Genomic DNA, 72089 nt, shown 5'->3' with positions numbered 1-72089 from the left:
ACTAAGCAAACCAAATTCTCATCCCTATTTTTTGATATAAGAACAATGTAAGTACCATTATTTTTTTTTATCTCAAAGGGATGAGAAAAGATAGGTTTTATAAATTGGACAAGTTTAGAACCAACATCATCCCAACATCTTTAATAAAATATTGTTGAAATACCATCCGAACTTAGGGTTCTAGTTGGCCTATAGCAAAGAAGTGTAGTCCTCACCTTATCAGACGAAGGAATTTCACAAAGAATAGTATTATCAATTGGAGTAATATCATGGGGAGCAAACTCAGCCATAAGTCCATAACATGATGGATTTAAAAGTACACGAATCAACATAATATGAAATAAGAGAATAGATTGTTTAATCAGACTTAGTCAAACATCCAATTATTGTGGGTATCTTTCAACAACATGATGTTGTTCTTCCTCTTTTTTCTTCATTCAAATCAAAGAGGTTGACTTGCATGTATCCAATTACAACTAGATCTCTGATGCCAATAGAAGTATTCCAACTTGATAATAGTATCTAATTCTCTTTAGATATGTTTTTCTTCTTCCAATATAAGGGTTGTACAACCCAAACTCTAAAGTGATTCAATCAAGAAAAAAGCTCATTCAATTGTTGACTTAGTAAGTGTTTGGCATCAATATTGTTTCCTTAGAGTCAGTTTCTCAAAAAAATGATGTTCTATATGTGAGGTGTATTGCCCCATTTTCTCAAAAAAAGTAGTGATTATTTTTTTGTCTGGCATTGGTGTTTCCACTTATGACATTTTTTGGAGAAATAATACTCCGATTTGTTTGGTACCCATGCTTTATAGTTGTTTTTAGCATTGGTGCCTATTATCTAATGCTTCTAATGAGTACGTATTCTCTTACATCACAGTTGAATTCAGAACCTACAATGGAGAATGTCCATACTCCTGGGAAAAAGAGAAAAAAAAAACACTATGAGAAAAACTAATAAACAAACAGAAGAGAAACAAAAGATCCATTACAAACTGTTGATGACACACCAGTTGGACCTCTATGGCATTTGAGAACACACTAGTTTGACCTCCAACAACTAAGAATATGGCAATGAGAAAATAGCAGCTCAACCTCCGATGACTGAGGACACCAATTGGACCTTCATTGTTGACTGGAAATGTAAGCAACAAGACCCTACAAATGGAAAATCTATCATTAAATGCCACATTAGGTCCATGTTATGTTACCATTATTAGCAACGACTACAAGAATGAGAGAACGACTCATTCGAAGTTTCCTCATACCATGCCTTCCCAATATCCAAGGCGTGATCGTATTCTTCTTGTTTTTCAAAAATTGGAACCAAGTATTGAACATTTTTTAGAGCAACATTTTGTATGACATGGCACTGTTTTCTAAGATTGATGCCAAACACTACTAAATGACCATGTGTGTGAAGTGCCCAATTGCACAACGATTCTTTACAAGGTGTACATTTGAAATAAATTCTCCCCTTCCTTGATATCCAAACCTCATGCACTTTGTCATTAAGACCCTATATATAGATGAGTCCAATTTGACTCAAAACAACATGGTGGTCTTTTACCTCTTTATATCTTCATGATATGTAAAACTATAGGACTATGGTTTAACCCCCAATTGCATGCAAGTGCTTGACCAATGCCATAGAGAAAAAAAAAAAACCCAACAATGGTTATGTTACTAAAACATGATCAATTCTCTCCAAGATAAGCTCATGATCATGCCGTTTGTTAGATTAAGTGAATCATGGTCCTTGAAACCCTATATCAACCAAATTATAATAGGAGTCTAATCCATTATTATCAATTGCAATAACTAGACAACCTCCGTCATTTTCATATAAAGAACAAATGGCATTTAAGTCCCCCGTTAATATCCAAGGATGTGCATTTAATATCCCTAAACTCTGAATTTTTGTCCATATAAATTCCCTATTGAAACGATTTGGGTGGTCATATACAAAGAGCACAAACATACAAAATGCACTAGTGAATTCAGTACATCCACAACAATAATATGAGATGAAGAGTATGGTGCGGACATTGATAAAGAAGAAGATGATAACAATCATAAACTACCACTTAATCCTATAAAAGGCACAATGTGGTGATTATATGTATTTAATGAATAGAGTAATCTTTGAGACAGAAATATTAGTACATCTAGTCCATCTTTGGTTCAACTCTCATTCTTTTTCACTTTTAACCAAGATGAAATTCTAAAATGGACAAGAATGGATAAAATGATAAAATATTGCTATGAACCAAACACTTTTTTTCCTAAAAAATGAATTCTTTTCAAAATAACAAGTGCCTTACGTTGCTCCTTTTCATTCTTAAAAAAAAATTGTGTTAGCAGTAATAAACCACCAACCAAGATCTCCAATATCATCAACATAGATGTCTACCGGTAGGGCTGTCAATTGGACTATATTTGGTCATATTTGGTCCAATCCAATATTGGTCCATTTACAAATAAACTGAACCAAATCCATAGAAACCAAGTTGTAGACACCCAATTTTTGCAGCACTTTGAGCTTCAAGCATGTTTTAGCTAACATTGCGGTCGACCTGGGGGTATTTTTGGAATTTTATAAAAGTTGGGGCCTCAATGATCCAAAACCATAGGTATGTAGTGACCAAAAAGCCAAACCTAATGACACCAGTATCACCCAAATCCGACATTGTTTACCCCTTCATCTTTAGACCCAAACCGGAACTGATTCTAATCGTCCGATCGGAGTCATTTTGACCCAAAACCACATTTTACACCGAATCAGAAATCTAAAACTATAAGTACGTAGAGCCTAAAAATCCAAATCTAACGACCCCAAGATCACCCAAATCCAACACCATTTACCCCTTCATCTTTAGACCCAAATCCAGAACCGATTCCAATCGTCCGATCGAAGTCATTTTGACCCAAAACTACATTTTACACCAAATCAGAAATCCAAAACTATTGGTACGTAGAACCTGAAAATCTAAATCCAAATACACCAAGATCACCCAAATCCAACATCGTTTACCCCTTCATCTTTAGACCCAAAGTCGGAACCGATTCTGATCATCCGATCGAAGTCATTTTGACCATAAACCACATTTCACACCAAATCAGAAATCCAAAACTATAGGTACATAGAGCCTGAAAATACAAATCCAATGACACCAAGATCACCCAATCCAACACCGTTTACCCCTTCATCCTGAGACCCGAAGTTGAAACCGATTCTAATCGTTTGATCGGAGTCATTTTAAACCTAATCCTCATTTCACATCAAATCCAAAATCCAAGATCATAGGTACGTAGGTCCCAAAAATCCAAATCCAAAGACACCAAGATCACCCGAATCCGACACTACTTACCCTTCATCTCAAGACTTGAAACCGGAAACGGTTCCGATCATCCGATCGGGATAATCTCTGATCCTAAATCCTAACTCCCATAAAATCTGAAATCCAACCTTATAGATAGATAGAGCTCGAAATTCTGAGTCCAATGGTACTAAGATTGTCCAATTTCGACACCGTTAGCCCCTCTATCTTGAGACCCAAATATAGACTCGATATAGACCCTCCGTTTAGAATCCTCTTCACAATAACTTCGAACCTAGGGCATTCTACGACCCAAACTTCCCCTCAGCCTCTAGAAACATCTTAAAAATCTAAAATTTGACCAGCTATGGCTTCCAATCAATCAAGCCAATCACCTGAACTTAGAATGTCCAGTTTAGGTAAATTGGTGAAATCTTTCACTCTTTGTCTTGATTGATTGAGATAATCTCTCACAAAGTTGTCTTAATAGTCCATTCTCTCAATAAATCTCCCTCCAAAAATCATTCAAACATCAGCCATTGATCTCACTTATCTTCCATCTCTGTCCTCCATTCCCCTCTCAAAAAATCTATAAATACCACCCCTTTCTCACATTCAAAATACACAAGAAAGCCTAAAGATCCTACACTCACTAGTGTGGAGAATACCCCCTTTATGTCCCAAGTAGCCCCAAGCTCCCCCACCACGTCCAAGACATGTCTTCACTCTCCCTCTCCCTATCCCAAACTTCCTAAGCCTGAAGAATGCTATTCTCGTACTCTTGCCCTTGCCCCAATCCAATTTGAAACAAGAAAACTTACCCGGGTTGTAGTCGTATTCATGAAGAGGAAGCTGAAGCTTGTCTAAATTCTACGAAATGGTGTAAGGAGCCTATAGATTTCTAGCAACATTTCACCTCCATACTCAAGTTTTTTTAATTCACTTTTCTCAGCAGCTCAATTAAAATGCAAATGAACCAAATTGGGTCCAATTCAATCCAAAGTGAATGAATAAAATCACCTTTGTAAAAGTACTTCGGTAAAAGTGTTTTTGTAAAAGTGCTTTCATAAAAGTACATTGATAAAAATAATTTCATAAAAGTACTTTGATAAAAATACTTTCACAAAAGTGCTTTTGTAAGTGTATTCATAACAGTACTTTTGTAAAAGTGCTTTCGTAAAAAGTACTTTTTTAAAAGTGATTTCATAAAAGTACTGTTATAAAAGTGATTTCATATAAGTACTTTTCATAAAATTACTTTTGTAAAATTGCTTTTATAAAAGTGCTTTCATAAAAGTGCTTTCAAGAAAATGTTTTCATAAAAGTGTTTTTATGCCAGTGGTTTCTAACCACTGGCATAGAGTTTCTTTAAAGAATGAAAATGGGCAAGATGGGGCATGATTACTTATGCTACAGGCTACCCCAATTTTTTTGCTTTGGGCTGATTTTTCATTCTGAAAAGAATGAGGCCAATGGCAAGAATTTTGTAACCAAATGCTTTAATGATATTCATTTTGCTCATTCTATGTAAGAATAAGCAAGAATTAAAAAAAATGAGGCCCTAAGCAGCGAACCAAACATGGCTCTAGTTTTCATTACAAAAGCAAGCTCTAGTTTCTCATTCTGTGGGAGTCTGGGAATATGATGAATTGCCAAAAAACTCCCTCCACCTTTGCAATTCCAAAAAACTCCCTCATCTCTTCCTTGTAAGAGGAGATATATATAGTTGTCGTAATATCCCCCTCCATAATGCTTTTCAATATTCGAATAAGCATTTATTTTGGGCCAGGGCCACATCATTAAGGGTTTATTTTTTAAGCCCAAATTTCTAGATTTTTTTAAGTGCTTAAACAATAAACACTTATTCGATTTTTTTCTACCAAAACTGTCCCTAGAGTAACAAAACTAAAACTAGAAGTGGGAATCAATATTAAGCTTGTCTAATATATATGGCGGGTGTGCTACCGCTACCACCAATTAAGGAAGCACAAATGCCTCCCACAAATATATGTTAAATAGCTATTCCAACTTTGAATGTGCAAATTCAGTAGAAGACTCCTGATTTGAGGGCATTACTATCGTCTATAACAATGGTAACTCTGCCCTCCACATTAGATCATCTAGTATGATGCGGTTGTTCATTAACCACTACTGTCAATTTTTCGTTTAATTGATAATGGAGAAACACTTGTCGTTGTTGATTGGACTTCGACATCAGTAGCAACCGTCGGTGGAGGGTCTGTCACTGCTTGCTCTTCCCGATCACTAGCATTTGGACCTTGCATCGTTGATCGCTGCTCATCAAGATAATATCTATTAGGGAGGAACGATGATATATCAAGCCACTTTGGACATGCAAATATCTTCAATAAGTCTATCAACATCCCATTCATTAAACCTCATCAACAATACTTCATTAGTGCGATAGTCTATAGCATTTAGAAGCCTATGTCATAAATGACATCCCAATAAATCATAGTCAATGTTTGCACACAAGGAACAATATTGTGGTAGTCTTTCATATTGTACTCGAATCTTGATAGTTTCACTATTTAGTAGAGTATAAGACACTTCTTGTATGAGAGGCTCCATAAAATCCACCATGTCCTTCAAATGAACAAATTAACTCCATTTGGAAGTTTCCCAAGCATCCCAACTATAAGAATGTCTTATTTGAGATCCAATATGCATGGAAACATTGACATTTACATAATTCACTGGGAGGTCAACCAAATGAATCCATAGATCTACATGCGACAGTTTATAACTCTCATGTCTCTTGTGGGGAATAACCTTCTACATGATGATCAAGCCATTCTCAAAAAGCCATGGACTCTTCAGAAATACTTGATCCCATCCAAAACTACACTAAATTTTGACTAAATATGATGAAGATGTAAAGTCCAAATTCTTAGTGAGTTTTACTTCATAGGACTTAGCCAATATATCTTCCACCGAGGATACATCAAAATTCTTTGCATGGGTAGACCTTGATGTGGAAGGCAAAAGTAGCCAATATAAACCTTATAGGGTATTATCATCAGTCATGCATAACTTAAACGAGTAAGAAAAGTCAAAATAACTTGTATAAAAACAAGAGGGAGAACATGTTCAACAACAGGAGGGAAAACATGTGAACCTATTCATTGACAATAGGTATGTGAACTTTGTTTTGTTCAAATTTTAAAATAGTTTATAACTGTATTAAAACAAAACCCTCAAACCAAAGAGCTTTTTTCTAACAAGTGACATCATATTTATTTTTCCAAAAAAGAGTATCAAAAGGGTGGTTATTTCCACTCTAAAATATTATCATTCTTTATCAGGACTCTACTTATTCTATTTAAAAAGTTATGAACTTCAAGTGGTAGTTACCTCCACTCTCAAAACTTTGCCATCTGAATAAAAAATAGAAGTTCGAAGAAATTCTCAATGTATGACTACAAGGGCTATGAGGTGGGTATTAGGATCAAATTTATGAAAGGTAATCCGAACTTATATTCCACTTTCCAGCACTAGATTTGTACTGCACAAATGCCTGAATATAACAAGAAGCCTCAAATAGAGGGATTTATGGAATCTCACTCCTTTGCTATCTATTGGAGGCTATGAAAAGAAGAGGAATAGCATAATATTTTGAAGGAAAAACTAATGAGATTCAGATGGTGATCAAGAGAAGAGTCGGAGGATCCATCTTCTCTTGGACATCAATTATGAAAAGTTTTGAAGGGCTCCAGTTTCCAACTTTTGTAATGGATGGGAGTCCATTATCTATGATGTGAAGGGGGGAGGGTTGTTGGTTTTATACAGTTTAAAGATAAACATCGAATTAAACCCAACACATATATTACCAATATAAGATATAAAATTTGGAAACCAAGTACAATAAATTCAGAATTAATACAGTTGCCATGATTCGCAACTAGACCCATATAATACAACACTCTAGTTATAAAAACTGAAGGGCTCATGTACAAGATAGTCGTACACAAGTTGGGGCGTCAAAGTGGGGGAATGCAACAAAGGCAATGGACAAGGGAGCAATATATATGGGAGATTTTACATCAACAAGAACAGGATCTAGTGGAGGGATGCCTCCATTCTCAGTAATCTCTAAAGGAGTCCCATTCAAAAGCATTTTCTAGCTTTAGCGATGCCCATCCATTGGGGTTAAAGATATTCCTCTCTCAAAACTTTGCCATTTGATGTTTTCCTTCGAACCCAAGAAATTGTTTTCTTAAGACCATGCATGAAAGTGATATTTTCTCGTTCATGAACATTGATGTTGACATCATTTTGGACCATGATTTTAAAGTCAGTTTGGTTGCTTAAATTGATCAAGATAAGGGTTACAAATAGGTGCCCTGTATTTTGGGTATAAATGACAAATTGATTTTGATTTGTACCAACCCATTGACACCCCTAAATTCTAGTATGACACAATCAAACAAATATTACTTTGTTGTTTAGATTAAAATAAAAGTAACATCGTATATCTTCCATAAGCGTAACTCTTCCCTTTCTTGGTGTTGGAATCACATATGGGAAGACCTCATGGAAAACGATCCTAAATTTACTAAACCATTGAATGTTGTTTCACTAATCATGGAGTTCTAGTTCCAACCTAAATGAGCTCGCATTGACATTGTGCCAAATTAGGTAATCGATTCAAATCATGGTGATTATGATGAGCCACAATTAGGTAATCTTAACTACACCTGAATTCTTTTTGATGTTTGACAAGATATTAGAGTATAAAATCCATTTGTCCTAACTACATATGTAAATGGATCTCCATCTTAGGGCTAGAGATCCATAAATCCCAACCACTATATGTAGACTATCTACCTAGGGCTGAAGCATCGGGATGGGTAAGAAAAAAAAAAGCAGTTAACAATTTTGATGGGTAAAACAAAATATGGTCAACTGACTTCCAAGTTGTACCACAAATCCCAACCACTATATGTGGATTACCTACGTAGGACTGAAGCATGGGGATGGGTAAGAAAAAATGCGGTTAACAGTTTCAATGGAAGTCCTAACAAATTAGACAAGCTAGCAACAAATGCAACAATATTGACCTATTGGATTCAAGTCATTCATTTGAGATTTCTTATGCCAAAATGTTTCCTTGACAGAATGGTTTATTCACTTGGATGGAACATGCATATCCAAGTAGAAAAGCTTGGACACAAATGGTGGTGAAGTTAGTTATTCCAAGTTACTTATTGATTTGAGTTTTTCCCTTTGTGATAACTCTAATTATGAATGTTTATATTTTTTTTTGTGCGATAATGCTTATAGAGACATAGGAATGGCTTCAGGGGGGATAATTGTGATAAAGCCTATTGGAGGGACCCAACATTACAAAAGCTATTGTTGGACCTATGTATTGATGAAGTGACTACCCAGGGAAGGCAAAGGGATCATTGAGGAAAGAATCTTGGACACAAATACAAAAGAAGTTAATGGAAAGGATTCAACATTTTTTTTTTCACAAAAACAATTAAAGAATGAGTTTGATTATTTGAAGAGAAAATATCAATTATGGGTGAGGAGAAGAGAAAAGAGGAAGATAGAGGGAGAGACAAAGAACTCCATGACTAAAGCTCCAAAGATGTCCTCTGACACCGATAGTTCCCCCTCCTCTGCTGGTGCTTAATCAACCACTGCGCAATGGTCCCCCCTTCTTCGCACTCTCTGTAACAGAGAATGATCGGAGATGAATAACTGTTGTGGGGTACCCTGTTTCACCAAGAGGAAGATGAACAGTAGTTCATCGGTGGAAAGAGAAGATGTAACTGTGCTGCGAAGATGATGAACAATGCTCTGGTCAACGCCATTGGTATTTCCTATGTTCGTTGTCGAGAAGACGATGAACAATGCTACAAAAAACAAAGCACGAAAGAAGAAATAGAAGAAGAGAGGAGAGGGAGGAAGGGACTGGCTAAGAAGGTGGTGCGACCCCGATTCCACGATTTTGGGATCTGTCATCCCATCTCTCTATTTCCCTTAAAACAAACAAGAAAAAAGGGAATATTTTTTGGAATATTCCCTTTTTCTCATCCCCATCCCACAAACCAAACAGAACCTAAAGGTAATTAATCTAAAATTTTGTTATTGATAGGTAATATCTTTGTATGTAAGACCTAATAGGTTGGCTTGTTTGTTTATATGGTAACAAGTTTATCCAAATGCAAAAGTATTTAGGTATGTAGGGTTGCTATTTGTTGATGAGTATAAAGTTTTGCTTGATGGGGCTTGTTCAATAGGAGAAGTTGGCTGGACTCTGTTGGCGAATAGGTTGGGACCATTGGCCTCTATCGATGTAACAGTTTCTTCACCATCTATTGAATTTGAGGGTGAGACACCAGAGGATGGCCCTATTGATCTTGATGACACGCCTGCCACACCTCTTACAAGGCCCTGAATTTAAATACAATAGACATTTGAAGAGTTTATAGGTCTAAGTAAACAATCCTCTAAGAGGCAAAATTGGGGCATTAGTGAGATTGATATTAAGATGGAGAAGCTTCTTAACATTCTGATTGTTGAGGATAGAGGCCCAACTGTAGAAGACTGTATACAGAAAATGAAATTGTATGGACAACCACAACTCCTCTATATTTCATGGCTTTAATTGTCTTCATGGAAAACTTGGAAGTTAAGAAGGAGTGAATTCGTTGGTGTGGAACTTGTGACACATTTGACAAGGAGGCAATGAAAAGGTGGATATCACAATATGGTAAGAGGATGAGCCTCTCGTAAGAGTTGTCTGTCGGTTTCAATTGTATTTGGACTTGATGGTTTTGTTGAACAAATGGGTGGAGCTCTTTTTTTAACTAGTTTGGGATGATACGTTTGCTTCTATGACTTTATATAGTTTGACATATGCTATATGTTTTTTGGGTTTTTCTAATATTTTGGACATGTTATATATGATATTATTTTGTGACCCTCAATGATTCGGTATAATTGATATTTTGATATATCTCTTCGACATGGTTGAAGATTTGCTTTTAGATTAATCTCAATGTAGAATGTAAACCACCATGTACCCAATAAATATGTTGATACCTAGGATAAATAGTTTGGGTATGATTATCATCCAATATTGGTATATAAAAAAAAAATTATGGAGACATATTCCAAGGATGTTGGATTGTAAATTTACACTACTCGATTATATGTATACACAATAGCTATTAAATGAAAATGATAAATAAACCATCGAGGTGATGAGGATGTCTGTTGAAGCATATGTATGGATATGTTGCCATTTTTGTAATTGTGGATGGTTGCATGATAGTTGATACATATTAGTGGAGGAGAAGATGACTACGTTTTTTTTTTTGTGTTTAATCCATAATGAAAGGTCCCCTATTCTGAATAGACGGTTCCAACACTCCAATAAAACATTGCATAGATACTTCCATCAAGTGCTAACTGCTATGAGGGAATTTGCATAATAGATTATCCACCCAACTACATTTGTTCATGTTGTAGTACCACCAGAGAAACAACTAGCATATCGAGGAAGATGAGGGAAAGAATGTTTCCAAAATGTGCTAGTTGTTTGTGATTTTAACATAGTGTTTACATATCTTTATGCCGATTGGGAAGGAACATTACATGACGCCAGGGTTTTACATGAGATTGCACACAACCCTGACAAAAACTTTGCAAAACTAAGAAATATAATTGAGAGATTGTTAGTGTCCTAAAAGCTCGATTTTCCAATTCTTAAATAGATGACACCTCTCCATGTCCAATAGGACATTGTCATTGCATGCTTCGCTATCTCCATGTCCAATAGGACACCTTTCCTACAGGACCTTTTCAATAACTATGGTGAACCTAACATGCAAGTGCCTACTGAAAAATGTAGAGGAAGTAGAAATAGAATAGCACGACAATTAAGGGACAACTCACGGGCAAGCTCATGCATAGTTTATAGCTTCATTGTGAGAGAAAATTGCACAATAATTATTACAATTGCTTATTCATTTGTAGTGTATTGTTATGGTTATGTATGTGAACACACTTTTTATGTAAGGAAAAATGGTTGTTAGGCGTTTTCCAATCATGTGTGTATGCGGGATGGCTATATGAAACTTTACAAGGTTAAAATAGATGAAAATCGAGAAAGATTTTTCTTGCGTTGCTCACTATGGGAAAAACATATACACTCTTTTTATTGAACTAATGAACTAATTGCCAACCTAGTGATAGAGCTTAGGGAGTCCAATCAACCCACTTCATGGTTGTAGAAGCCCCGAATATCGCAACCGATCGAGGAAGAGATGGCACTTGGATGTCGTGTGCATCTCTTATATGGAATGTCAACTAAATTGTTATTATCGTCACCTTTTTGTTTACTATTGTTGTAGCAATTACATAGGGTAGTTGTGAAAACTTACCGACAACCATATTATAATCATTGGATGTGTAGGTACTTTACTTTAGAACGATATGAATTTCTGAAACTTTTTAAGATATTATTTTGCTAATTATTATCATGGATTTGTTGAATTTACTTGTATTTTCAACATTATTTTATTTTTCTAATATTTTATTTTCAATATTTAAAATTTTCAAGTGGAATTCTTAGAAAGTATACATATTTTAGATTTTATTCTTATTTTAATCAATTGATTGAATTGAACAAGTTATTTTTTATTTTTAATCAATATTATTTTGAATTGAATAAATTATTTTTTATTTTTTATGATTTTTTGTATTAATTATTAATTATTTTATTTTTATTACTATTGATTACTTTAATATTTTTTATTAGATATTAGTTACGTATTAGTAATTTTTATTTGTTTGAATTATTAATTAATTAATGATTTATTAAATTTTATTAATTATTAGTTATTCATCATTGACATTATTAATTATTAATAAGTGTTATTTATTTTAATATTTTTATTAGTTGTTAATTATTTTGTTTAATTTATAATTATTAAATATTAATTTCATTAATTTTTATTAATTATTTTAATATTTATTAGTGTTAATTATTTCAATATTTTTGTTAGTTATTGTTTTTATTTATTAATTATTTTATTTTTATTAATTATTAAATATTATTTTGAAATTGATAAACTAATTTATATTAAATAGTGCAAATTAAACTTAAAATTACCAAATAGTCCTTTGTAGGGGTAAAATAGTAAATTCAAGGAATCTCAGATATTGAAGGTTTGATCCAACATAAACAACCTTATATATTCAGAGCCTCTAAAAAGCAAAAAAAAAACTTCTATGCCTATTTTCATATTTCATACACTTTTAATGTCTTTTTAACTTTTTAGTCTTTAACCCCACCTTAACCTCTTCAAAGTAGGGATTCTTCCTTTTGCCAAGTTAACCTCACACTGAAGAACTAAGTGCAATGGTTGCCTTAGAGTAGGGGGTAAGTCATGAAGCCAAATAGCATGGTTCAATCATTCACCATGTGGCCCTTGACAAAGGTTTGGGAAAATCATTGATGACTCATGTTCAACCAACTAACCCGCAACCAACATCTACATTAATAGACCACCCTATTGACCAATCAAAGCCAACCTCAGCCTCACATCCCTCATGAGACTTCGGATCTCCTGCCCACAAGAACTCTATCCATGTCTACCCACAACACAATACCCTTGTGCACTGGGAACATCCCTCCATGCATAATACTATGTAGGAGGATGAGATGTTCTCCATGTGTGGCTACAATGTTATGTGGGTAGATGTGGATAGGAGATCTGGACTCCCCTCATGAACTAAGGATCTGATAAGGATGTCTCGTGCATGAATTCCTCAATTTGGTCAGAAAAGCTGTCTCCCAATAGATGTAAAACTCCATGTCGAGTACGAGTCTCTCCCTCTCTCTATAAAAATAATTGGACATCGTAATAGGCCACGTTTGGAAGTGCTTAAATAAGCACTTAAAAAAACAAAAACAAATGCTTCATAACAAGTAGTTATGACTCATGAGTGTTTAGTGAAAAACAATTATTTTAAATATCATTAGTTAATTAACTTAGTTAACTAAGTGTATCTTACTGTTTGAAAATTGACTAATGATACCCCTACTGTTTTTGACATTGACTAATATTTCCCTTACCATTAACATTCTGTCATAATCCATTCAAATGAGCCATCACATGATCGTTAAAAATTTTAAAAATACCAAATTGCCCTTTTATGTTTGAAAATGCCCTTTTTGTTTGGGAGAGACGATTCTGCCTATTGGTATCAGCTCGTCATCATGTCTGGGAACTGCTTTAGCTATTGTCAAATTACAACTATCGAGAGCCCAGAAGAAGCATTGGATTCGATGGTTTGGGTTCTGCAGAGACACAATCCCCTGTCTCTCTCACCTGGTACTCCGTCTCTCTCTCTCTCTCTCTCATTCTCTGTTATGCACTTCCGATCCAACAACTTTCCGTTTTCTACAAGTGTGTTAGTTCATTTTTCAGTTCAGGTCATCACTACCTGTGGCCTTTTAGGTGGTAGTAGTACTTGATTCAAAAGGACGAACAAGACATCTACCTAGGACGAAGACTTGAAAAGAGAATAAATAAATAAAATAGATTATTTGATTATGGGAAAAGAGAGCACGTGCAAGTGTTAATGATGTCGATTCTCACGAGTAAAGGTTCAAAATAGAGGCTCCTAAATCTCCCATCTCTTTACTTCACGTTGAGTTGCAGAGAGGAGAAATAGAGAGGAAAAGAGAGCTATGAGGCTGAGCACAGTTGAAGTCAAAGAAGAACCTTAACTCCAAATGCCCTTTACACCTTTTTGAAGATGGTAGAGGATTTTTCCTTCTTCAACAAGGTGTGTATGATACTGGCCTTGCTTCTTTGCCGTTTATTTGTTCATTTTTTTCTTCCAGAACTTTTGATTTGGGTAAAGGGTGTGTGGATGTTCTTGAAAGTTTTGCTCTTCTTATTTCCTTTTTTTGCATGGTTAATAGATGAGTTTGGGTTTCTGTCAAGGATTTGATAGGAGAAAGTTTTCTTATTTTCATTTTCTTTCTTTATTTTTATTTTATTGAAGATTCAAATAGAATGTAACCCACATTACCTTTACCTGTTTTGTTTCCTTTTTCTCCATGTATGTTTTCTACGAGATTGTTCAAATGGAATGTTGCAGTTTATTCCCTTCAAGTATCATTCCCCTATGTGACCATCGCCTGAATCTGTCGGTAAGCATACTCACCAGCAAGAAATTTACCCTTCTTTGGGTAAATTGAAGTCAACCAGAACTAGCGTTGGAAAGATTCGAGAGTTGGAGGTCCTTCTTCCCGTCCGTTCTCTTTAACCATCCGAACCGTCTTGTTACTCGATCAAATCCGCTCAGAGGAGGGGGAGAACGAAGAGGGGATGGGGCGGAGAAAGAAGATCACCGCCACTGTCAGAAGTTGCATCAACGACGGCGATTTTGATAGATGAAGACGAGATTGGAACAAGCAACAAAGACTAGACTGAGGAGGAGCTTTCAGGGGTAAAAACTAACATTTCAGATTTTTCGTGAATAGTTTAACAACAATGATAATTTTCTAAAACAATGGGAGTAGCATTAGACAATATTGAATATACTTGGTCAATTAGTTAAATTATAAGAGTAATTTAAGAAATAACGTGATAGGACAAGATAGGCTAAAAAGGAAATAAACACTTAAAAATAAGCCCAAAATTTAAGATCCTCAAATAAATGATTATTATGAGAATAAAGTATTTATTTCGGACATAGTTTCCAAATGCAAATAAGTGTTTATTGGTGCTGTTTCGGCTCAAGCCCTCCTAATTCCAAATTTAGCATAAGACGCATGCACTCCAACCTCGTTTTTGCTCCCGTGTTTTCACCTCGTCCTCATCTAGTGGTTGTTTGGCACGGGTGTGATTTTCTAACGATTCGTTTTCACTAAGGTGGCAGCAATGACACATCAGTAAATAAACGGAATCGATGTGAAAACTGTGTTTGTACTGTGCTTTTTTGAGAAACAGTCAGAAAACATTTTTGCCTTGAAATTCCGAATTTCACCTTGTCAGCCAAAACATCTTTCTGACATTTCACACCAATTGAAAAACGCAATCCGACGTGGTTCCAGGTGTAATCTAACGTGGCAACTTGTCAGTCAGATAATAATTGATTCAGTGCTTCGTACGTACAGCGGACGTACACCGGAGAGTCGAATAGACCCGAAGGCAACAAAAAACCATTCGATTTCAGCTTAACCCCTTCCTCTTCTTGCAGTCGTTGAGGGTTCTTACTTCTTCCCGTCTCCGTCGCCGGTTCCGATGAGTGCTACAATATCTTCTTCACCGTTTTTCTTTTTCTTTTTCATTTTTTTTTCTAACCTCCGGTGAGTTCTGTTTTCTTTAAACACAGTTCCGTTATTCTTCAGAAATCATAGGTTCCGATTTGCTGTTTTCTTCTTGCCGTTGTATTCTCGATTTGCTATCTTCTCTCTCCTCCTGGTCAGATGCAGAGAACACAGTTCCTCTCTTCTTGCCGTTCTACGCCAACCACGCCATTTTCTGGGTATTTTGATACTGTTAGATTAGAATAATTTTGTGTATCATATTCAGATAAGTTGCATAGGATCATTTCAGAGACAAGGAAACACAGAAACGCCGTGCTCCCAGATGCGTTTTTTAGAAAAAGCGTTTTTTCTTGTTGATGTGGCATGAAACAGAACCAAATGAGATTTTCTGAGAAATGGTCATGGGACGTTTCTTAAACGTTAGGCGATTTTCTGAGAATCGATATGCCTGAAAATCGCAAGGGTGCCAAACACCTACCTAACTCTCCACCCTCCCAACTTCCACTTGAGTGTCATAGGGGACCTTCGGGACTCTAACGTTGCGGGTTTGTTCGATTGCAACTCAGTTGGATTATCTTCACATCCTCGTCTGGATTCCCATCTCTTTCCCCGTTGCAGAAGGGCAATGGTTGTCCAATTACCTCATCTAACAAGGGAGGTTTAAGTCCCTTTTGAAAAGAGAGGGTAATGTTTAAGTCTTTTACCCTTTCTTTTTATTTATTTGTATTTAGGCCTTGTTTGGTAAATCTAAAACCGTTTTTCATTTGGATAATGAAAACCCATTAGACCAAAAGATAAAACCCCTAAAAACCGTAAAAGTCCAAAATGGTTTTCAAATGGCTACAACCGAAGCTTTTGGTCTATTCGGGCTTTTCACCTACACCTAGCAAAAATTTGAACTCGACGAAACATCCTTCGTTCTCCACTTCCGTAACTGACTGAGAGGAACTTTGCCCCAAGCGACTGAGAAGCATCGACGCTGGTAGTTCTTCTCCTTTTAATTCCTTCAATCTTCTATTTTTTTTCATCGTTCCATGAATTTCTCCTTCTTCTTCTTCCATCAAGTACTAATTGACATTTTTTCTTGTATGAGGCTAATTACCAGCTGTTCTTCACCGTGTTCAGGTATAATCAACTGCCATTGCTCTTTTTTTTTGCTCGGATTCCATTGACACATTAGGCTCCGGGTTAGGGCTTAACATTTGTTAGTGCTCTATCATCAACATTTTTTGATGTCTATTTACATTTCAAATTTCTGCGATCTGAATCATATATACATGTCAAAAAAGAAAAAAAGATAAAATAAAAATAGTTGGCGTAGCAAATGATTCAGTCATATTAGAAACACTCGTTTGATGCGGTTTGGTGAACTATTTGTTAGAATAACATAACCTATTCCAGCTGCTCCTGTTACTGGATCGTATGAGCCATCAACATATATATAGGCTTAATGATTTTTCTGGGGGGTGTTTGGTGAACTATTTGTTTATTGCTTGTGGTTGTCCATAGGGTCCAGCTTTCTCCATCAGTTCAGGGGATCCAACACGCTTTGTTGGTGGATTTTGCATTGGACATGTCCCATATCCGTCTAAACAGAATGAAGAATTTTGCAATATAAACCTGTTCGATGTTAGGTGACTTGCCCTGCACGTTTATGTTAAAATTGTAATTTAAGGTGGTTGTGGAGAGTTAAAGAATTGATTTCCATTAATCTTACTTAGACTCTAGGAAATGGACCTTTTAGGGAGGTTATAGTCAGTATTGATGATACTGTAGTTGGGGCTGTCTGGCCTTCTACTGTGATATACACTGGAGGGATCAATCCTCTGCTACGGTGACCCATCTCTGGAATTGGTTCTTTTGATCTCCCTTCATATGATATTGATATTACTCCATTCCTAGGAAAAGTTTTGGATGGAAGGCGGCATCAGTTGGGGTTTAGTGTAACAAATGCTCTTAGTGTGTGGTACATAGATGCAAATTTGCACGTATGGTTGGATAAACAAAGTGCTGGAACTAAAGGAAAGTTGATTATATATGATGTCCAACCTCTAGTGATCACCTTAGTTTCGGACTTCAATGGTTCAAATGGAGATTTTCTTACTACAGCAAGTAGGTCTTTTCTTTTAGCTGGATGGGTGAAGTCTTCTCATGGAAACATCACAACCCAATCACATCAATACTTTGCTTATAGGAACACAATGAAGTTTGGGAACAATGGGAATGAGCAGATTGTGAATCAAACAACAGATGTCAATGCCAATGTTTATTCTAGGCTCCCTTCTCATTTAGATTTTATCGATTTATCTAGAAGGTTTCCCCTTTATTTTACACTAACTTTGTGGATCAAGGAAATGGCACCTCGACTTCAATTTCAAACCTGTCCTTAGGATTCAACCAGCAGTTGTTTTCACGTGGCCCATTTGGTTTCTCAAGGGGAAATCTCATGAATCTGTATGCTGCACATGGTTCTATGATTGTAATGGGGAGTTTGGTAACTGGTGGTCTGGGAAGCACTCAACAAGTATTTACATATGATGGTAAAGATGGATGCTACTTTTTTTTGATAAGTAAAGATGGATGCTACTTTAGGAAAGTGAGTATTTTGTTAGTCTAACTCTCAATGTGGAGAATGGAATTGCAAGAGTTTCTGCACATACAAATGGCAGTCCATGCATGTTTTGTCATTTACATTTATATGGAATATAAGGCTACGTTTGATTGCAGTCTAAACTTCATTCACACCGGTCTAGATTCATGGAAGCGTAAAAGGGATCAGTGTAAAATTTGGTTTACTTTTGCTTCATGTAGGCTTCCCTATCATTTCCTGCTCTTTCTTTCAAACTAAACACAACCTATGAAAGAGAATGGAGATAGGAGCTGGGTTATCTGTTTAGAGTAACTAGGATGCAAGATGATCTCCACTTTATATGAGAAAATTTTGCATCAGCTTTTGGGATGTAAAATTTACACTCACTGAACCAAGTACGACTTTTGCTCCAAAGATTTGCATTGCAACAAAAAAATGACAAAACAAAGGGTTTGTTTGGAAATTTCTATCAGAAAAAAAACAAGAATATACTAAAATTAAGTTCAGTATTTAAGGTATTGGTTTTAAGTTTGTCTAATGTTTTTCAATTCTGTAAGATTTGGGCTCGTAAATTCAACTTGGTTAGCTATAGTTGAACAAATTTTTTTTTGATCAATAAGCTATAGTTGAACATTAGGAGATGGAGTACAGTGGAAAGGTAGATAAAGTGAGAAGATCATAGCATGCATGAACTGAACTAAGGTTAATGGGCCTTGAAAACTCAACGGAAGTGACTGGTGAGCTAAAAAGTAGGGAGGTCAATCTCTAAGAAATTGGTCCGATTATAGTTCTCTTAAAAAGGTGGACTTATTCCATTGAGGGTTGGAGTAAAGTAGTAGGTGGGAAGCTCAAATCTCATACTATTGACCAAGACAAGTTTTTCACAAGACAAGACAGGCTCAAATCCCACTCGGAGGAATTTACTTGCATCAGATTTACATGATCAAGAGAAGCAAGTTTAGATCTATCAACCTGGTTGATTATTGGTTGCTCCATTTGAAATGCTATAGTGAAGCTTTGCCAATCAAAATAAATGCTACAGTTGAGATTTTGTACATCTTTATTACTATTTCTAGTTACTTTTCAAGGATATCTAAGTTTATATTTAGTATTGATTTCAGACTAGATTGAAAGATACCTACTTTCCTCTTGTATTGGGGTCTCTTCCCCCTCCTCTCTTTTTTTAAAAAAATTATTCTTTATTATAAAGACATCTTTTTTTAGATTAGACTGTATTCATTTCCTTCAAAAAAGTCAATGCCACTTTTCTTAATTAAGTAACTGCCCAAAATATTGAATTTCCACTGAAGGTGTTGTGAGGATTGAAATCTAAGACCGGCATTTTTTGCAGAATAGCCACTCTCAGACCTGAACCTATGTTCTAAACTTCTAAGGTTTGTAACCCTTAGGTTTTACCCTTGCACCAGAAATTGTCCATGGTTCTAGATTGTTGTCTACATATGAAGGGGACAAATACAGGCACAGAACTGCTGATGGGTGTTGGGCTTCTACGGTAAGACAAGATGTGTATTTGTCTTTTGATAAATTCCAGACTTGTGTTAAATAACTGTTTTACAAGCAAGATAGAGGCCTTCATCATGGGACAGTAATACTGTTTTCAGAGAACATATACTGAACCTTTCCTCCTTTGCTGTTACATTGTTGTATGCATATTATGTGTGTAGACAAGAACTCTCACCATTATTTACCTTGTGGTTCAAGGAGCTTATGAACCTGGGAATTCTGGATATAATGAAAAAAATGTATGGTGAAAAAGCTATTAGCTACTTTTAAGTTATTTTCTCATTGGTTCCTTTTTCATTTGATACATATATCAAATTTAAAATATTGCATTACAAGATGCAATGCAAGAGGTGTAATATATTTGCTTGTAAGTACATAATAGTAAAAAGGTAAAAGACCCACATGTCAAAATAAAAGGCAAGAGACCTTAAAATGAATAAAATGCTATTGCTAATTATCTTTGATCATTGCAGGACTGAAAATTCTTGCTCCTCATTAAAGGCTGCTTCCCCTTTAAAATTTTATTTTATTAATTTCCTTTTGTGGACCCTTAACTTCTAGTTTCTTTGGTCTTTGAAGATCTACTTGTGAAAGATCGTCAGTCTTTTGAGGTCTTGAGCTTTTGGAAGATCTTCCTAAAAAGACTTGCCAAGCACCTCTTTAGTCTTTTGGTGCATTGCTTCACGCTAGTACAGCTTTATTACTGCTAAAGGTGGAGTAGGACATTGTGAGATAAGCATGGGGAGGAAAGGAAAGAAAGACAAGGATCATAAGGATGATGTTTGTTGGCTGTCAGTTCATGGAGGGGTTGCTGCTTTACTCCTGTGCATTGCTGTGTTTGCTTTGTTGGTGAGAGTGGCGGTTTCCATTCATCCCTATTCAGGGGCTGGAGATCCGCCCAAGTATGGGGATTATGAAGCGCAGAGGCATTGGATGGAAATCACCCTTAACACCCCTGCCAAGGAATGGTATCGTAACAGCACCATCAATGATCTAACCTATTGGGGCCTTGATTACCCTCCTCTTACTGCCTACCAGAGCTATGTCCATGGCCTCTTCCTCAGGTTCTTCCATCCTGATTCTGTTGCCCTCTTCACTTCTAGAGGCCACGAGTCCCCTGTTGGGTGTGTATCACAATGCTACCATTGTTTTGTTCGTTATTTTTATTTTTCTTGATTCAAAGTTTTCTTTGTTGATGCATTTTTCCCCTTTCTGTGCAGAAAACTTTTCATGAGGTGGACAGTGTTGTCTTCCGACGTGATCGTGTTTTTTCCTGCAGCTCTCTATTTCATCATTGTTTTTTACACTGGACGCCGTGGCAACTGTAAAGAGGATATTGCATGGCATCTTGCAATGATTTTACTAAATCCTTGCCTCATTCTAATAGATCATGGACATTTCCAGGTTTGCAAATGTCACCACACGGAATTTCTATTATGTAGTGCTGCTCTCCAACCTTTTGTCCATAAATCACGACAAGATGCTTAGTTCACATTCTCATATTAGTTCCTTGACAGTTCAACTGCATCAGTTTGGGATTCACCATTGGAGCTGTTGCTGCTATCTTCTCTAAACATGAATTGGTAGCTTCAGTGCTATTCAGTCTTGCACTCAACCACAAACAGGTTGTATTCTCAGTAGAGTGCTTTATCTAGCACTCTCTTAGTTTTCATTTTCATTTTTTTTATCAATTACCAACCATTTTATTTATAGGAATTTAATATACAAGCATTTAATACCCATTTTATCTTTCCATTCATTCTTTTCTTATAAAGGTGCCCAGAAAATTTCATCATCTCTCTCCACACCCCTTTGTTTGGCTAATACATTAGCCATACTGTTTGCTCTCCTTTGTACCCATTGAAATCTCACTTCCATCTCTCTAGTCAACTATCCATTTTTTTTAAATTCATTTCTGTACCGTCAAAGAGCTGTCTGTCTACTTAACAGCCACTCCATCACCATGTCTGAATCTCCTTCAATAATTAGCTTGTTGAAGTTCATCATCTTTTCCCTTTGTACACTTTCCATGACAGCCATGACCTCAGCTCTTGGAGTCTTGTATTTCAATCAGACCTGAAAATAGATCCACTATATGATGTTCCTCATCCCTAAAAGTGATGGCCCTGGATTTACTCTGCTGCTTCCATCAAAATTAAGCTTGATGAACCCTTCCTCTGGGGGAGCCCATCAAAATTAAGTTATTATTTTCATTTCTTGTTTAGTTACTTTTATTGGTCCGAGACTGCCTGTTTGATTTATGTTGTATGTGGTCCTAACATGTGATATTCTTTTTTTCTTTTTCTCTTTTTTCCAGTCATTTTGAAATCTAAGATCAACTGCTTAGAAGACTCTGATTTTTCTACTCTTAATCCTTATATGAAGTAAAAGGGCTCTCTCTATCATAATGGTTGTAGACCAACACAAACATATTGAACTTCTAGATGGCATATAAAATGCATATTTCTGCTTAAAATGAAGTCTGTGATTAAAGGACTCTCTATAACATAATGCTTGTAGACCAACACAAGCATATTGAACTTCTAGATGGCATATAAAATGCATATTTCTGCTTAAAATGAAATCTGTGGTTAATTTAGGTTTAATCAGCTCTTTTTCCCCCTTGCAGATGAGTGCATATTTTGCCCTAGCATTCTTCAGCCATCTGTTGGGGAAGTGTCTTAGGCATCAAAAACCATTTCTTGAGGTGTTAAAACTAGGCTTGGTTGTATTGGGAACATTTATTATTACGTGGTGGCCTTATCTGTATTCAGTGGAAGCATTCATGCAGGTAAAACACTCACAAATATCTTTCCCCATCATCTGTTTATACTTCTTACTTGCTTTGGTCACAAAATTTTTTCTTGTTGGTCCCTTCCATGGAAACATGCATTTATGCATGCACAGTGCGTGTGTGAAGTTCTATTTGCTTGCTCTGATGTCTGTCACAACGACACCTGATCATCAATATTCCTATGCTTGACATGACTATGTTCTTACTTCTCCTAAGGTACTTGGTTATTGAATGCAAAACCATGTGGATTATGTTCTTTCTGTTAATCCAAATTTATTTATTTTTATAAACAACTTAAATAATCTCAGTGTATTTTTCCATCTGACGGAAAGTGAAAACTAATATCTTCTTCTTGAGGAGTTTAGAAGATTTCCATTTTGGTTGATATTTTATTTTGAGAAGAGAGGGAACTTGTACTAATGTATCAAAAAATAGAAAGAGAAAAGGAAAGGAGCCTGTATATGATCGTAACCCATGTATAGATAGTACTAGAAGAGCCCCATGCGATGCATGGGCTGGCGTTAAAAGATGCCCATTTAAAAGGGGAGTGATTACATTCAGTTTTTTTTTTTGATCAGCAACACAAAAAGATTTCATTAATTATTAGAAAAACATGATTACAACAAGAAGTTGTGAAAGGAACCAGCTATAGAAGCTGTCCCAAATCAGTACTACATTTGAGCCCAAAACATATGAGTTCTATATACACCTTGCTTGGCTAAGCTATCTGCCAAGCTATTAGCAGTCCTCCTCACCCATTTCACTCGGATTAACATGTCCTGTGACAGCCATTTGAATTTTCTGAATTCATTCCTCAAAATTACATTCAGTTTCTTAATAAAAAAACCCATTGTAAGTAGCCCCTGTTTGTTTGTGTTTTTTTTTTTTAATTTTTAAATAAAAAACCACAAAATTCTAAAGGGTTTGGGAAGCAAAAGAGAGTAAGCTGAGGTGGACAACTACATTAGAATATAGTATAGATGAACAGTTTAGTGGCTTCAAAGTAAACTCTGTGGTGGTAGATTATTTGGTGAGAGAGTAAGCTACATTGGAAGAATCTCTCTCCTGTACATGCAGCAACCTTGCCCCTCTAGACATGATTCTAGGGTATGGAGATAGAATTCAGAGGGTAAGTTCTCAACTAAATCCTTCTATGACCAGATAACTAAGCAGGATGCTTTTCCAATGAAAATGGTGTGGATCCCTACTATACCTCCAAGGCTAGCTTTTGTGGTCTGGATTGCTCTGTAAAAGAAGTGCCTAACTGTTGACAAGCTGGATAAAATGGGAGTGGGATTAGCTAATGCAGCCTGTGCGCTCTGTTTGACTGTTCCCAGTATGAGGAAAGCAATAGTCACTTGTTTCTCTACTACCCGGTTACATATGAGGTTTGGTCCTCCTTTTTAAAGACTTTTAAGCTTAGCTGGTGTTGCCTAGAAACCTAGAGATGCTTTCTTGGAGCTAGCAGACGAAGGGCCTTAATATATTGGGTAGGCAGCTATTGCAATCTGTCTTGACTGCAATTATTTGGTTGGTTTGGAAGGAAAGGAATAATCCTATCTTTAAATCTTGGCGACTTATTCACAGAAGGCGTTGCAACAGGCTTTCTCTCAGACAACTCGGTAGAGCCCATCCGTACTAAAGGGGGTGGAAAATCTGACATCCTTCTAGAAGCTCCAATCTCAAATCCAGTTAATGGTCAGGAGGACGTATCTGCGACTTATCAGAAGGAAAACAGAGACTTACTGTGGAGGGACAAACAACCGGGTATAGGAAGAGTCCACTGTATAACAAAGGAGACAGGAAGGCTTTCTCCGCAGGCCCGAGCCAAGGAGCTAATCGACACTGCCATCCCTTTTCAAGACTTGGACTCCCCTGCCTCCATTTCCAGTTTCTCGTCTCCCTCCCAGCATAACCAAGGTATTTGTGTCCTTTCAGGTTTTGCTACTAATGCTTGCTCTGTGTCCTGTGTTCCAGATACCAGTCTCAGTTCAGAGCCTGCAGCCTGTGAAGGAGGGGGAGGGGCAATTAATAGAAGTAGAGACATAGAGGGTAAAGGGAGGGAAGATAGAAGAGAAGAGGAAGTAAATAGTACCACTGGTGAGATCAGGATTGATAAAGAGGAGGAGATGGATTTTAAGAAGGAATGGGTGGAAGAGGTTCAGGTAGGAAAAAGTCGGGAGGAAGAGAGTAGAGTTGGGGACTTAGGTCAAAGAGGAGAGAAAGGGAAGGATAGACAAAAGAGAGCTGACAAGTGAAGATTCTGTGGCAGTATTTGTACAAAAGCTGGGATGTAAACTGAAAGATCCAAACGATCTGAAAGGATTCATACAAAAAAAGAGAGAAGAAGTCAAGAGTAAAAGGAGAAAAAGAAGTGAGGCTGAAAGACTAGTGAAGGATGTGGAGGGAGACAAAAGCTTCAGTGTTGTAGGGGAAAGAAGGAAAGGGAAGAAGTGAGGGTAATAGGTGCAAGGGGTGGTCAACAAATAATTATGCGGATTATTAGCTGGAATGTGAGGGGATTGGGGAGTGCAAGAAAGAGAGCAGTGATAAAAGAGGCCATCAAGAAAATAGATACAGATGTGGTGCTGCTACAGGAAACCAAAAGAGCAGATTTTAGTTGGGTGGCTTTACCTTCATGGGGATCCGTAGGGGGTGTTGTGACAATGTGGAAGAATGAGGTAGTTGTTGGGTTGGAGGAATTGATAGGACAATTTTCAATTTCCTTGAAATTTAGGCAAGTGGAAGATGGCTTTGAGTGGGTGCTCACCAATTTGTATGGGCCAAATGATTACAGAGAAAGAAGGAAATTTTGGGAAGAACTAGCTGACATTAAGGGTCTGTAGGATGGGCCTTGGTGTCTAGGAGGAGATTTTAACGTAATCAGATTTCTGGAAGAAACTAACAGTCCTAGGCAGAGGCCCAATACAAGTATGAGGAGATTTAACTAGTTTATTGATGCTTTTGAATTAAAGGAAATCTAATTGCCTCAAAGATGTTATACATGGTCCAATCTCCAAGTCAACCCAATTATCTCTAAGCTAGACAGATTCTTGTTCTCAATTGATTGGGAAGAACATTGGGGAAATTTGAATTCTAGAGCACTCCCAAGGGTAACCTTTGATCATTGGCCTATTGTACTTTGTAAGGAGGAGGTGAGAAATGCGGGCCCTACTCCTTTTAGATTTGAAAACATGTGGTTAGAGCACCCGGGGTTCATCAAGAAAGTAGAAGATTGGTGGGTAGAGAGCAATCTAACAGTGAAGTGGAATGGAATGAGATTTCACAAAAAACTTCAATGTCTGAAGGCAAGGATCAAGGAATGGAACTTATTAGAGTTTGGGAGACTAGAGGAAAGGAAGCAGAGAGTGATCACACAAATTGAAGATTTGGATAGCAAAAAAGGGAATGCCAGCTTAACAGGAGAGGAAAAGGAGCAAAGATGGAATTTGCATAAACAACTAGAGAACCATATTTTCCAAGAGGAAATAAGCTGGAGGCAGAAGTCGAGATGCAAATGGTTGAAAGAGGGGGATAGGAATACTAAGTTCTTCCATGCTTTGGCAAATGGTAGAAGGAGAAGAAATTCTATTTCCAGTTTGGAGATTGGACGGGTAACAATCACAGGTCAAAGAGAAATTGCAGGAGCATTTGCAGATCATGTCAGGAATATATTCAGAAGGCCCCTAAATAATAGGGTGTGGCTGGAAGGTTTGGATTGGCCAACTTTGAGGAGAGAAGATAGGGAGTGGTTGGAAAAGAAATTTGAGTTGGAAAAAATTAAAGAGGTAGTCTTTTCAATGGATAGATCAAAGGCACCACGCTAGATGGTTTCACGATGGCTTTTTATTAGGATTATTGGGTGGTTCTAAAATGACCTCATGTCGGTGTTTGATGAATTCCATACCAAAGGAGTAATCAGCCCTGGGCTAAACTCTACCTTCATTGCTCTGATTCCCAAGAAAAGTGATGCAAGTCACCCAAAGGACTATAGGCCAATTAGTCTTGTCAATAGCCTCTATAAGATCATTACCAAGGTCTTGTCCTTTAGAATTAGGAAGGTGCTCCCAGCAATTATAGCAAATAATCAAGGAGCCTTTGTCAAGGGAAGGCAGATAACAGACTAGATTCTTGTAGCAAATGAGAGGCTAGAGGATTTCAAGAGATCCGGGAGAAGTGGGGTGGTATGCAAATTAGACTTGGAAAAGGCTTTTGACATGGTTGATTGGTCTTTCCTATTAGAGGTGATGTTGAATTTTGGGTTTGGAGAAACTTGGTGCAAATGGGTGATGGGTTGCATAAGGGATTGTCATTACTCTATTTTGGTAAATGGGGCAGTGGTGGACTATTTCCCAGCTCTGAGAGGGATTAGGCAAGCGGTCCCTCTCTCCCCTTTTTTGTTTACTTTGGTTGTAGAAGTATTGGGGAGATTGATCTCCAAAGCAGATTCTAGGGAGCTAATAAGAGGATGGAGAGTTGGAAGGGACAATATACCACTTACACACCTTTAATTTGTAGATGACAATTTTACTTTGTGAAGGAGGGGACGTCAATAGGATTAGAAACCTAAAGCTCACCATACAACTCTTCAAGCAAATGTCAAACCTTAGAGTAAATTTTGAGAAGAGTTGTATAGTTGGAGTCAATATGGGCGAGGGGGAGGTTTGTGAATGTGCAGACTTTCTGGGGTGTGTAGTTTCCAATTGGCCCTTAAACTACCTTGGTTTACCATTGGGAGATAATCCTCAGAAAGGTGAATTTTGGGCCCTTGTTGTGGAGAGGTTCGAAAAAAGACTTGCCAATTGGAAGAAGAATTATTTATCTCTTGGTGGGAGGATCACTTTGATAAGGTCTACTCTTGCCAACCTTCTTGTCTATTTCCTTTCAGTTTTTAAGATTCTGGCTAAGGTGGCTAGTAGGCTGGAAAAACTAATGAAAGACTTTCTTTGGGAGCCAGGAGCGGAGAAGAAGGACCATAGGGTCAGATGGGATGTGGTATGTAGATGCGAGAAGGATGGGGGTTTGGGAATTGGGAATATAAGGGTTAGGAACTTAACACTGTTGGGGAAATGGCTGTGGAGATTCTCTCATTGGAGAAAGAAAGACTGTGGGTTAAGATAGTGGAAAGTATACATGGGCGGGCAGGCAATGGATGGGACTCTGGGATCTTAGCAAGGACTACAAGAGCTTCTCCTTGGAAAGCTATTCAAGCCATCTTGCCCTTGTTCTTTCCTTGGGTCAGGTATGAATTACACTCAAGTAACCTCATTAAATTCTGGGAACATGTTTGGGTTGGGAACTCCTCTTTGAAAGATCAATTTCCAAGCCTCTTTGCTATCTCTACCCTTAAAAATGAGCAAATTTCTTCCTTTCTTGTTCCTTCTAATTCTCCTTCTAGGTTCGGTTGGAATTTGAACTTGAGAAGAGATGTCAGGGACACAGAGTTAGCCTGCATTTCTGCCTTATTATCCATTCTGGAAGGGATCTTCCTTGAGCCATCGAAGTCAGATAGTAGAATATGGACACTCACTCCCTCGGGCTCCTATTCTTGTGCCTCTTTCTTCAAGGCCCTTCTATCCCCTTCTCTTGTTGGAATGTCTTTTCCTGTTTATGGTGTCGATCTATTCCTCCAAAGGTTGGGTGCTTCTGTTGGGAAGCCTTTCTGGGAAGAGTTAATACAGGGGATATACTTCAAAGAAAAAGATCCAATAGTTGCTTGTCTCCTCACTGGTGTGTTCTTTGTAAATCTGATGGTGAGTCTGGATATCACTTATTAATTTCTTGCCAATTTGTTAAAGTCATTTGGGAATGGTTTACTTCTCTGTTTGGTTGCAGGTAGACTCTTCCTTTGAATGTGCAAAGCTTATATACTTCCATGCCTAACGGGTTAACCAAAAGGGCCAAGATCATGTGGAGATTTGTTTGGGCTGTAGTGTGTTGGTCTGTCTGGGAGGAGAGAAATTTAAGGGTGTTTTCTGATGAGGAGAGAAGCCTGGAAGTAATTCTGGAAATTGTCCACATTAGGGTGATTCACTGGTTAAAAACTTTGGAGCTGTTTGCAGTGTTCTCAGTTGATGAGATGGTCAGAAAGTGGAAGGAGATTGCAGAGTTAGGCTCAATCAGGAAGACCTCAAATTCCTGCTGGACACCTCCACCTCAGGGATTTACCAAACTGAATTTTGATGGCAGCAGCATGGGTAATCCAGGGCCCTCCTGAGTTGGGGGAGTAATAAGGGATGAAAATGGGAACCTGCTAGCTATGTATTCTGGTTCAATTGGGGTGGGTGATTCTCTGAGTGCTGAGTTCCTAGGAGCTCTTGAAGGGATTCAAAAGGCCAAGGAAATGAACTGTAAAAAACTGATCATAGAAGGTGATTCTGAAATTGTAGTAAATTGGCTAAAAGAGGACAGTTCTTCACTCTGGAAATACATCAATGAAAAGAGGAAATTCAAGTGGCTCACCAAGGATATTGAAATCCGTTGTACATGGATAGTGAGAAGTGCTAATGCACTGGTAGATGGTCTAGCTAGGCAAGGGGTGAACAAAAACTCAATGTTTTGGGCTGTTTTGTAATTGTTTCATGAATTTGGGTTTATAGGGTATCTGGGGGTTAAGATTTTTTTAGCTCCTTACCTTGTAATTTACCTTTTCCTTATTAATAAAATTCACTGTTACTGATCAAAAAAAAAAAAAAGGCTGGCTTCATTCTGATGCTAAAGAATAAGATAATACACCCTTTGGTTGTTGGTTGGCCGTAAATCCTATATTAAAGGGCATTTCTTTTATATATCTTTCTGACTTGGATGTTATTTTTTGAGCATACTTGATATATATACTTATTTGGAACACATTTTGTATACCTATACTGGCATATAGATGTAGTTATCTCATTTACATGAACCGGTATACTTTACCTTTTCTCAAGAAAACAATCTCCAAACATTCTTGAAATTAAGAAGGACAATGTAAATCCATTAGGTCCTATTTGCTGGGAAATTTGGAAGGAAAGAAATAGAAGAATCTTTGATGGCCAATCAAAGTGGAGGGATCAAGTTATGTTTTCTGAGTGGGAAGATATTTAGGGTCTGTTTCTTGGTTCTTCCAAAGTTTGAAGATGTTTCAAAGGAGGTCTTTGAGGATAATTTTTGGTCTTTTTTAGGGTTAGATCTCGAGAGATGATCTCTTTGTAAATTATGTTGTATGTGTTTTGTTTGGTGATTTCTCATTAGTCATCACCTCATGGATGTACTTATTATCTTTTTTTTTTTTTGATCAATAACACTTTCATTAATTCATCAGTAGAAAATTTACAAGTGGAAGACAAACACACTTATCTTCCAAGAGTCACAAAGAACTTCAAGAAGGGAAAGAAGAAAAAACAAAGATACAGGGACACTAACATTACAACTTAGCCCAAAACAAGGAATCCCTTTCTGCCCCTTGTTTTGCTAAACCGTCAGCTAGGGAATTAGCTGATCTCTTAATCCAACATGTCTTAACTTCCATCTCCCACACCAGCCATTTGAATTTCCTCTTCTCATTGTTATACTTCCAAAGATCATTTTGTTCTTTGGTCAGCCACCCTATCACCACCTCTAGATCCCCTTCAATTATAAGTTTCTTGATGTTCAATTCCTTAGCTTTCCGGGCTCCTTCCATAACTGCACATATCTCAGCTCTAAGGGAGTCACCCACTCCAATTGGGCCTGAGAACATAGCAAAGATGACCCCATTTTCATCTCTAAAAACACCCCCGATCCCTGATTGTCCTGGGTTTCCCCTGCTGCATCCATCAAAGTTTAATTTCAAGAATCCACTAGGTGGGGGGTTTCCAAGCCACACTCATTACTGACTTGGTCTGCGTGCAACTTGCAATTTCACCCCACTTCCTCAACATGTCATCCATAGTGTAATCTGTGAATATTTCCAGAGATTTCAGCCACTGTACCACCCTAAACTGTATGATAGTCCTCAAATCTGCTGTCCCTCTCTGAGTTTCTGAGAATATCCTGGAGTTCCTTTCTTTCCACAGTGTCCAACATATTGCAGCTCTTAGTCCTTTCCACATTGTCCTTCCCCTTTTTAACCGCCACCTGAAGAAGGAGGGGGCGAAAAGGCCCTGCATGTCTGATGGGGGATTCCAGCTGCATCCAAACAAGGAGAAAGCCCATTCCCACAACGACCTCGCGAAGTGGCACGACACCATTAGGCGAAAACCAGTCTCCCCATCTGCTTTGCACAGAACACACCACTGAGGTGACAAGCAAGTATTAAGTCTCTTCTTTTGGAGTAGATCACCAGTGTTGATTCTTTCCAGATAGGCTTCCCAACAAAAACTACCAACCCTAGGAGGTATAGCTCTGCACCAAACCTCACCAACAGGAAAATGGGACAGGGTAGGACTGGTGGACTGACTTAAGACTTTGAAGAAAGAAGCACAAGAGAAAATGCCATTGGGCTTAGGTGTCCAAATTCTAGAATCCGCCCTAGTGGGGTCTAAGACAACGTTATCAAGAATTGCAAGAAGGCTCGAAATACAGTCGAAGTCTGAATCCCTCAAATCCCTTCTTAGACCCAAGTTCCACCAAATCCTAGAATTGGAAGAGGATGGGGTGGTGAAAGACGAGATTGGCTCATTTTTCAAATCAGAAAGAGCGTACAAAGACGGAAACTGATCCTTTAGAGGGGCGCTCCCCACCTAGGTTTTTTTCCAAAATTTTATGGAATTACCGGAATTCAAGTCATATTTGATACTAGGAATGAAAACTGGTAGCAGGTCATGAATGGCTTTCCAAGGAGAATTGCTTGTGATCCTAGCTCTGATTCTAGCGTCCCATCCGTTGTGCTCCAGCCCATGAATACTTGCCACTATTCTAGCCCATAGCTTCTCCTTCTCCATAGGAAACCTCCACAACCACTTCCCTAGCAGAGTCATATTCCTTCTCCTAATACTCCCAAGCCCCAAACCACCACACGACTTACTTCTGCACACTATTTCCCAGCTAACTCTATGATCCCTCTTCTCTTCTCCTCTCCCGGCTCCCACAGGAAATCTCTCATTAACTTCTCTAATCTGTTAGCAATCTTCACTGGGACTTTAAACACCGACATGAAGAAGATGGGTAAGTTAGCAAGTGTGGCCTTAATTAATGTAATTCTCCCGCCAAGAGAGAGGTAATTCTTTTTCCAGGATACCAATCTTTTTTCAAACCTTTCCATCACCAGGTTCCAGAAGCTCTCTCTCTTGGGATTATCACCTAATGGTAATCCTAAATAGTTCAGAGGCCACCCCGTGACTTCACACCCCAGCACTTCAGCACTCTCCCTGATCTCTCCCTCCTCCAAATTCACCCCCACTACACAGCTTTTCCCAAGGTTAACCTTCAAGTTGGACAGTTGCTCAAACAGTTGTATCACCGACTTTAAATTCCTGATAAACCTCACATTACCACCTTCACAAAACAGAATCATGTCATCAGCAAACTATAAATGTGTGAGGGGGGTTTCCATCCTCTTAACCCTCCAGCCTCTAATGAGCCCCCTAGAATCTGCTCTGTGAATCAATTTCCCCCAAACCTCCGCAATTAAAATGAACAAAAAAGGAGAAAGGGGGTCTCCTTGTCTTATACCCCTACTGGCTGGAAAGAAATTTACCACTGTCCCATTCACTAGCACTGAATAATGACAATTCAGGACACAACCCATGATCCACTTACACCATTTAGCCCCAAACCCGAATTTGGTTAAAACTTTCCTCAAGAACTCCCAGTCCACCAAGTCATAAGCCTTTTCCAAGTCCATCTTACAGACCACTCCCTTCTTATCCCTCTTAAAGTTCTCCACACTCTCATTAGCAGTTAAAATCTGGTCTATAATTTGTCTTCCACTCACAAAAGCTCCTTGATAGTGTTCAATGATATCCGGAATTACCTTCTTCAGCCTCAAAGACAACACTTATGCAATGATCTTATACAAGCTATTCACCAAACTTATTGGCCTAAAATCCTTCGGGTGGGATGCATCTTTCTTTTTGGGAATTAAGGCTATAAATGTAGAGTTCACACCCGGATTGACAATTCATCTCCTGAAAACTCAAACAGGCAAGAGATCATCTTTCAAAATATCCCAACAATCCTGATAAAAAGCCATTGTAAACCCATCCGGCCCTGGAGCTTTTGTTCTATCCATAGAAAACACAACCTCCTTGATCTCTTCTATATTAAAGCTTCTTTCCATCCTTCTCCTGTTCTCCACCCCTACATCTGGCCAATCCAAACCTTCTACCCACACCCTTCTACTCACAGGCCTTCTTAGAATAGATTTGAAATGCTCCACACTGGCCCTGGCAAAAAATCCGCTCTTCTAAGAAAGGTTCTTCCAACTTATTAGCAACATCTTTTGGTATTGTGTTCCAATGTAGTCCCTGAATATTGGTTTCTTCCTCCTTTGAGGGACAAAAAATGCTTCGAAGTGAGACAATAAAATATTCCATATTTTCTCTAAATCGTGAGCTTCCACATTATTTATTATCAATTTAGATAGGTAATTCCTCCTGCTGCCATTAGCCAACATGTGGAAAAATTTTGTGCTCCCATCTCCCTCTTTTAGCCATCTAAATATTGATTTCTGTCTCAAAAAATCTCCTCTCTCCAAGTTATCTTCTCCACTTCTACTTGCAGCCCTTTTCTCCAATTTTTATTTTCTTTGAGAATACCTCTTCTTCTAGATCAAGACTATCAATTTGCTTAATCTCGTTTAAGATTTGTTCTTTCCTCTTTGAATTTATCTAAAAAGTTTTGTTTAGTCCACTCCTTCAGTTTTTTTTTATTAATATTTTTAATTTTTACACGAATTTGTTCCCTTCACACCCTTCTATCAGACATTCCCACCAAGATGCAATGCTTGACTTGAAAGACAGGTGGGTTAACCACATGTTTTCAAAGCTGAATGGAACAGGGCTTGTAGTGAATTCTAGAATTTCCAAACTAATTGGACAATGATCAGATATTGCTCACACTAGTGTTTTTAAAATTATTGCTCTAAAGTGCTGCCTCAACCCATTTGAGGTCACCAAGAACCCGTCCAACTTACAATACACTGCCTTAGGTTGCATATTTGACCATGTGTAACTTGCATTTTGAAGTGGAATGCCATGCAATAAACAATTATTAATTAATACACTGAAGTCAAAGTTCAAAATATAAATTTGTATTAGTGCATATTGTACGATATGTATTGGTCCTTTTGATACACTAAATACTAGTAGTTAGGACATTTATCCACTTTTGAAGATTAATACACTTCGTAGAGACATCCTAGCTTAATTTTTAAAACTTAAAATAAATTTAATCTAAGAATATTGCCCCTCTGAATCATGTGATACATAATTTTTGCGTATCGATACCTTGAACCTTGATTGAAGTTCCTCATGCCTCTAGTTATTTTTGTTGTTCCCCCATTCTTTTTAGTGCTGAATTGGATGACATTGAAGTCACCCCCGTGTATTAAGGCTCTGTTTGATTTGCAGGAATAGTGTGGAATTGGGATCAGAATGGACCATTCTGATTCCAGCCGTTTGGCTTGACGGAGATGAAATCCGATTCCCATTCCTAGGGGAATGACATTCCCCCATTTGAGGGTATGACCATTCCCGCCCCCTCCCCTGAGAATGGGAATCCATTCCAGCCAGTTTAAAAAGAAAAAGAAGGCAAATGACAAAAAACCTCAAAACCCTTATCTTTACCTGACTCCCAAGTCTCCAATCACCCTCCCTCCCTCTCTTGGAACCTCCTCCTCCAATGGCCTAAGATCCATAGTCCAAGGGTCACTACTGGTCATTGACAGTCTCTCTCTTCTCTCTCTCTCTCTCTCTCTCTCTCCACCCTTCCTCCTCTATTGCCTTTTTCTAGACCACCACTCTCAAGTGTAGTCATAATCTCGTCCCTGCAATCACTAAGAGCAGCAGTGGTCAAGGTATGATTAATTTTATTTCTGTTATTGTTTTCTTTATTGGTTCTTTATATTGGAATGATCAAGATAATTATCGAGCATTATATGGTAAAGATGTTAGGAAGTTTTTTGCAGTTGCTGTTCTGTAACAGTAGTGTTTGACAAAACGCCTCAGTCATCTATTTGGTATTCATCTATGTGAAGAGTATTCTTGTCTCTTCATGAGTTTGATGGTATTAGCTCTCATATAGTCATATTCTTCTCCTTGTCTAACCTTGGGAAATATTTGATGCAGTCAGAATCATTCTTTTTTTTTCTCCATTTTTTTTGATGATAAAAGAAAATTTATTAAAGAGAGGTGACAAGCAGTTTCCAACAAGAAAGAGGCGCCCATCCTATAAAAAACTCAAGACAGAAACCTGAAAATGACTTCCCTCAAAACCAAACACCAAAAACCCCCTTCAACCCTGACCCCACAACAAAAGACAAAACAAAAACAAGAGGAAAGACAGGCACCAGCCTCCACTCATCCTCCTCCTCAAGTAAACCAACCATCCCAAAGTCTGTTTCATTGCAAGCCTCTCCTCTTTCCCCCACATTGTCTTTCTTCAAACTCCCCTCCCTCCTCTCGAAATCTTCAAAGGCTCTCCTAACAAAAAGCCTCACCTCCCAAGAAGAAAGACCAAGTTTTTTTCTCAATTTCAACATTCTTCTCACTGATAAAAAAAATCAACATTCTTCTCAACAATTTCCTCAAATCAGCTTCTTTCCCTTCCCCAAAATTCTTGACCCGTCAGATCTGTAAGTATCAATTCTCAAATCTTCATTCCACAACTGAACATCTACCTCATCAGCTTGGGGGAGGATAGCAACAGAGAGCACTGGCATGAATGCATCCAGACTTCTCTGTTACAGGAACTCTCTGTACTCTATGAATGCCACTCTCAAATTTAAGTTTTCCATAAGCCCTTTCCCAAAATTCTTGATTTCCTGTTGAGCATTAACCAGCTGCACATCCGAATTCAAAAGACAAATTTCTTCTCCTCCACCAGGACAGCTCACCTCGGCAACTTTGTCTTCACACCCTTTCTCTTGTAAACCTTCTTGAAGTTTTTTCTGGGACCAGCTCCAACCAAACCGAGCTTCAGCCTAGAGAAAACTTTAGTTACATGGACAATATGCATCTTGCTAGAAGCCCGAGACTTCCTTGAACCCAAACCAATCTCAATATCTTCACACTTTTCCTCATTCTTCCTCCTACATCCCAGATTGACACCCAGCTTGCCAACTACAACCACCTCAAAACAAGCTGGAAGTTTAGATGAGGGCACAATTTTGCACTATCAAGAAAACAAGCCATCCTAATTAAGTCCCCAATTTATCTACTAAGCCCATTATAAGATTCAATCATCTAGTTTTAGTTTATAAGAGACCCATTATGCCCCACTGAAGAATTCAATCACCAATCAAGCCTCTTGCAGCTGCCACATGGCCATGACTACAAAGTAAATGATGTAACCAGATGCACCTCATCATTAACATCTTCATTGAATTATATTGTAATATTTACAAGGTAAGACTAGAGTTATCTGCTTATTTATTAGTTTTCCCTTAACAACTCACAAGAATTCAAAAAATTAAAGGGAGGAGGGAATACAACAAATATAGAGAAAGAGCCATGTGGGTGCTGTTTGTATGAGCTAATATGAAAACATAGAAACTACATGGACAAAAGTGATCCATGTACAAGAAAAACAACTGGGGCCATGATGGTAGACATGGTAGGCCTCTGGTCTACCATTCTCATCAAAATCTCTAACATGAATCACAGTTACAAACCACCTGTTATATTATATTCTTTCAAATTTTGAATTATTGGAAGAGCAATTTGTAGTCAATACTCAACAATTCATCGAATCACAGTTATACCACCTGTTAGTTTCTTTTGCTATCTGCACTCTTTGAACACAGTTTTATTTGTTAAATCAGACCTTTCTAATTTGCCTAAAAGATGCCATTTCTATTGAATTGTAGAGGTTTTAAATCAGGCTATGTGTCCAAGATAAAAGCTGGATGAGTGGGCTGAAGCCAACTTTGTTGGCTGCAATGGAAGCAGATATGAGATGGTTATAAACCCTCTTGTTTTGCAGATTATGTTTCTTAGGGGAATAGGGGATGTTGGATTTACCAAATATTCACTCGAAATCTCCAATCACCTTTGGGTGGTCTATGGAATTCCCACTTTTAGGATTTGTTATGGAAAATTTGTGTAGTCTATCTTTGGGTTGGTGGAACTAAAATTAGCTTAGAGCAATTAAATTCATTTGAATTCAATTTTGTGGAATTTACTTTTGTTGACCTGCTGATTGGTCATTAGACCATGGTCCCATCCCCGTCTTATGGGTTGGGTTGTATCCAGATTTTCTTTCAATAAAACTCTCTTGATTATTACCAATGAAAAGAAAACATTGTCTAGATGTTGTTTGCATGGTTCCCTGTTTCTCCATTCAGTATTATCCCTTTGTTTGATTCCTATCTCACTTTTTTTTTTTGATAAATGAAAGTGATTTTATTAATTCAAATAAGGAAAGTACAGTCAGCCTAGAAAGAGGCACGAGGTGTTACTTCCCCCAAGAACTGAACCATAAGCACTAAATAAACATAAGCCTGAAACACAATTACAAGGCAGTCCAAAACAGATCTCCCCCTGACACCTGTTGCTTTGCCAGAGAATCAACCATTGCATTTGCTGATCTGCTAACCCACTAAACCCTGACTGTCATATTTTTTGTCAGTCATTTAACTTTCTTTAACAGGTCCCTGTAGCCCCAACAAGCTGTTTCTGGACTTGTTAGCCAGCCCACTACTACCTTGGAATCCCCTCCAACTATCAAATTGTGTACACCAAGTTGATTGGCCAGCTGTATACCTTGTACCATTGCTAGTATCTCAGCCCAAATAGAATCACCAATACCCACTGGTCCTGAAAAAGACATCATGTTGCTGTCCTTATCTCTTAGGATCCCTCCTATTCCGGGTGGCCCTGGGTTACCTTGGCAACTACCATCAAAATTCAATTTTACCTTTCCTTCTGGTGGGGGTGTCCATGCCATTCTACTTGTGATTTGTTCTTTGTGGAGATTGTAGAAGCCACTGCTGCCCAATTTCTCCTTAAGTCATCAAAGGAGTAGTTTTCCAACAAGTGTGAGGATTTCAACCACGAGGCTGTCCTTGTCATTATGCACTCCTTGACTTCGGCAAAGCTTCTTTCCTTTTCTTGAAATATTCTTGCGTTTCTCTCCTCCCACAATGTCCACAAGGTAGCGACTCTTATACATTTCCACATTAGTTTCCCTCTTTTTGTCATTCTCCCAAAGGTAGACGGACTGAACAGTAGCTTTACTTCGGAAGGTAAGTTCCACCTGCACCCAAATAATGATGTGACCCAGTTCCAAATATTGGCAGCAAACAAACACGACATCAGCAAATGGTTACAATTATTGATCTTACCACAATAGCTTTACTCATAAAGCACCAATGAGGGGACAAACACGTATAGGGCTTCTTCTTTTGCAAGTTTTCCACAGTATTGATCTTACCATAATAGGCTTCGCAACAGAAAATAGCTATTTTAGGAGGTATTGGCCTAGACCAGACCTCTTTAACAGGGAAGACCTGAGAGGAGGGGGTGGATCAAAGGGATTTAAAGAAAGATGAACAAGTGAAGGAGCCAGCCGTGGTTAGAGACCAAACCCTTTTATCTAGGTTAGGGGGGGTCCAAACACATTGAGTCTGGAAGCAACAAGAGTTCTAAAACACAAGAAGATTCATCATCCATTAACCCTCTTTGGAACCCAAAATCCCAGTTTAAAGTCAAAGGGAGAACCGGGGGGGGGGAGGAATCTCGAAATATGTTCCTTTTTAAAGAGGGAGATGGAATAGAGAGAAGGGAATCTGTCTTTTAGGGGTCTAGTGCTCACCCAAGTATCTTCCCAAAGAAGAACAGAGTTTCCAGAACAAACATTGTACCTTACAAACATGAGAAATTTGGGTTGAATGCCAGCAATTGCCTTCCAGGGTGTTGTGAACAAAGCCCTTCGGGATACTCCCGCATCCCAACCTGATTCAGAACAACCATGGAGACTCTTCACTACTTCATGCCACAACCTCTCTCTCTCTCTCTCTCTGGGCCATCTCCAAAGCCACTTACCTAAAAGAGCATCGTTCTTACTGACTACATTCCGTTGTCCTAGACCTCCTTTTTTGCTTTGACTCACCACCTCCCACCTAATCAAGTGGTCTTTTTTCTCTTCCCCAGGTTCCCATAGGAAGTCCCTCATCAATTTTTCTTACCTCTTTGCCTCACTTTTAGGAATTCTAAAGACTGACAGGAAGTAAATTGGCAAGTTGGCTAGAGTTGCCTTAGTCAAAGTAACTCTAGCCCCCATGGAAATATGGTTTCTCTTCCAAGCTGCCAATCTTTTTTCAGAATTTTCCACCATTGGGTTTTAAAACCTACTTTCTTTTGGATTTGCACCTAAGGGAAGTCCTAAGTAGGATGGAGGCCATTGTGACCAGGTGCAATCTAAACAAACTGCTATAGACATTGCACCCGATTACCTGTCCATTGGCCACATGGATTGAGGAGGGGGAAATGGGTTGCACAATGAAGCCCAGTTGTTAGGCTAACCAGTTGGTAATAAAATTCAGCGAGCTCCTGCTGTCAACTAAAATCGAAATTTCCTGACCTAGAGTTTTACCTTTAACTCACATGGTTGAAGAGGAATTGTCCCTGTCAAGGCTTGTAAAGATATTTCCACTCTCTCTTCTTGATTCCCCTTTGTAACAGTGTGGTCTGGTGTTTCATTGTCCAGAACCAAGTCATCCCCTTCCTCTTTCTGAAGTAGATACAATTTGGGGTTCTTGCAGCAATGACCTGGGCTGAACTTGTCATCACAATTGTAACCGAGTCCCTGGTCCGGCATGACTGCATTCAGCCGATGTCAGCTTCCTTACAGTTCAAGGGATCAGTTCAACCTCTTAATTTAATTTAGTCTTTATTCTTGTAGTTTGGCAAGACTAGTGGCTACCACCACCATGGTAGGCTGTAAAGCTTTCACCTCAATACAAATATCATCTTTGAAGGCCTCTCACAAAATAGCCCTTCTCAAGCCACCCATAAACTTGAGAGGCCAATTTTTAATCTCATGTCGATAGTCTCTAAGCAATCCACTCTGGCACAACTTAGAAAGGGCTTCATCAAAACCTTTGAAGGTTTGAATGTCCCAAATCTGGTTCTTAAGGCTTTGGTGAAATTAGACCAAGTCAATTGAGGGTTCGAATGTCTATACTATTGAAACCATGAAATCACCTCACCCTCAAGGTGGATTGAGGTGACAACCACTCATTATGGCTTGAAGTTTCATTATATTCAAAATATCTTTTGGCCCTGAAAACCCAAGAGATGGGATCCTCACCTGAAAAAGAAGGGAAACCCAGCTTTGCTGATTTGAAGCAGAATTGGCCTTGTTGATGTTTTGGGATGCCAATTTTCCTCATCCCCGTTGGGTACTCGGCCTCCCCGACCTAGTGGGGCTGCAGGGACAAGGGCAGGGATGGGAATTAATAGGGATACCCGACCAGGGGTGGGGAGTGTTGTCCCCGGCCCACCCCAACCTTGACTATATATATTAAATATATGTATATATGTTATATTAAAAATATAATATTATTTATGCTATTTATAATATTATTTATGTTATATATATCAAAATATTTTTAAAGTATTATTTACGTTTTATTATTTTCTTTATTATAAATAAATATTTTCCCAAAAACAAACTTTTAAATAAAAAATTTGGGGATTCGGGTCCCCGATGGGGAAGCCGTCTTTGTCATGGATTGGGGATTGAGGCTAAGTTTTTTCCCCGATGCAGTACAATGAATACAAATTGCCAACCAACTTGGAGTGACTAATTTGATAGTTGAGGGAGACTCTAAGGTGATAGCGGGATGGCTGTTGGACCTGGATGCTGTTGTTTGGCTTTACAAGGATATCATCAAAAAAGTCAAATGGCTCACAAGAACCATGTTAGTTAGATTTCAGTGGGTTAGTAGATTGGCCAATGCCATGGCAGTTTCTCTAGCTAAGCAAGGGGCTTCAAGGGATTCTCTGTTTTTGGCTACTTTGTAACTGTAATCTGAGAAGATTTGGGTGTGGAACCACCCTTAAGGGTAGGAATACCTCATGCCTCCTCATAGGGTGCTTGTACTATTTCTATCTCTGTTTAATAAAATACCATTCATTCATAAAAAAAGAGAGTTACTGGTTTCTATTGAACCTTGGGAAACACCCTTTAATTCATGGTTTTTATTCAAAAAATCCATCATCTTGTTGCCTGGAAAATTATGCTCGTTTGACATCTCATCTTAATGAGTAACTTCCACCCCATTAATTGCTAGCTTAAAAATGGTTATCTTCCTATTCCCATTTGTTAGTGAAACATCTGGAGTTTCATTGCCTAACTTTAATTATTTACAGCAATGTTTCTGCCTCCAACTAATTTCTTTGCTCTCAAAAGCAACTAATCAAGTCAAGTTCCACTTACTGCCATCTTGATTGTCTGTCTTTAATTCATGCCTCTTCCTGCTTCCACTCGTTTCAACTCTTCTATTTGAGATAAAATCACTTTCTTTTGTTCCTTGACTTGTCCAAATTCCCCTTTGGTCCACACCTTTAGTTTTCTTTGCAATTTCGTCCAAATTTAGAACTTTCAATCTTGCTTCTGCACCATATTCTACCCACAACAAAGGAGGAAGGAATGTGCTACATGTTTTCAAAGCAGTAAGGGAAAGGGCCACACTACCTGATCTAGATCGGGTAAATTGAAGGGGCTTTGATCTGATATAGGCCATGGTGATGCACAACAAGATATCCCATTCCAATGCTCCTCCTAGTCCACCGAAGTTGCTAAATTTTCTCATGCTAGTTGTAAATGGATCTGTTAAGGTTGTTTGTATTAAGAGAAGTGGGTTATGTTGAAATCCCCACCAACACACCAAAGACCCTCATTAAGCCTCCTTATAGAGGATAATTTTTCCCGCAATTCTACTTGAGTATCATTTCTTATGTGGACTTTAATCCCTAACAAAAATTTCACCATTGATCATCTAATCAACAAAGGGATAATAACCTTTGGCAATGTGTGTCACATTTGTAGGAAGAGTGAGGATTCTGTCAAGAATCTTGTTATTCATTGCCAGAAAACATATGGGATTTAGGCACATTTCCTGCAACTCTTTATGCACCAAAGGGAAGTTCCAGAGGATCTTCCAAGGTTCATCTCCTATTGGAAAGTGCATAGATTCAGTCCTAGAGGGAAAATCTTACGGGCTTCTCTTCCATTTGCAGTCTGCTGGTTTATATGGAAGGAAGGAAACAGTAGGATACTTGAATCAAGAAGGTTTATAATAGCAGAAATCACCAGCAAAAAAAATTCTTTTCAGTTGGGTGGCGACACTCAAAAAGCCATTTGAAGAAATTAAACAAGTTCAACCTAGAGGTCAGTGGAACAGCATCATATTTTGACTTAAAATTGCTGTTCTGTGCATGGGGTGATATGTATTTGATAATATTTTAATTCCCTTTCTCATGTACTCATTTTGAGGGAATCTCACCCTCTTTCTATGAATAAAATTTCAACTTACCAAAAAAATATATTGAGAAAAAATATGTTGCCTTTTGACATGTACATGTCTTCTATATCTTATTTCTTTCCTGCTACATTGTTGCATGTTCTGGTAAAAGGTTAAATATAAAGATTTACTTTGTAGCCTTGTTAACACCACAGGTTCTCTCTCGCTTAACTCCCTTTGAGAGAGGGATATATGAGGATTATGTAGCAAACTTTTGGTGTACCACTTCAATCATCATAAAGTGGAAGAGGCTGTTCACAACCCAATTGCTGCAGCTTCTCAGTTTCAGTGCAACTATTTTGGCTGCCTTGCCTTCAATGGTTCAACAGATAAGATATCCAAGCAATCAAGGATTCCTCTATGCTCTATTGAATATTTCGTTTGCATTTTACCTGTTCTCATTTCAAGGTATGAATATATTATCCTATTTTCCTCTCTCCCTATGCTATTTCTGTTCTTATTTCTTAAGGGTAAGTCTACTAACATGTAATTTGATTGGTAATATGACAGTTCACGAGAAGTCCATTCTATTACCTCTTCTACCAGCAAGCCTTTTGGCTGTGGAAGAACCTCATCTTTTCGGGTGGTTGACTTACTATGCTTTGCTTTCGATGTACCCTCTTCTTCTGCGTGATCATCTTATCCTACCATATGTGTCTCTGCTTGCTCTATTTATTCTTTTTAACTATTCGCCTATCAGAAGACAAGGAAGAAAGGAGAGAGGTTTTCTCTCTGTCTGGAAAGTTCTTCTGATAACCTTGCTCCTTTCTTGCTCTCTTGTACTCCACCTAATTTACTTGATGTTGAAGCCTCCAGAGAGGTATCCCTTCCTCTTTGAGGCCATGATTATGCTTCTTTGCTTCTCTCAATTTGTGTTGCTTGCTGCTTACACAAATGTAAAGCAATGGAAATTTATGAGCCACTCTACATCTATTGAAAGGGAGAAGAAAATTCTTTGATCTCTTTATTTAAAAACTAGGTTTTTTTTTATTGCCTCGTGCTTCTGTTGATTTAGGGAAATGTGTCAATGATGTGGGCAAACATAAATGGAGATATCTCTGATTATATTTGAATATGTGCACTTGAAAATAAGTACCAACAGAATGTGTTATGCTCATAATCCAATATAGCTAACATGTTGCTTGATGTTAACATATTTGAATATGTGCACTTAATTCTTTATGGTTGAAATTATATATTTGTTGGTTGTGTCTTATTCTCTCTCTCTCTCTCTCTCTCTCTCTCTCTCTTATATTATATATATATATATATATATATATTGCTTTTTTGGCGTTTTTTTCCTTTTTCTGTTGTTTTTTATTGAGTGTTGTGCAGAAGAATTATTTTAAAGAGATGGAATTTCTTGGGAGATCCAAGTTGCTGGATGTTTGAATCTCTGATTGTGTCAAGCATTAAATTATGGGTCCGTTTGGTTCGAGGGAATAGGACCCTGGAATCAGATTCCAGATGTTTGGTCGACCGCAAGGTTCAAAATACCGATACGCCGGTTTAGGCGAATCGATACAGCTCTTTAGTGGTTTTTTTTTTTTTTTAAATTTTTTTTTCGCAACTGGTTCAGGGGAGCTGGTTTAGGCCTCCTCCACACCCTGAACCGGTCAGACCCCCGATACACCCATTGTAGGGGCGCTTTAGAGGGGTCCCGAAACAATACTTATGGTCCGATACGGGCTGATACATGTCGATGCTTTGAACCTTGGTCGACCGGAATGGGAATGAGTAGGCGGAATGTCATTCCCCCATATGGGGGAATGGCCAATCCTGACCCCCTCCCCTGGAATGTGATTCCCATTCCGCTACTAGTAACAGTAACAGTTTTCCGATCATCAAATTCTCACTCACCGGTTCTTTTATTTAGGCATCGGTTTTTCAATAATTTCAATATCTTTTATTTTTCATTTTCACTGTTTTAAAAATTCATGTACCGTTTTTTCATTCTCAGAATTCGAGCGACTTTTTTTTACATGTTTCTAGGGTGAATGGGATAGAAACAGTCATCGGAGAAGGGACTTAGCAGCGGTTTTCGTCCAGTGTCAATTGACACTGTTCATATACGCAGGTTAAGAAGATGACCGTTTTTCATTCTTAAGCTTCTCCGGTGAATTTTTTGATGTGTTTCTGGGGCGAACGAGATAGAAATAGTCATCGGAGAAGGGATCCAGCATCGGTTTTCATTCAGTGTTGAGCAACACTATTCATATATGCGGGTTAAGAAAGTGACCGTTTTTCATTCTGACTTCTCCGGTGGCATTTCCAACGTGTTTTTAGGATGAACGGGAAAGAAATGGTTGCCGGAGAAGGGACCCCAGTATTGGTTTTCATCGACACTGTTCATATATGCAGGACAAGAAGATGAGATGAATCGGGTATGGGTCGGGTTTGTATAGTCCTACCCGGTCCATTTAACTAATGTGACATGGCTTATTAATTGGAATCCGATTCCAGCCTCTTAATGAACCAAATAGCACCAACCGGAATCCGATTCCGTTTCCTGTTTGAGCCAAACAGGTAGGGGGAATAGATCATTCAGATTCCAAGGGATTCCCATTTCGATTCCGATCACAAACCAAATGGACCCTATCTTCATTGAATGCTTAGAGAACTAATAGGCTTCTTATAGTATGATTGTTGGGGAAGATGGGGAAAGCGTTCCTAGTTCCATGTGACTACTAGAAGTTGAAGCAGCTAGCAATGTTTCTAACAGGCATCAAGCAAGCTCAGATAAGAAATTAAATGCTTTATTCCTTTCGGGTGCAAGTTGGGCTGGGTCCATCTTGGCTGAATCTGATTTTGGATTTTGAGTAATTGTCCAAATTTAAATCCATTAATGTGGAGTTATATATTTAATGAACATTTGACATGCTACGAATAAAGTGGTTTTGCCACGTGGAATGGGTTAGTGGTTGGAGCATTGGACGATATATTAATACAGAATGTTACTATATCTGATGGTATTTACTACTACAAACCTTGTCATGCTTAAATCTAAGTAGTGTTTCACAAAAAAAGTAGTGATTAGACTATGGGGTTAAACCTAAGGTCCAAGGGTTGGATTTCTGTGGCATTCTTATAAAATTGGTTGCGTTTCTTTCACCTTTTGCAAGTGTATTATGGAAAATTGAGAGGGTTATAAGATTTTCTTATATTGGGAAAGAAGTGGCATGGAATGAAATTGCTTGCCAAAGTAAATTTTCAATGCATATAGTAAATTAGTAATCGGTATGGTATGTTGGACTGAAGCTTATTTGTTTTTCTTTCAACATCCCCCCTCCCCTTCTCCGGCAGGGCTCATTAAGGTTGATAATCGGACTTTTTATCCTTCTAAAGTCAGCCGAGCCAAGTTACGTATTTCATCAATCCTTTGTAGAGACCCTTGATTTCACCTTGGTGAGTTGGTGTAATGGTAAAATGTTGGGCTGACAAGCATTGAATGAAAATAGGGATGGCAGCAGGGTGGGTTTTGTAAATTGTAGACTCTACTTCTCCCTAAACCTTCCAATCCAAATTCACCTAAAACCCTTAGCGGGTTGATTTTAAGAACCCAAACCCTTTCTGTACATAAAAATGCAAAACCCCCCCTTGGCCTTATGTCCTTATTTCTGCATTCAAGGGTAGGAGCGGATTGGGTTTAGAACCCACATCTAATTTCTTTTTATTTCTTCTTATATATAAGTAATAAATAACTAATATAACACAAACAATAAAATCTTCAATTATTTGATTAAGACAAAAAAAAAAAAACATAAACTATCAATTATCCTTAATATTTCAACACCTAATACATAACGTTTACATTTGGGTTGGGTTTAGCCTAAATGCCTAATACTGTAGCCATACTGGTGGAATCCCAAAACCCATCATTCAAGCAGAAAAACCTGCTCCATCAGGTGTGTATCCACTATGTAGGATAGAGAGCCATCCCTAATTGAAAATGCAGTTTCAAGTCAAAGCAGCCACTTCTGTGCAATAAAAAGAAGGTTGAGTCGAGAAATTTGTTCTGTTTCCCTTATTTTCTATCACCTCCTCGTGACACCTTTTGGTTTTATTCCTTATGGTGCTCAGTGTGAGAACGGGGGAAAGAGAGTATCCAATAATTTCTTGTAAAATGATAACTAATTACAATGAGATGAACTTGAATAGAAAACTCCACATGGTAAATAAGGTTCGACTATGATGCTGGAAAGACATGATACCAGAAAGTTTTACTAGTTACAATCACTCAACAGATGTCACAAAAGCAGGAACCTATCAGGTGGGTTTTCATCAAAATTCATTGGGGGTTTTGATTGGTCAAAACCTTTCAGTTATGTGACTTATGTCTTTCTGACATCATAGATTTTTCCATGAAAAATATTTGGTCCTTATACAGTTGGAAGACATGCATCCAAGGCATTTCATGTCTAAATTTTAGGTTTAGAGATTTAGAGATTAAAATTTTCGGTTTTTAGGGGTAGGATTTAGGATTTAGGGGTTAAACAGGAAAATCAAACCAGATGTGGGAGGATACTTTCGCCCGATGCATGATAGGAACCAAGTATTGCCCACTCCATGTAGGCCCCAACTCTAACAACCCATATGGCCAACTAAATACACAATCGTACAACTGATAACTAAAGGCTTGGCCCATAAGGACAAGGTCTCAATGTACAGTTGCAATGACCAGATCTGACCATGGACCACTAAATCTGACCATGCATGACTCCTCAATGACTTCAAGTCTTCAACCAACTCGCTAACAATAGCCATCGACTATGGGTACAGCTTCAGTAACGTTCTGCATGACATTTCCTACCTATAATATTTGAACTTATAATGCTCTAACTCTCTGCATTTAGCGTTTCAGCGACCCTGAAAACCAATACATATCAAGATACAACCATGACTCAGTGAAAATGTAATGTACACTTTTTTTTTTTCTCCGCAACATTGTCAGTTATATAGGCTGCGTTTGACAAAGTCTTTTCGCATCTTCTAGGCTTCGACAAGTTTGAAAGACTGAAAATCTGTCTAGTAATCAGAAGCTGGAAAAATGAGAAGACACGTGTGTGAAAAGATACAAAAAGACTGGAAACGCCAAATTTTGGGAAGTTTTCTAATCTTTTTGCATGATAGATAGTTTTTAAATGCATTTTAAAAGTATGGTAGACTGAACCATTTACCAAATAGTCTTTGTTTAAAGATAAGACCCTAAAAAATCAATATGTTTTTTGGTCATCTAGGCTGTTCGAAAATCTTTCTAAAAAGATTTATTTTGTTGGTACTTGGCTCGGTTTAGGTAAATTTAAATTGGTAATCATTTTACCAGTTTTACCTAACATCACATAAAGAAACCAAAGACTTATGAGTCCTGCTCTTAACTTTTTGAGTGATAGTTATTAATAGGTTAGTTCTGGGTATATGCATTTTGAGTCTCAAATATAGTAGGGCTAGGATTAGTTTTACATGTTGTTATTTGATCAAGAGTCAAGACCCAAACTGATTATGCATGTGCCTTTGTAGATTAGCCCATGATAATAACATAACAAGTCAAAATGTCATTCAGAGACGTGATATATTTTGAGCAAGGAGAAAAGAGAATTAGGTTAATTGTCTAATTACTCAGATAAAGATGGAAAGAATATGGCTGTTTAAATTCAACTAGCTGGACCTCCTTAAAGCAAAAAAATGTGTATGAACATGTTGATGGCATGACTTCTAGTTACATTTAGATGCACATTTGAAATATATCTCATGTTTGTACGTTAAATTTATGGGTAGATATTGTTGATGTGTAGCTAGATGCCATGCTCCTAGTGTGTTCTCACACTTTTTGCTTTAAGAAAACTGTCTCAAGTTCAATAATGTTGGCTGTATTTGAAAATCCGATTTTGAATTAGAGATTTGACATAATGGAATCGAATTCAGATAATTCGAATATCTAATTGGTTGAATTCAAATATGACCTGATTCGATTTGATAAATATTCGAATTCGATCGAATATTTAATTCTTATATATAATATATAAAATATTTAAATGTTTTGTATAATTTATATATAATAATTAAATTATATAAATAATTTATATACTTTATATAAATAGAATATTTATTTTATATATTTATTAATTACCCAAAATAATTAATTGGTCAAATTCGAATCAAATCGAATATTTGAATATTAATTTTCAATATCCATCAATATTGGATTCGAATTTGAATATTGCCTAATTCGATTCAAATTTGATGCATTTACACCCCTACTCTTTATGCAATGATCAAAATATTACAATATGCATATTTTGAGATGAAAAAGGCATCTTTATAATGCTTATAAAACAAAAAATAAAGCATATGAATATGCACTGATAGGCCTGATACCCAAACTTCTAGGTGTATCAATATTTTGATCCTTATCGTTAGTTCACGTAGGTTCCTTGTAATAGGTGAACCAATGTGTCATGCAAGGGAGAGCCCTATTTATAGCATATGGACAGCCAAAATTTTCTAACTTCTAAGGACTGACCTGACTCATTGGCAGCCCATTGACCCATTGCACATGACTTCCAAATATAGAAATTAAGCGTATCATAATTACATCTCGCAAAGAACAGAAATGAACGCATCTTATAACTCCTACAATCAAGACTGCATATGGATCGGATGTAATCTAATGTGAATTCAAATCCAAAATTTGGATATAGCAACACATATGATGCATCGATTGCATTTATTTAAATTCTTTGAATATTTATTTAGTCAACAATTAGATTGAATAAGATTTGAGTAGGGCTGCAAAATATATCCAATTGTCTGAATTTGAATTTGATTTGGGTCTCATTAAGGCTAATTTGAATTTTATCCATTTATAATTAGATTAAATATTCCCTATTCAATAATACAATTCAGTTTAATTTAAATATATGTGTTCATATATGCTTACAATTCATTTTATTAAATTGTCATAGGTTCAAGCTTCATACAAGTACCTTTTAATTCATTTTATTCATAATGTTTAACATTAAAGTCATATTAAGTTCATTTTATTAATAACATATAATATTTTGATCATTTTTGTTCTAACTAACTTTTTTATACTATTTAATATCTTATTGCAATCCAAATTCAATTTGAATCCACCATACATCCAATGGTCCATAGATAAGACCGTATTGAAATTCAAATATAAATGAACCAAATTTTGATATACTTATATTGGATCGGGTTATGGATTTTTGGGTATCATTGACAAGCCTAATTTGACACAATACAAGGAGGGGCTATGTATGTCATAGGTGGGGGTTTTACAAAATAAAAAAAAAAATTAGGATTTTAAGTGTTCAGGCCACCTTAGAATTGGGAAATTACATCCCAGACCTAATTTACATATAGCCCCCTTATAAACAACAGCATCCCCTCCGTGTATTTGGCATTATTCCTCCCTCCAAATTCACGCCAACTGTACGGTGGGGTTCTGAATTGTATAGGCGGAAGAAACCGTAAAAACCCCTACAAATTTTTGAGGTGGGGAAAAGCCTAACTTTCACTTCAACATTTTATTAATAATTTAATAGTAATGAATTATGTGACCAAGAAGAAAAACAAAATAATTACTTGTTAATAATTAATTATTAATTATTGATTAATTATTAAATAAACATAATTATTTCGTTTTTATTCTTAGTCATATGTTAATAGGTGGGAATTTTAAGTGGGACCCACTTGTTATTTTCCTCTTGAAATTACTTAAATTGAAAGAGCATGCAATTTTTCTCATTTTCTGTTTTATTAATAGTTTATTATTAAATAAAAATAATTATTTCAGTTTTTATTCTTGGTCACATTTGCATATATGGGAATTTTATGCATGATCCATGTACAATTTTTCAATTAATTCATTTGAATTGAACAACGACACATTAGTTGGCCTTATTGCTTTATTATTTACCTTAGATATGTGCGAGATTTATTCAAGTCTGATTTTTTTGGTAATTTGCTTAAACCTGCCCTTAACTTTTTGGTTGTTGCTGAAAACCTCCCTTACAGTTTGGTATTTGTAATACCTCCCCTGAACTTTTTGACATAGTTACAAGTAGACTCCTTTTGTTAGAATCTTATAAAAAGATGTATGAAAATGTCCAAAATATGAAAATATCCATGCAGTTCTAGCAAAAATGTTTGTTTTCCAAATTTTCTCTTCATATGATCTACTACCCCAAATCATTCCAATTTATTTTCTGAAATCGATTTATTTTCCAAATTTCTCCTTCATATCAATCACTCAAAGGTAAAGCTACCACTTTAAATTCTCTTTGTTTTTGTTGCTCATAAAGTTTGTATTGTTTTTTTCTTTTTCAATTAAAAACTAATCTCAATAGTAACTGCATGGGTATCAGAAAGTTCAAGGGAGGTGATTGCAATTACTAAACTTCAGGGGAGGTTTCAGCAATTCACACATTTTTGTTGGTATTCAAGTGTGAAGTGGGGTTTTGTTTTCCTGCTCTGGTTTGCTTGATGTGTAAATGGTACTGGTAGCTCATCCTTTCCCTTCTTTAGTCTTTTTGTCTCTTCTCTTTACTCTCCATGGCAGGAATAGAGTATTTTAATTGAATCAGAAGCAATCAAATATAAATCTATGTTTTACATGTTGATTAGATATTACATCGCATTCGGATCTCTCCAGTCTCAAATTCTTATTTGTTTGAATTCAGACAATATCCAATCTGAATCTGATCTGATTAGGGGTGGTCATGAGCTATTCGAACTTGGTTCATGAAAAGTTCAATTTGACTTGATCTAAATCGAACTTCAAGTTGAACTTGAACCTAATATACACGTTTTCTAATTGACTTGAGCCCAATAAAGCTTGACTGATGAGGCTCACGAGCCTAATCGAGCTTTTGCATATATATGCATATACATACATATTATATATATATATATCACGTTTTCTAATTGACTTGAGCCCAATAAAGGTTGACTGATGAGGCTCATGAGCCTAATCGAGCTTTTGCATATATATGCATATACATACATATTATATATATATATATAATAACTAATTTTTATAACTTAATTTTTTATATGTATATTTTTTAGTAAAGTATTTGGCTCATAATCGAGCTCAAACTTACGACCTTTTTACTTGAGCCGAATTCGAGTTCATCTCTAGCTTGAATCGAGCTTAAGTTCATGCATAAATTTGATAGTTTATTGGTGCGCCAAACTTGAATAACTAGATATACTAGATATTCAACTCGACTCGGGTTGAATCTACCCCTAAATCCGATCCATTTGCAGATATGATTTTATATACACACATATATCGATATATATATATATATATATATATATATATATATATTTATATTTATTTATTTATTTTTTGGTATTTGATGATATGCACCACACTATTAAACCCCATACCGGTCCCTCCCCATCAAGGTGCCAACCGGTTGGTTGGTAAGGTCTTCATAAATGGTATGGATCTGGTCAAATAGCACTGAATATAATAGATTGGGATCATTCTGTGAGGTGCACAAGAACAAGATCCAACTTCCAAGTAGATCGTTGTACGGGTCCGGATCTCGATTCCCCGAGATCCAGATCCGGTAATCAGATTCATTGCTCATTTCCTAATTCCTACTTAATCCCGCCACATAGGAACAGTTGCTACTGCTACTTGCTACGAGAGAGACGGAATGTACTTCAGAGAAGAGTATCCATACATGCATCCATGGCGAAACATAGAAGAAGAAGAGACGACATGGCCTTCCTGCTCACAAGGCCACAGATCGTCTCTGAGTCTGGAGACGTCGGAAGGTGGAAGCATTTGCCTGGTCTGCTTCTGCAATCTCATCTCCAACCCTGCCTCACCCACCGTCCACGTATCCTACGCACTCTCCCAGCTCTCTCTGGCCATCTCCCACCCTCCCTTCCTCCAAAGCCTCCGCTCCTTTCACGCACACCTCCTCATATCTCCCCTCGTTCAGGCGCTCTCCTCCTTTGACGACGAGCCGATCGCTCGTCAGGCCATTGATCTCGTTGATAACCTCTGCGATTCTGATAATCCCTCTGTTTCTGGCGATTTCATTGCTCGAATTACTGAACGTCTTTCTTCTGCTACTTTGTCTTGGAGCCGTCGACAGGTCTACCCGGTAAGGTTATTCATTTCTGTTTTTCATTCTGGTTAGATATTGAGTTCTTTACTTCTCAGTTTTTCTGGACAAATTCGAAGTATTTTGCTTCATCTCGTTTGGAAATTTCTATTAAATTGGAGAAATTTTTTGCGGGTGCATAGATCTGCGTTTTCGATCTCTGCTAGTTTTCTCTGATTCGTTTTTTTTTTTTTTCCTTTTTGAACCTTGCCGCGAAATCTGCTGTGCCCGACCTCCGACTGTAGCAATAGTATGACGACTACTGGACGGTTCTGTTACATAGTAGTTAGATTACATAGTAGTTAGATTCGATTCAAACTCGATCCGTATTCGTTCAAATTCGAACCCGACCTGACCCTACAAAATGGAATTGGATTACACCCGACCAACAGCGTTCCATGAATACCCTATGATGCAAATGGATCGGATCATGATCCGATTCTTTTTGTCGGGTTTGAATAACCTTCTGTTGGATTCTTTGATCGGATTTGGATCACCCTAATCCGATCTAATCCATATACTAAAAAAACATGTATATATTAATATATTTATTTATAAATATACTTATATTAAGTATTTTTTGTAAATTGAAAAATTCCCAATTAATATTGTGTACTTTGGTCCTCGAACTTTAAAATGCATAACTCAGTACCTGAACTTTCAAAACGTGTCAATCCAGTACCTACCGTTAGACCTGTTCATGGGCCGGGTGGCCCGACGGGCCGGCCCGGTCCCTAGACGGGCTTGAACAGGTATATAGGCCCGTGGGATTAACCTCGGGCCAAAAAGCTTGGCTCGCAATAAATTCGAGCCGGGCTCGGGATTTGCCAAAATAGCCCGGCCCGACCTATAAATAAACCTAGAAAACCTAGTTGAATACCCCTCTTTTTTTCACCTCTTTCCCTTCTTTTTCCAACCAAATTCTTATTCTCCACATCATCTTTCCCTTCTTTATATATATTTTTTAATATAAATAAATTTTGAATTTATATATTTTTTAATGTAAATAAATTCTGATTTATATTGATTATTGAATAGGGAAATTTTTTAATTTTTTTTATTAGGTCGGGCTTCGGGCTCGGGCTCGGGCTTCGGGCTTTTTATTAAGGCCGGGCTAGGGCCCAAGTTGTAGGCCCGTTGGTCAGGCCGGGCTCGGGCTCGAGTGTAACATATTTCTGTTAATGAATAGTAAAAGCCTGGCCCGAGCCCGACCCAACCCGACCCATGAACAGGTCTACCTACCGTTAAGCTGTTAATCAGTGATTAAGTAACATTTGAAAAAGCTTCCAATGCCCTTCGAGTATCATCTAATTTTCTTTGTTAACTATCCAAACGTTGACAAAAAATTAACTATCTTAAATCCTTGCCTCTTTTATTCATGAAAGTTGGGGTCCAAAATGCTCACTAAGGCGTGACCCCAACTTTCTTGAATAGAAGAGGCAATGATTTAGGATTGTTAATTTTTTTTGTCAACATTTGAATGGTTGATGAAGAAAATTAGATGACACTTGAAGGGCATTTGTGTTTTTTTTTAAATGCCGCTTAACGACTGATTAACAGTTGGTTAACGATAGGTAATAGATTGATACGTTTTGAAAATTCAGGTATCGAATTGTTGCATTTTAAAGTTCAAGGACCAAAGTGACATTAGGCCCAAAGTACAAGGTATGAATTGGGAAATTTCCCAATTCCTGATTTGTACCTTGTACTTTGGCTCGAGTGACAATTTGGTCCCCAAACTTTAAAGTGCAACAATCTAGTACCCGAACTTTCAAATGTGACAATCCAATACCTACCATTAACTAGTTTGTTAATTAGCCGTTAAGTGACATTTGAAAGTCAAAATTTCCCTTTGGATGCCATCTCATTATCTTTATCAACCATCCAAACATTGGCCAAAAACTAAATAGTCTCAAATCCTAGCCTCTTCTATTCAAAAAAATGTTGGTAATTGTTAGATGAATCTAGAATTTGGGACTGCTCATTTTATTGTCAATGTTTGGATGGTTGATAAAGAGAATTAGATGGCATTCTTAGGGCATTTTTGACTTTTCAAATGTCACTTAACGGCTGTTTAACGGACTGGTTAACGACAGGTAATGGATTGTCACATTTTGAAAGTTGGGTACTAAATTGTCTCATTTTAAAGTTCGAGGACCAAATTGTCACTCGAGCCAAAGTACAGGGTATTGATAAAAATTTTTTCCTTCATAAAAAGACACACACACACACACATACATACATACATACATACATACATACATACATACATATATATATATATATATATATATATATATATATATATATAATGAAAATAATTGAAAAAATACTTCTATTTTTTTGTATTATAATTCGATTAGAATGGGATCAGCCGGCATCCTTAGCGGATTCAAGTTCAAATCACCACTTGTAAAGGTATGGCACCAGAAGAACTTCGATCAATCACAACTAGGGCTGCAAGTCAGGCCGGGTTGAGGCCAACCCTAAATTCTAAACCCCAACACTAACCCTAACCCAACCGGACCTTCAACCTGACCAACCCAACCCTAACCCTAACTAAATTCCTTCAACCCTAAACCAACCCAACCCAACCTTCTTCCCATCCCTTAAAACATCATAAATTTCTCGGTTTTAGATCTTAACTCAACTTTCACTTCATATATTAATCTTATGTTTCATTAATATTTGTTTGTTGATATATATATTTTTTTGTCTTTTTGGTACACAATTCAAAAAAAACAAGTGTTAGAAATAACTATAGTTTATTATGAGTTATGGCTTATGATAGATCTTTCTTGGGCAGCAAACAACATAAGAGATGAATTAAATTTTCAAATAAAATAAAATAATATTATTAAGGTTTTAGTTTTTTCTGATTAGGATTAAGTGAAGTGATTATCTTAAAAGAAATACATTATATTATGTGGTGGGTGCTATACAAATATCATGCATCTAAACAAATCAATGTATGTTATATATTATATATATATTTATATATGACATGTACTATAGAGTCGGGTTTGGGTTGAGTCGAATTGGCTAAGGGGTCAACCCTAACCTCACATGAAATAAAGTCGGGTTCATGAATTTCAACCCCAACCCTAACCCTAACCCGAACATCAATCCAACCCAACCCAACCCAATTTTTTCGGGTTGAGTTTGGGCCAAACCGGCCCAAATTGCAGCCTTATCACAACCCCCATGGGACTCTTTCTTAAATTAGTATCTTGCAACATAGAAGGGGATCTAAGAATAAGATTGATCTATGATGAGAGTATGAGACCCTGCATGATATGATATGATGATCAGTTATTACTTATTACTGTTGACTTAAGTTATGAATACAGTAATCTGGTTCGGATCACCTAGAAAGTTAGGTTCAGTTATATAGCTTTTAAGGTTGTAACTTCTGTCCTCCTGACCCTTTAATGCCATTGAAACTAGGGGTGCAACTTGCGCGGGCGGACTTGAGCCGAAATTGATCCAGCCCAAAATTATATATATAACGATTCAACAGGGTTTCACATCCCACCCGGGCAAGCTACCCTTCATTTTTTGCTTGTGTGGGTGGAGATCGGCTTCAGTCAGTGCAAGGCTCGTTCGAACAGCCTTTATTGCCTTGCATGAGAACATTTCTGTACTTCTATGCTTTATTTCATGGGAAAAATATTCTCAATGCAAGACTATGATGGTTGTTTTAACGGGCTTTGCACTGACTGAATCCCATTTCGTGTGTGTGTATATATACAATTGCATATATATTTTCAATAAATGTAAGTACCGAGAGTTGAACCAATTGACCCAGCGATCAAACCATTTGACCCATAAAATGATAACATTCAGGTTTTGTGTCCAGTCCAATTCTTAAAACACTGAATTAACGGCTTAACGGGACTAGCTGTCATCTGGACAGAATTCATACGAGGACCATCTAACCATCCTCTTACCTAGTAACCTTTATACGAAACCAAACGCACTGGATCGGAAGTACGACAAATTGAAGATGTGGATCATGTGGTAATTTTTGACTGGCCGACCAACAACCCGATTATTTTTCCGGTTTTAGAGGAAAAAAGAAAGCTCAAATCCATGTGTTTATGTTTAAAGAAAAATCCTCGTCGGTCATGATTTTCCACACAAAGTTGATGAACAATGATTAATGTGCTCTCTTTCTTGTTCTGATGCAGCTACATTGCTTAGGAGTTCTTTTGAATCGTCAGACTGATAATACCTCCTGCCACATCAAAGACAAAGGAGCCCTCATCGCCAATCTAGTCACGGGCCTTCAACTGCCAAGGTGATAAAATAAGCAAACTGTGAAAACAAAATTATCATCCTTTCGTCATTTTGTCTGTCGTCGATTTATTCTCTCCTGTATACAGTGAAGAGATACGCGGGGAAATCTTCTTTGTGCTTTACAAACTAGCCATACTCCAAGATGTGTGTGGTTATGGTGATGAAACTGATAATCTGTTGGCCGCCTGCCCAAAGCTCTTGTACCAATCATTGGAGGCCCTCATGAAGACTCAAAGTGACGAAGTCCGCTTGAATTGTGTTGGTATGTTACTGCACTTAAATGGGTTGCAACTGTATAGGCATCTGTTCCATCAGCTAGCATTGTAAAGTAGAGTCAAACTCGCCAATTGATTCAGTTCAGCAGATGCCAAGTTTTGTGTTCATAGTAGCCAAGGCTTGCGAGTTTGAACGATTGGTTGGCAAGGCAACCTACACAAAACAAACATCATATGCACTATCAGCACCAAAATACCATGGGTCTTATATGGGGTCAAATTGAAATGCTTATCTGAAACAACCTGCTGTCAAATGGACCCTAGAAATAAAGCTGTAACATCAAATTATAGTATGGCTAATGGATTAACCTGTGTGATACAATGTCATAACAGAACAAAGTAGCCAATATGCAGCTTATTTGGACACATCAGTGTTCTACATAAGACATTTCTAGGGAGAAGTCATACTGTATAATCTTGACCATCAAATTCATCAATATCCCTCAAGATGAATAAATAACAGAAACTAGGGGTGGATTTGAGCCGAGCCAAATAGTATGAAGCTCGAGCTCGAGAGCCTCACGAGCCAAGCTCTATTAGGCTCGAGCTCGGCTCAGCTCTTAATCAAGCCTGTAAATTGGGCTCGAAGCTCGGTTGAAACCGAGCTGAGCTTGAGTAGCTCATGAAGAGCTTGGCTCATGATCACCCCTAACAGCAACCACTGCCTGAATATTGAACTGCAGTTATGGGTATGATGCAGGAGCTGAAGAGTCAAAATTGGAATTTTATGATATTTTATGTATTTCTATATTTTTGGACAGTAGGGGTATCTTTGTCATTTTTGCAATTTTCTGTGGGGTCCAATAATAGGGCTTGATTGTCTAGTTATAGTTTCTTTATGTTTAAAATTTCAGAGTCATTGCATAAGTAGGATTAGAGTTATTGAGTCTTCTTCAAACTGAAATAGGATATGACAGCTTAATTGAGTCCTACTAGGATTATTGAGTTTAACAGTTTAACTCCTAAGCCTATTATGAGTCTAATAGTTTGATTCCTAGGATTACTATGAGTTTAGAGTCTATAAATATGTATGGACGTTTTACACAAAGGCAATGAAGTTTATTAAGTTTTCTTCATCTTATGCTAACCATGGTGAATGATTCCCATGGAGGCACCCTATGAGTGGTTCTAGGTATTTTCTCTCTTCTTTCTCTCCCAATTTTCTCTTCTATTCCTAAAAAAAAAGCCATTACAGCCATCACAGCCATAAAACTCTGATCAAGAAGACCATTCAACATTCTCTAAGGACTAGAACTGAGTTGGTCCTACATCAGGGTACCACTAATAATTTTGATTGTCAGCACAGCACAAAATGCTGCATTCTGCTGATAATATTAGCTCAACTAACATCTTAGATGTTTACCTATCCAGCATTGCTGACAGTACTAGCTCAAAGAGGGTATTTCGAGCATTCATTTGTGGAAGACCTAATAAGCAATCGCCATACAGAAGCAAATATCTCCAAGCAAGGTGCAGAAGTCAGAATAGATATGCCTCCTCTAATCATCTTGTTTGCTGAGGCCATCAAAGCCCCTCTTCTCTCTTCTGATCCACAAGTCCAGATTGGCACAGTAGACTTGATATTTCACTGCATGTCATGGGATGCTGATTCTTCCAAACATATCCAAGCCCTGGTTGAAGAAAGTATTGCTGACTATGTGTTTGAAATACTTAGATTGTCAGGTAAGATAGCCTTTCTCTAATAGTAACAAAATCAAAGCACTTACTAGAGTGGATTAAAAGTTTGATTTCCATTTTGATGTATATATTACTCTGGTTGATGATTCACCATTTGATAGGTCAATTATTGTTTCTAACTGAACTAATCAGATTATCATATTCATTCAATCTATGCTCTCTTTTTCATGCAATGGTCACCATCACCTTTTTGTGAATCAGAAATAATAATTAGCAAATGACAGTAATGGTCATCCAATTGGATTAAGTTCAGTGTAAATCTTGGAATGGCAATGGCCCAATATATGTGTGTACCATATATGCCAGTATCTACCTCAGATTTCTTTATGTTTTAGCAGAACTTGGAACATTATATCCATTCTTTTGACTGCAAACTTTTATGGTCAGACTCCTGAATATGAATTGTGTAAATGGGCAGGGTATAAAGATTCCGTCGTCATTTCCTGCCTAAGAGTTTTAGGTCTATTATCTACAGCTGAGAAAGCCTTCAAACAAAGGCTTGCAGTTGGCTTTCCAACTCTGGTTCCCATTCTGCGTTATGTAGCTGAAGTACCTTTTCATCCAGTTCAATCCCAACTACTGAAGCTTATTTGGAGCTGCATCTTTGACTGTCCTGGAATAGTATCAAGGTCACAACTAGAGGAGCTGGTTCTGGTCTTAACAGGGATGTTCAAAAGACATACCAGTGGGGAGATGGGCATGCTTCCTGAAGTCTTCACCATGGCCTGCTCAATATTTGTAGCTCTCCTGAAATCCCCATCATCTCATAGCATTCCAACTCTAAGAACATCACTGCAAGAAGCAATGACCAATGCAATTCTATCTTGTCTCTGTGTCCCCCCTAGACACCCCAATGAACTTATTTTATACTCCCTCTATCTTCTGAAAGAAATATATGCATACAGTCATGAAGATAACTTGGTAATAGACATGAACAATATGGAGTTGGGTAACAATGTTATAGAATTATGTAAAGCCCACATATTACCTTGGCTTGTAAAGGTTGTTGATGAAGTAGAAGAGGAAATCATTCTGGGAGTACTGGAAACTTTTCACTTGGTACTGCTTCAGGAATCTGATGTCCACTGTAAGAAGTTTGCAGAGAGTCTAGCATCCTCATCTTGGTTCAGCTTATCCTTTGGATGCTTAGGTTTATTTCCAACAGAGAATATGAAATGGAGAGTGTATCTGATGCTCAGTTCAATCATAGATAGGGTTTTGGGACATGAGTGTGGACAACCCATCAGAGACGCTGCCTCATATATGCCATCAGATCCTCTGGATTTGCTGTTTCTGCTTGGGCAAAAAAGCTCCCATGATTTGAATCTGATATCTTGTCAATCTGCAGTGCTATCTATACTATATGCCAGTTCTTTATATGATGAAAGGTATTGAACCTTGAAAACCTTCTCTTGCTCCACTTGCTTTGTAGTTTTCTACATCTATAACTCTTTAAAGAAGTCCTTGTATTATCTTTTCCCCCCAGACTTGCAGATGATAAGCAGGTTTTGGCTTCATTAGAACAATATGTTCTTCTCAACAGCAGCAATTTCCTGGATGGAATTATTGATTCTGTGACAATGATGCAACTGGTGCACCTATACAGCCTATTCAGGGGTATTGCCAAGATTAGCTACCAAATCCCTTATAGTCCAGAAGCTGAGAAACTTCTCTTGCATCTAGTAGTTGAAAAAGAGTGCAATATCCTTTGTTGGAGAATTCATCCAAGAGGGCTGAAATGGCTTTTTCAACAAGAAGGTATCATAGGGCATTTGTCACATGAGATCCTGAGCTTTTGCAGATCCAATGGCACAAAAGGGACCAACATTATCAACCATGGGACTAAAATTCAGATGATAGAAGTAGAAGACATTGCAAAGCTAGTACAAGGAGATGATAACCATGGAGCCATACTTTTGGTATCTCTACTGAAACATCTCCAGGAGGAAGGTGAGGAGGATGACATCACTTCTGTGGTGAATTTCATTGTAAAAATTATCAATATTTTTCCAGCCTCTTCAGATCAATTATGCTTGCATGGCATTGGCAATGCAATCCACAGTTTGTATTGTTATTCCACCTATTGTTCTTTACCATGTAACTTCATTACCTGCTCAATTCTGGTTTTCAACATTCTATGTTCAGTGCAGCCTAAAACACTATTTGATGACGAAGTTTGGTTCCCTGTGGCTATTAAGGTAACTTATTTGCATTTATTTCAGCCCAGTTTGGCAGTAGCTTCAAGAAACTAATCGGACCAACCATCTTGTGTTGTAGTTGCTGGAATTTTTTATTCCTACAATAATTGCAGATACATGCAACCATGAAGGGCTCCTAGTACTGGGGATTTTTTCTTTAATCTTGCACCATCACTCCACCAATGGAGTACTCCCAGATGCTTCAAAAGCCATACTCCTTAATACTTCCTTAGCCTCTAAAATTAACAATGCAATCTGTGCAGCCTGTTCGAAAGGCAATGCTTTAGTTGAACATGATGCCGAAACTGTCACGGGAGAAACTCTAATATTTGTCCTTTTACTGAATTTTTTCTCTTTGAGAAGGTCAGTGCTTCACATTTGAAACACCAAATGCATTGCCCATCCTTTTAAGAACTAATACTTCTTTCCTTCAGTTTGCATGCTCTTCTACCAGAGAACCTGGACTGGCTAAGTTTTCTTCAGTCATCACCCAATGGGATCCAGCCGCTATCCTTTATCTGCATTTGCTGTCATGACTTATGCAGGCTGATACATTTTGGTTCTCCTCCAGTCAAGCTGGTTGCTTCACATTGTTTGTTGGAAATGATGACCACAATTACTGACCAGAGACATAACAAACATGATGAGTTAAAATGTTCTATGGGGTACTTAAAATCTGTGATGTCTGTATTGGAAGGCCTGGTTTTCAACTCTGATACTAGAGTTGCCATGAACAGTGCACTCTGTTTATCCATGATCTTGAGTTGGGAGAAGCTGGGTATGCAGGAGGCAAGTGTGGTTAGAGATGACAAGTGGTGCAGGCTGGTTGTCGAGGAGCTTGTATTGTCATTGACAGCTCCAGGTTTGGCATCAACATCCTTCAGAAACTATCATAAACCTGCATCTAAAATAGCAATTGCGCTGCTAAGATTGAACCAGGTGCCCAAGTGGATGCCATCTGCCTTTGATCATTCCTGCATATCTGGTATAATTAAGAACCTTTCAGCTAGCAATGTAAGTGCAGAGATGGCAAGGTTATTTCGGGAACTACTGATCCATGACTACCTGGATGCAGAGCAGATTTTGGGTCTCAATAGTGTCTTCCAGGTGAGGAATCTTCAGTCTATTTCATGACATTTAGTCTCTTATACTTCAATACATGGCCACCAGCTTTCAAGGATCTGTAGCAGGCAAATGAAACCAAAAAGCTTTCACTTATTCATTTTCACAAGTGCTATGATTTTATTCTTTCCATTTTGCAATCTTTGTAGTGTCCTGTCCTCAGTTGCTATTTTCTCCATTAACCGTAATTACAATGCAATCCAGCTGTGAATCTCTTTGTATAGGCTTCAGAATCCTGACAGAATATCTAACACCTGATAACATGGAAGAGAGATTTATAGCGACTGACCCCAATGTAATCCAAATTCATCTTCTTGCAAAATTGCAGGCATGTAGGAAACATGTGTATAAAGACAACTATCAAAAGTGCAACATAGAAGAGCATCTTGAGAAGGTTGTTGCTATTCCAGATGACTTAAGCAAGATAAGTGAGTTCCTCCTCCACCTCATATCATCTGACTGCACTGAACATGTGGCTTCCGGGGGAGTCCAAACCAGTGATAAGAAGTTGCTGGAAGAAATAGAAATGTTTTTCCAGGAATCCTCCGCAAGAGAATGATGGCAAAGAAAATGTAATCAGGTTGCTTTGCATCCTGGCTCAGGTTTCTTCCATATGCAATATGGGGTTATTAGGAAACATGAGATTTCTTAAAGCACTCAAGTAAGTTGGTATTTAGTTGAAATGTCAGCTAAACCCAATAGTTCTTTACCAAATATCATTGTTACTTGGTGCTAGTTTTTCCAGGAAACGTTGTTTTGAATTCTCACATAGAACATATTACCATGATTCTGTTACTTTATATGCATCCAACAAAGTTACTCGGGATTCTTTCTATTTTCTAGTTTATATTTTTGTAAAAATGTCTATCTTCATCATGCTTAACAAGGCAAGCGGCAGGAACTTTTTTTTTTTTTTTGAAGGTAAAGTATTGCATTGCAAAAGAAACACATGTACAATGAGAACCTGTACATTTGGAAGATTGTCAGGAAACGTTCTTTTGAATTCTCACAGAGAATATGTTACCATGATTCTGTTACTCGATATGCATCCAACAAAGTTGCTTGAGATTCCTTCTATTTTCTAGTTTATGTTTTTGTTAAAATGTCTATCTTCATCATGCTTAACAAGGCAAGCGGCAGGACCTGTTTTTTTTTTTTTTTTTTTAAGTATTGTATTGCAAAAGAAACCCATGTACAATGAGAAACTGTACACAAGGCCCATAGGATAGCAGCTGGAAAAATCCTCCAAAGCAGCTTGCCTCTTAATTAAATCCCTCGAGGATCCACTCCTGAAGTTGGAGGACTGAAGCAGGTGGGCAAGAAGAAACACCAAAACAGGATAGAGCCATTTCCCAAAGCTTCTAAGAGAAGTTGCAGTGTATAAAAATGTGATTAGAGGATTCGGGAACCTCATTGCAGAAAGGACAGCAGAAACTAGGAAGCTGCACCCCCTTTCTGAGCACAGCCAATCTGCAGTTAGGCACTTATCAAGTGCTGCAGTCTAAACCAGGAAGACAACTTTTGAAGATGCATGGGATTTCCAGATTATAACCCAAGGGAAGCTTCCATCCTCACCGGCCACAGCAACAAGTAGAAGGACTGAGAGGAGAAAGTGTCAGAGGCCTCCCAAGACCAAATTCTTTCATCATCTGACTGTGGGTTGGGCTTGAAACCATGAATATGACTTAGAAGATCTTTTAGTGGATCAATTTCCCAGTCATTAAGATTTCTTCTAAAAGTAGGGCCCCAAATATTCTCACCATTCATCAATTCAAAGCAATCTTCAACCACAGCATCTTTATCCTGTGCAATATCAAAGAGAGTGGGGAACCTTTCATTTAAAGCAATGTCCCCACACCATTTGTCAAGCCAGAACTTTTAGTGATTACCCTCGCCAACCTTGCATTTAATCCCCTTCAAGAAGTCAGGAAGGATAGAAACAGCATTACTCCACAAGGCACATCCCCTTGGAAGAAGGCCAGGACACGAGCCCCACCCCGGATTTGTGAGCCCATACTTATCTGCAATGGTTCTTCTCCAGAGGGCTGTTCCTCTCTTTGCTGATTCTCCAACACCATTTACCAAGAAGAGACTTGTTAACAGCTTTAATATTTCTGATACCTAAATCACCAGTTCTTGATTTGCACACATATTTCCAGCTCCCCAGATTAAACTTGAAGCCGTTCCTCCATCCAGCTCATAAGAAGAGCCTAATTTTCTTCTCTAAAGCTTAGCAACACTTGCAAGAATCTGAAATAATGACAGATAATAGATTGGGAGTGAAGACAAGACACTCTTAATTAGAGTGAGCTTACCTCCTTTTGATAAGCAGCGGAATCTGTTTTAGTTCCTAGGATACAAGAATTTCTTCCACTGTGTTTCAACACAGAAACAATTAGATCTTTGTAACTCCAGATTTTCTTTTGTCTATCTTTTGGTTCAAGAGAGGAGTACATCTCCTCACAGCTTCTAAGGAAATGCCCTTTTCCAAAAGCTGTAAGAACCAGAGGATCGGTGTCCATTTCTACAGCCTCCTGCAGTAACCCTATCTTTCTCCATACTTTTAAAGCTATGGTCCCATCAAAGCCAATTGCTTCAGCATCAAAGAAGACTCCAATAGTTACTATATCAGGTTTCACACATCGAGTTTGAATTTCATGTAATAACATATTCAGGTGTCTCAAATCCTTCATTTTCAAATAAGCCAGTGCTATGATGTTTGCAACTGTCACATTCCATGAAGACTTTTCTGCTGCCATTTCTTGGATGATGTGATTCATGCCTTTCCGGCTTAAAAGACAAGCCTGAGATAGAAGCCGAATACACCAAACAAGACCACTCACCCCCATTCTTGAGGCAAAGTCAAGTCCTAAGTCCTCCAACCGTGAGTACATGTAATTCTCGATATAAACTTTAGCCAGTTTCCTAACTAAATCCCCCTTTAAAGGGATTTTTGAGTAAAGAACCCTTCGATAAGTCTTCTCCATCTTCTGAAGAATCCCCAGGTTTGCATAACCTTCTAGCATTGCAACTAAAGTAGAAGCTTGCAAACCCATACGCTTTGAAAGGAGAGTCTTATACACTCTTTCCATTCTTTTTAGCAACCCACCTCTGGCAAACTCTGCAATCAATAAATTATAAGTAATATGATCAGGAAAACAGCCCTCTGACTCCATTTTCTTCACGCATTTACTCATCTCATCATACATTCTGTAAGTACCATAAGCTTGAATAAGCCCATTGTAAGTTTTAATTTCTGGCTTCAAATTGATCCCTGCCATCTCCTTAAAATAACATAACGCATCTTCAAACTCTCCCTTTTGAGCAAGCCCATGAATAATGCAGTTGTAGATACCCAAAGTCGGAATAAGACCGCTGCTCTTCATATCTTGAAGCAATATTGCTGCTTCATCCATCAGACCAGCTCCAGTTAACAAGTGTATAATCTTCTCATAATTAAGCACATTAATTCTGGACTTCTGAATGTTCTTCCACACATTGAATACCTATCAATTCAATTTCAACATCAATGAAGAATTTGTACTTGGGGAAAGATCCAAAAGCCATCTTACTGGTATTCTTAAGCTATTAAAGAAAGATCCGTCAACAATTCTGCAGTTACTATTTCAAGCAATCACTAGGAAACCCAAGTATTAAACAAGAAACAAGAGCAAAACAAGTACCTGGAGAACCTCTCTGAAACGAGAGGTTTCTTTGAGGAATCTCACTACCGCCCAGAACTGGTCTGTAGTCCAATCTCCTTCATTTTTGAGGATTTGAAGAAGGTTCGAGTCATTTCTGCGGACCTTTCCGAGCAGGTCCTTGAGTTTCTGGTTTTCATGGAAGGTCTCTATCAGGAGGGTTGTGTGCTTTGTTGAGTTCGTTTGTGGGCTTGCCTGGTGATAATGGGATTTTAAGTTCAGATCTGAAGAAGATATAGATGAGGAAGAAGGAAAATAAACTGGGGATTTGAAATGTTTGATATTTAGGGTTTTGGAGAGGGTGTTTGGTCTCCATTTCAAGCCAGTTGTGAGGACATCAACAGAAAGAAGGGTGACACTCATGACGTTACGCAAGCCGGTTGCAGTCTCTAAAATGCCAATCTCTACTCTAGCTCTCAAATAATTTTCTCAACGAAATCAGCTTTTGGTCCTTTATTTGTAGGCGGCATATCAGAGCGCGCAATGATTACTTAGCGAGGGTTTCGCATGGGCTCTCGTCCGACATGGAATGGGCTATTCACAGACCGCACCGCTCCATACGCCATAGCCGAACCCCGTGTATAATATTTTTAGTCATGTTTGGAAGTGATTATATTAAAAATAAATGTTTAAAAACAAGTATTTATTGCACTTACTTGTATTTGACATTCAATTTTTTCAATTTAAATTACCTTTATAATTTATTTAATTGATTAAATATATCCTTACTATTTTAAAATTAATTAATATTATCCTTGCTATTTCTGACAACTACCTAAAACTTCCCCTACCATTAACATTTCGTTGTTATATTTTTCAAAAATCCCTAATATACCCTTGGTCTAAAATCCAACACTTCAAATCCGCACAACCGCTCTTCTTGATGACCAAGCCCAGTTTCGGACCTCATCACCGACTGCTTTGTTCGAAGTTCGAACTGTAAGCACCAAACTGCGTAGTTAGGGCCTTCGCGTGCAATGGATGCGTCTGAACCTAGTCGGAGTTACATGAAACGAGATATCGAGGATAACTCAGATATGAAGGGTGAAAGGATTGTAGACGAGGAAGACTGAGATGGCAGTGACAAGCGGAAGCACCGTTCTAGCAAGTCAAGAAAGCATAGCAATGCAGAAGAAACTGAAGAATGAAATAGCAGTGGCAAATGGAAGAGTTTAGGGAACAGCAATGAAAGTCAAAAAGGTCAAGTGACTCAAACAGGGCGGGTAGTGAGGATGAAGACGAATATGATACAAGAAAAAAGTAGATGAAGGAAAATCAAGTAAAAAGAATTCAAGCAATGGGTATCAAGATAGAGAATCAGAAAGCAGTCAAAAGGGGAGAGATGCTTCAGGGAGCAAAGGGCATGGCCCAATTGAAGAAGGCGAGTGGATCTCCTCAAGGAAAACAAGTTCAAAACCTTCGGCTCACGAAAGTTCCCAGAGCAAAAGCTGGAAAATTCTCATGATGTCGAGCTTGAAAAGATGTAGGATAGAGATTCCAGTATTCTGAAAGAAATGAGAGCAGCAGGGAGAAAGGTCGTGGATCTCGCGAACAGGAGAGAAACCCAAGGAGAAGATGGGATGATTCTGAGTCAGTTAGAAAAGCAGAAGAAAGTAACTATGTAGATAAATTTGAATCAAGGAGTGGGAAGACTTCTCAACTTAAGGGTGGAGAGAGAAATATAGATGCAAGAGATGAACCTATTGACAGAAAAAGCAGGATTGTAGATTCAAACAGTGATAAGGGCAACAAATCCGGGAACAGGGAAGAGATGCAGTACCTCTTCACCGGTGACAACTGTAAGCACCTCACTGACTGAACCAAAGATGCAGCGGCGAGCCGAGGTGGGGAGCTTGCAATCGAACAAACTGAACATGGATTTTGATGTTGCGCGATCTTGCTGCTCCCTGCTGGAGGTGATCTGGCTTCCAGTAAATGGCGGACTACGTCGATCTGCAAAAGAATCAGAGAACCCGGGGTTATTTGTTCGGCGAGGTGAAAAGCTTTTGAGTGTAGAGAGCTAAAGAGCAGAGAAATCACGCGTACCGTGGGCCTCCATGGGTAAAGCCTTTATATAGTGGAGTCCTCGTGGGTTTCACGGAGCAGTTCTGGGATTCTCGTCATGATGAGATCCGTTTCCGCGTTAATGGGGGATAACTAATAGGGCTTATCAAATCCGCCCGAACCGGGCGGGGAGGAGATAAGGCTTAATGTTACGAGACGTGATCCCGCGAGGCTCGGAATCTGATGGCGAGATCTTTGGAGCTGCCATGTAGTGGTCTGTTAGTATTACTCGAGCTAGTGCTCTTTAGAACCAACCTGGGGTGAATGCTGAAGTGCCTTGGGACCAAGGTGGTCCTGATGCAACCTTACACCGAGGTGAACTCATCCCGAGGTGGTTTGACTATTCGAACTCGATCTATTGCGGACTTGGCATGTCGGGCTGAGCTATCATCTTACTAGTTAGGTCGTGTCCATGTGTCCCCCTATTACTAGGTCGGGCCAAATCACCCTTCATCAATAGTAGGCAACTCGGCCCTCTAATCAGCTCGACACTCTGGTCAGCTCGACACCTACTATGCAGCTCGACACTCTGGTCAACTCGACACCTAATAGGCAGCTCGACCCTCTAGTCAGCTCGTCACCTAATAGGTAGCTCGACCCTCCGGTCAACTCGGCACCTAACCTGCCTAGCTCGGCCCAGTCAGCTTGTCACCTAACCTGCCTAGCTCGGCCTAGTCAATTCGGCACCTAACCTGCCCAGCTCGGCCCAGTTAACTCGACACCTAATCTGCCCTCAGCTCGGCCTGGTCAACTCAACATCCAGGTCCTCATCTAGCAAAAGTTCACTTCGGCCTTTGAGTCATCGGCCACTTGGAAGCAAACCAAATGACGAGGTACTTAGCACAAAAAATTGATACATCACCAAAAATTGATTCATCAGATTTCTCTCTTCTTCGCCTTCTCTGCAATCGAACAAACCGAACAGGGATTTCTCTCTCTTCTTCGCCTTCTCTACAATCAAACAAAACCAAACCAACTCGGCTAGGCTCTATCTTTCTCTCTCCTCTTATTCGTTTCTCTACAATCGAACAAACCGAACAGGGCTCTCTCTCCTCTTCTTCGTCTTCTATGCAATCAAACCGTTGTCCCTTGTCCTAAAGTGAACCCCTATGGTGAACCAACGAAGCGAACCCGATTACTCATCGTCTTCTTTGCAATCAAATCCTCTTCTTCGTCTTCGTTTTCTTGGTCACCGCCACTACAACTCCTAGCAGCGGCATCGTTTCGAACCCAAGACCTTGACCTCAGAGTGACGACGTCTCTCTCTATCTCCTCCTACTTCCTTCCCATTGTTGAAGACGCCAAACGATTACAAGTTCTTGGGTCAAGGTCAGAGCGAGAGGGGCCGGGAAACTTCCGAGGGTGAACACTAGAAGAAGAACGGACACAAGTGTCTAAGACTAATTCTGATAAAGCAAAGGAAACCCTAGAAGAAGAACGGAGGAGCATCGAACACTGGTAAAGCGTCGGAAACCTAGACGAAGAATAGAGGAGCTTCGAATGGCAAAATAGACATTTCAATCCTTTTGTCAATATTTTAATACAAATGGTAATTTTCAGAAACTGTAAGGGTAGTCTTAGTAAATTTTTAAATAGTAAGGGTATATTTAGTCAATTAACTAAACCATAGGGGTAGTTTAAGAAATTTATCCTTTTTTATTTCATGTTGGGTGTTTGCTAGTCTTTTTCTCCAATAAGCACTTCTAACTATTTTGTCCTTCATTTTTAAAATTTTTTAAAATATACCCTTTTATTAAATTATTTTTATAAAAAACACTTTTATGAAAGCACTTTTATAAAAATGCTTTACACGAAAACACTTTTATAAAATTCAACTAGGGATAATTTTGGAAGGAAAAAAATTGAACAAGTGCTTATTGGATAAGCACTTAAAAAAAGTTAGAAATTTGGGCTTAAAAGATAAGCCCTTATTTTCCCAAATACCAATAACTGCTTAAAGGTGTGGTCACGACCCAAATAAGCACTTATTTTTAAGCACCCCCAAACATGGCCTTAGTAGGTTCATTATAATCGGGATCAACGAATTAAATCTATAGGATCTTATTGTTTTAAGAATTCATCATTTCAATTCAAATTATAAATTTAGACCTTATTGGTCCTGATTCAGTTTCAATTTCTTAATATTTATTGTTAGATCATACCAAACCCGATCCATTGATAGCCCTATACCAATGGGTTGGATACTTGTATGTTGGATCTAGACTTGTTCACAGGCTGGGCCATGTCGGGTTTGGGCCGAGCTTTGCCTCTACACTAACAGAATATGTTCAGACCCGAGCTCGAGCCCAGCCCGACCATTGGGCCTAGGTCTTGAGTTCGAGCCTGAACTCGATTAGAAAATTAGAATTTTTTTTATTTAATTAAAAACTATTCTATTTATATAAAAAGACCTCGGAACCTCAAAAAATAATGAAAGAGTTCACTGTTACTTGAAAAAAGAAAAAATAGGTCTACTTGGATCTAGTTAATCCATGGGCCTGAAATCCTATCCAAACCTGATTTAGATTGGGCCAAGCCAGGCCGGCCCAGCCCATCACGCTACCCGGCTCATGAATAGGTCTAGTTGGATCTATTAGATAAAACATAACAAATTGAATTGATTATATTGATTTGGTTATATAGTCTTAAGGGTGCAATTTGGGTGGACTTTACTCAAGTTAATATCCATCTAATCCACATATTTTGCATGAACTGAGTTTGGATTTTCAATTCTTGGTCTAGGCTTTAGGCCCAACCCTTGGGTGGCAGAACCTGATTAGAGCAAACTGAGCTTGACCACACACATGCATGCAATTTGGGTGGACTCAAGTCCATATCAATCTAGTCCAATTTTCTAGTATAGGCTTGGGCCCAACACTTGGGTAGTCGGAACCTCATTAGATGAATGTAAATAAGCATTTGATACAATTTGTCCTCCTTAGCTTGAATCATCAGTGATTTCAATGAAATTGTCAACTTCAATATGAGGAAACATTTGATAGAGTTGATACTTATCCTTTCACAAATGTTAATACTTTCAAGTAATTTGTTATCATCAAAACACATAGGGTTGACAATACCTAGAATGTTGTACTATACAAGTATGCCACAACCTTGCAAAAATCTAGTAAATGACCCTAAGTTACATCTAGTCTCGTCATGTTTGTCATAGTACTCATAACCATGATCAAACTAGACTACCTTAATTTTTCTTGTCAATCTGATGCTCAGCTTCTACTTCATACATTTTAAAAGAATATATAGCCTTTGATTTTTCGTTTGTCAAATGTACGTAATCATAATGGGAAAATTCATCTGTGAAGATAATAAAATACCTTTGCTCAGCCGAAATAAGAATAAGGAATGGGCCACAAATATCTGTATGGGTTAATTACTAAAGTCTGTTACTTTTGGCAGCACCCTTCTTAGATTTGGTTAATTTTCCTTTATGCAATTAATGCAAACACTAAAGTCAAAAAAGTCTATTGTGTTTAGAATTCCCTCCCTGACCAACTCTATAGATTGATATGGTTTAAAAGTTTGTGCCATAGCATAGAAGAATTATAATCTACAAGTCCATGTTTGGTTCTGACATGCATGCGAATGAAAGATTAAGCATAGGTAGAATCAAGATCAAGGCTCGGTTTGGAAGGAGTACAAATACAAATTTGTAGAGTGCAAAACCTTATAGTTTGTATTATTTTGTATATATTTGCACTATATAGATTTGTATTTATACTCCTTCCAAACTGAGTATAAACAATTGATATCAACAAGCCAAGAATCATAAAATAAACTTAAGGTTCTATTACAAAAGTGGAACTTGAAACCTAGTTGTTATAACTGAAACAAAAATTAAATTCCTCATCATTGAGGGAACAAAGATAGGCTGTGTTTGTTTGCAATTCAAATAAATTTGCACTGATGCAAAGCTATGATAATGCAAATGATTTGAGTGTAAATTCTGACTTATTTTTCTTTCAAATTTTAGCTTATTTTGCTTGATTAATTAAGACATGAAACAGAATAAAGTAAAATCTAAAACAAAATTAAAAAAGAATATGTATTTTTTACATTTACACTCCTATACATTTGTACTAGTGCAAATAAATTTGCACAACCATACTGTTTTTTAAATCAAGGACAAAACCACTTTTGAAAATCAAACGAAGTAGCCCAATGGCATTGGCTTTAGACTCTACCCTATTTTCCCATGGAAATTGTCTTTTTGATGACTACTAATCCATCACAACAATCTGTGTTCATGTGGCCTCTCTTGTGACACCAAAAACAGGTCACACTTTATTTTCCCCTTTGGCTTGTATACTTGACTAATGCTGGAATTTCCCCAGACTTCTTATGCTTATTGTTTTCCTTCTCT

At 37.9% G+C, this 72089-nt stretch overlaps 3 protein-coding genes and 3 long non-coding RNA genes across 8 annotated transcripts; 4 read left to right on the top strand and 2 right to left on the bottom strand.

Annotated features, from left to right (window-relative positions):
* Window positions 1-14003: 14003 nt before the first annotated feature.
* Window positions 14004-20024, top strand: LOC148844421 (uncharacterized). 2 transcript variants are annotated; one of them, XR_016103713.1, is made up of 3 exons: window positions 14004-14155; window positions 14474-14824; window positions 19589-20024. It is a non-coding gene; the product is annotated as an uncharacterized LOC148844421 (long non-coding RNA). The 2 variants fall into 2 exon arrangements; XR_016103712.1 differs by lacking the exons at window positions 14004-14155; window positions 14474-14824 and adding exons at window positions 16489-16629; window positions 16753-16772 and having other exon boundaries at window positions 19589-19762.
* LOC148844419 (ALG6, ALG8 glycosyltransferase family) lies at window positions 20022-43356 on the top strand. Its single transcript, XM_088959574.1, has 6 exons — window positions 20022-20885; window positions 20982-21165; window positions 21279-21386; window positions 22391-22552; window positions 42356-42608; window positions 42711-43356. Exons 1-6 carry the CDS (start codon window positions 20500-20502, stop codon window positions 43157-43159), a joined length of 1542 nt encoding a protein of 513 aa, XP_088815700.1. The 5' UTR covers window positions 20022-20499; the 3' UTR covers window positions 43160-43356.
* LOC148844420 (uncharacterized) lies at window positions 22646-34262 on the top strand. Its single transcript, XR_016103714.1, has 2 exons — window positions 22646-22771; window positions 34084-34262. It is a non-coding gene; the product is annotated as an uncharacterized LOC148844420 (long non-coding RNA).
* An 8356-nt stretch (window positions 43357-51712) lies between the features above and the next one.
* On the top strand, window positions 51713-62778 carry PRD1 (putative recombination initiation defect 1). 2 transcript variants are annotated; one of them, XM_088960078.1, is made up of 10 exons: window positions 51713-52351; window positions 56542-56651; window positions 56737-56912; window positions 58297-58608; window positions 59042-60011; window positions 60110-60573; window positions 60769-60821; window positions 60901-61184; window positions 61256-61928; window positions 62272-62778. In XM_088960078.1, the coding sequence occupies exons 1-10, from the start codon at window positions 51896-51898 to the stop codon at window positions 62500-62502; spliced, it is 3729 nt and encodes a 1242-aa protein (XP_088816204.1). In that variant the 5' UTR covers window positions 51713-51895; the 3' UTR covers window positions 62503-62778. The 2 variants fall into 2 exon arrangements, with proteins under 2 accessions (XP_088816204.1, XP_088816203.1); XM_088960077.1 differs by having other exon boundaries at window positions 60110-60821.
* On the bottom strand, window positions 56449-59750 carry LOC148844418 (uncharacterized). Its single transcript, XR_016103863.1, has 2 exons — window positions 59612-59750; window positions 56449-57079 (listed from the first exon to the last, which is right to left on the bottom strand). It is a non-coding gene; the product is annotated as an uncharacterized LOC148844418 (long non-coding RNA).
* A 145-nt stretch (window positions 62779-62923) lies between the features above and the next one.
* LOC148844416 (Pentatricopeptide repeat (PPR) superfamily protein) lies at window positions 62924-66194 on the bottom strand. Its single transcript, XM_088960079.1, has 2 exons — window positions 65627-66194; window positions 62924-65449 (listed from the first exon to the last, which is right to left on the bottom strand). The coding sequence occupies exons 1-2, from the start codon at window positions 66005-66007 to the stop codon at window positions 64244-64246; spliced, it is 1587 nt and encodes a 528-aa protein (XP_088816205.1). The 5' UTR covers window positions 66008-66194; the 3' UTR covers window positions 62924-64243.
* Window positions 66195-72089: the final 5895 nt, after the last annotated feature.

This window comes from Nelumbo lutea, chromosome 8 (assembly GCF_056320005.1).
Source record: "Nelumbo lutea isolate HS-2025 chromosome 8, American lotus-T2T, whole genome shotgun sequence".
NCBI lineage: Eukaryota > Viridiplantae > Streptophyta > Magnoliopsida > Proteales > Nelumbonaceae > Nelumbo > Nelumbo lutea.
Note: the sequence above shows the minus strand (reverse complement) of the source record. Positions and strands in the feature narration are given on the sequence as shown.

Excerpts from the sequence above, each read along its gene's own strand:
- LOC148844419 (XM_088959574.1), top strand. The coding sequence starts at position 20,500 with ATGGGGAGGAAAGGAAAGAAAGACAAGGATCATAAGGATGATGTTTGT. Across the intron at positions 20,886-20,981 it reads GGCCACGAGTCCCCTGTTGG|AAAACTTTTCATGAGGTGGA; the intron begins GTGTGTATCACA and ends CTTTCTGTGCAG. Across the intron at positions 42,609-42,710 it reads TTACCTGTTCTCATTTCAAG|TTCACGAGAAGTCCATTCTA; the intron begins GTATGAATATAT and ends GTAATATGACAG.
- PRD1 (XM_088960077.1), top strand. The coding sequence starts at position 51,896 with ATGTACTTCAGAGAAGAGTATCCATACATGCATCCATGGCGAAACATA. Across the intron at positions 56,913-58,296 it reads AGTCCGCTTGAATTGTGTTG|CATTGCTGACAGTACTAGCT; the intron begins GTATGTTACTGC and ends TTACCTATCCAG. Across the intron at positions 61,185-61,255 it reads AATTTTTTCTCTTTGAGAAG|TTTGCATGCTCTTCTACCAG; the intron begins GTCAGTGCTTCA and ends TCTTTCCTTCAG.
- LOC148844416 (XM_088960079.1), bottom strand. The coding sequence starts at position 66,007 with ATGAGTGTCACCCTTCTTTCTGTTGATGTCCTCACAACTGGCTTGAAA. Across the intron at positions 65,450-65,626 it reads GTTTCAGAGAGGTTCTCCAG|GTATTCAATGTGTGGAAGAA; the intron begins GTACTTGTTTTG and ends TTGAATTGATAG.